We start from the raw sequence: 72,089 nt of genomic DNA, 5'->3' as shown, positions 1-72,089 counted from the left end.
AAAACTGAAATTTTAATGAATGACCTGTGCAGTTTGAGTGAATAAATACTACTCCCAGCATCTGCTATATACTCTCTCTCCCTTTCTCTCCTCCCCCCTCTCCCTTCCTATTTTCTCTGTTCCCTTACCTCTATTTTTGCCTTTCTACTTATTCTCTCTCCCTTTCTCTCTGCCTTAATCTCTGCCTATTTCTCTGTCTTTTTATCTCTCTCTCCCTTTTGTCCTCCATGATACATACATTAAGAAAAAATAGCTAGGTGCTATTGGCTAGCCTGTAATCCTAACTAGAGAGGAAGCTGAGATCTGAGGCTTGCAGTTTGAAGCAAGTAGTGGCAGGAAGTCCACAAGATGAGGCTCTTATCTCTTATAAACCACCAAAACTGGAAGTAGAACTTGGCACAAGTGACAGAGTGCCAGTTTTGAGGAAATAAAGCTAAGAAACAGCCAGGCTCTGAGTTCAAGTCTCAGTACAAGTGTCTTACACCACACACACACACACACACACACACACACACACACACACACACACACACACACACACACACACACACACACACACACACACAATACTAGTAAATACCAATAAATGATTGTTAAATGATAAATTAAAAAATAGCATCACAATCTTTACTACTTTCAGAAGGAACAAAAGCAGATGTTTTTCTCCAGGTAATTTATAAATAAATAAATTAAAACAAACTGGAAGAGCAGCATATACATACATATACGTGCATTTATCTAATAGTTTATACATTAAAGACAATATATTCTCAAAAAGAGGTGATAGAAGTGAAAAGGATGGTAAATGATTACATTAAAACATTTTAATGCACAAGTTTGTCACAGTACCCTAGGGGAGGCTTATTATGAGCCCTGGCCTATCTAGCACTTAAGGCTTGATTTTAAATTAATTGGGCTTCCTGCTGAGATGACCTCATCTGATACATGTTGCCTTTTGCTTTTTGATACATTTAAAAGTGAAAAAGGAGAAGCTAAATTTAAAATATAGTAATAAGTCTGCAGAATGTGCCTGATAAGCAGGTTTCACCACATAGAAAGGCTTCATTTTTAGGAAAGCTGAAATGAGGGAGCTAACTTAAATGACTTTAATAGAAAGGACACAAACAAATGCCAGAGCATTTTGGGGAAATCATCATTGCAGAAACATTTTCCCACCATTAGTCTTTGTGTGAGTGCTTTAGTAGTGAGTGAGTTTCTAGTTGTAGCTATTTTCTATGATTAAACACAACTGCAATATGTCAGTCAGTTACAGAGCCCTCAGCAACTTGGCAAAGCTATTGAGAGCTGTATCAACTAATAATCAAATCTAAAACATCCAAATGGCTTTGGAACAAGTCTCACCTCATTCAAAGATGCTGGATTGGAAGCCTATAGGAAGCCTATAGGCATAGGGAATAATAAATACATACTGCAGGTCAGCCACTTTGGAGCACACCACCATTTTCATTTTAGAATAGATTTTGTGTTGAGGAAGAAGCTCCGAGGTAGAGTATCTCCCTAGCATGTTCATGACCTGGGTTCCACACCCCCACCCCCAGAAGCAAAAGAAGAAAGGGAAGAGGAAAGTAGGAAAGAAAGACAGGAAGGAAGGAGGAGGAATAGGAGGAAGAAGAGGTGGAGGAAGAAAAGGAGGGGTGGAGGAGGGAGGTTAGGAGTAGGAGGATGAGGAACAGAAGGAGGAAGTGGAAAAAAAAGTGGAAGAAGAGGCAGAAGAAGAATAGACAAAAGGAAAGAGAGGAAGAGGAAATTTTGGAACCCATCTAAACATGTCTAGGAAAGCAACAACATCTGTGATGCTTTATGTCATACATAAGTGGCTTTTTTAATGTATTCATAGTTTTATAGAATTCAATAGAATTATGACTTCCAAAATTTATTGATCCAAAATTATGTTAGAGTCGCACACAATTTTTAGATATATCAATATGTGTGTTGTGCATTACATCTTTACATGAATATATATGCATATATACATATATATATATGTATATATACAATATCAGCTCTTCTGAATGATCATAGTTTAAAATTTGACCCATGATTATATTTCAGGCAGATATTAACCTTCTTCAAAGTGTTTTGCTGTGTTAGTTTCAGCACTCTACAAACAAGTACTTCACACATTTCCAGAGTCCCAGTGTCAACATCAGCCACCATAGGGCACCATCTACATTCAGCATCCTGTGTCCTGACTGTGAGGACCTGAGCAGGAGATGTAAACTGGTGGGGACACTGGCAGGTGTCCCAGAGGAAGAGCCAGTATTTGAGCTTTTGCTTCCACTGCTCCCAGAAGTTCAGGACAGCAGAGGGAAGCCGCAATGGAAATCTGTTCTTTCTTGGGGCATACTCTGACATCCAAGCCCAGAAGCAGTGTGCTTATTCATGCATTGAGTCTTCCTTTTTGAAAATAATTCTAACAATTCAATATCCTCAAACTCCTGACTCTTGGAGCTACAGCCCGGTGCCAACAATGAGTGCAGAAGGCTCTGGTTCTTCCCTCCCAACCTACAGGCCTCTCTTTCTACTCTCCACCTGATAACACTCCATCCAGTCAAACGGATTATTATTTTTTATTAATTATTATTGGCATAACTGGGGTTTAAATGTGGTTTTACCTTTGCCTGGAAGGTAATGTAAATGCCTCAAGCTCTCTTTGCTCAGATTATTTTTGAGATAGAGCTTTGATTTTTGGCAAGGACTAACATCTATTTATGCTTCCTGCTATATATAAGATGACAGGAATATACTATGACAAGTAGCTATTTCTGTGGAGATGGAATTTGGTGAACATTCTTTCTGGTCTGGCCTTGAACTATGATCTTTCTGATCTCTATTGCTCACATAGCTAGAAATATAGGCCTCAGTGTTGGGCTCATTTCACTTGTATTTCAACTTTTGGAAATTAAATGAGTATTATATACAAAGATAATTTGTGTTGATATGCAAGTTATAAAGTATAACAACTGAAAAAATATAACAATATATATAACTAACCTTAAGATTAAGTATTTTCGCAGTCCTTTTAAGCCTATCATTTCAGAGATAATAAAGTTCTGAATTTCATTCACACTGTTTTCTTGCTATGAACTAATGACTTTAATATATACGTACATTTCCCTTAAAAGTACACTAACAGATTTGCATATTTCAAATTATATTTTCAGAAGGCCTAATTTTAAAAGTTATTTTTGTGACTTGCTTATTTTCTTATCATTTTGCTTGAAAATCCATCACTCAAAGTCAATGTGTGGGATTACAGAATTATCAAATGGTAAATTGGCTTTGCCTACTTAGGGAAAGTAATATCATATGATTTAACTTTTTCTAGATATTGCTGAATGTAAATTTCCAAAATTTTCCTACAAGACCTACATATTATATTCTTAATTGACTGGTTTTAGTTTTCATGCTTTGTATAATCTTTGTTTTAGAATTAGTCACTGCCATATGTCCTCTGTTCAATTCTAGTCCAAATAAAAATATTGAAGTATTCTTACCTTTCTCTGGAAATAGCCATAACAACTCAACTCTTATAGTATCAGTGAGAGAATATAAGAACCCTAACCCATACATAAGTCTTTTTATAATTTTAAATTTTTTTGGTGCCAGTATTGCTGCTAGAACTGATGGCCTCACGCTCTCAGTTGGCTTTTTCACTCAAGGCTGGTGCTTTACTACTAGAGCCACACCTCCACTTCTAACATTTGGCAGATGAATTGGAGATAAGGATCGTATGGACTTCTCTGTCCAGGTTTTAATTTTTTTAAACTTTATTTTATTGTAAAGATGCTGTACAGAGGGGTTATGGTTACATGAGTATGCTAATGAGTACATTTCTTTTTGAACATTGTTCCCCCCTCCTTTGGTTTTTTCCTTCTATCCCTTTCCCACACCTCCCCTCATCACTGTTTACAGATCTCAGCTTTCTTAGTAGCTAGAATTATAGGTGTGAGCCACCAGCATCTGGTGAGGACCTAAATTTTAATATATAGAGTGAAAATCAACTGAATTCTAGATTTCCAGGCAGCAGATACAAACAGCTCACCTTTGAACTTGTCTCCAATGTGGGGCATTATGAGTATACAATGTGTGGAGAGGAGAGTGGAGAGCACTGAGCAGAGGTATTGGTGACAACAGAGCTAGTAGACCCATCACTGAATTGCTTTCCTCCTCTTCCCAGTACCTCCCTGGGCTTTACCATTTCATCTTCTTCGTTACTGTCCCAAGTGCACAGGAACACACCACAAAGCTCTAGCTGTTGCAATTGAGGCACAGGGGATAAACATTTCCAGAATGCTTTTATAGCTTACCTAATCTTACCCCAGGTATAAGTACACTTTCAGACTGTGTTAGGAGATAGCAGATGGCACCTCAGGCTGTGGTCATGGGCAGGGGATATGTACATAGGAGTATCTGCCTAGAATATAATATAGGAAAACTATATTATTTTCTAATCATCTACTGAGGCCATGAGATATATCTACAAAACTATACACAGTTATTTAACGTTACATAACCTGGTTTCTTTTCTCTCTTTGCAATTTCAGAAGTCTGAAATATAAGCTAGACTTAGTGACTTTAACTTGCATACTTTTTTTTTACCTTTTGCTTTTGCTTCTTTTGTCTTTTTTTTTTTTTCTCTTGGTGCCAGCCCTGGGGCTTGAACTCAGGGTATCAGGATACTATTCCTGAACTTTTTTTTGAAGACTAGCACTTTACCACTTGAACCACAGCTCCATTTCCAACATTTTGTTGGTAAATTAGACATGAATCTCAAGGACTTTCTGCCCAGGCTGGCTTTAAACAGTGACCCGCAGATCTCTGCCTTCTGAGTGGTAGGATTACAGGCCTGAGCCACTGGCATATGGCTGACTCACATTTCTATTCTCTTTTTTCATCTGCCCTAATCTCTCAATATCCTACATCACAGATCATTTCTTTTGATCTATTCCCTACTTCACTAAATGTCTGGCTACATGTTTAATGTGCTAATTTAAATTATTTTTTTCTTGGTTGTTTTTGATTTTATACTTATATTTCCTTGCACTCTTTTACAACTTCTTAAAATATATTAGTCTCATATTGATGGTCAGTTCTGAAAATTGTTCAAGTACTCCTTTCTACAACATTTTAGTTTTCCTGTTGATTTTTCCTTAGTAAAGATTCATCTATTTCTATGTTTAATGATCATTGTTCTACAAATTCATAACCTGTCTAACTTTGTTTTTATTAGTGCCTGAATTTTCTTTTTAAAAAAAATTTAATTGTTATTGTAAAGGTGATGTACAGAGGGTACGTGAATCAGGTAATAAGTACATTTCTTTCTGAGCAGTGGCATCTCTTTGCTCCTTTTCTCCCAGGTTTTCCATCCCGATTCCCCTCCCTCACAAGTTGTATAGTTCATTTTCAACATAGTGTCTAGTAAGTATCACCGATGCATTTGTTCACCCTTTGTCTCACTGTTTTTGTGTTCTCCTTTACCTTCCCCAAAACAGATAACCTTACATATAAGACAGAAGGTACAGAAATAAAAAACAGCAACAAAGAGGAAAACAAAAAAAAAAAAAACAAGAGGAAAAATAACATCAAACCTTTTGTTTCCATTTCTTCGAGTTCATTTTGATAAATACCAGGGGGTTTTTTTTGTTTGTTTTTAGTCAGTTTGGGGCCTGAACTGTGGGCCTGGGTGCTGTCCCTCAGCTATTCAGCTCAAGGCTAGCTCCCTACAACTTGAGCCACAGCTTTTTTCTGCTTATGTGATGCTGAGGAATCGAACCCAGGTCCTCATGGATACGAGGCAAGCACTCTACCACTGAGCCAACTTCCCAGCCCTGATAAACATTGTTTTACATGATCCTATGCATACAACTATTGAGGGCTTGTGATCCTCTCCTATAAATATCCTCCTTTGGTGTGTCACTGTGTGAATGTCTGGAGCCCTGTATAATTTATCAAGTGTATTTTTTCTTGGTCTCTTATCATCCAGTGTGTTTACTTATAGATTTATAGGTATTTCCTACTTAAAACAAATGAGGGAAAGCATGCAGTTGAAATTTCCCCTCACCCCAGTTAGAATGGCCATTATCAAGGAATCTAACAGACAATGGCAGGGATGTAGCCAAAGGGTACTCTGTTACACTTTTGGTTCAACTACAGTTGTTCGACCATTCTGGAAAACACTATGAAGGTTCCTCCAAAGACTACACATAGAGCTTTCCTGTGACTGAGCAGTTCCACTCTTAGGCATTTATCCAACCAATAGAGCACAAACAAGGCCACACTAAGCTTCTAGCACACTTATATTCATTGTAGCATTGTTTACCATGGTATCAACCCAGATGCCCCTCAGCAGACAAATGTAAATATGCACAATGGAATTCTCCTGATCCATCACAAGGAATGGTTCATACCATATCATTTGTAAGGAAATGAAAGGACTCAGAAAAATGATATTAAACAAAGTTGCCTGAATTTCTAAAGTGTGTTCTTTGAAACATTTTTTGGGGGGTGGGACTACGGTTTGAACTCAGGGTCTTGTAGTTGTTAGGCAAACACTCCTTAAGATACGTACTAGTCCTAAATGTTTCATGAAAGGGAATTTGAACTTACTTCTGTCTTATGTTTGAGGACACCAGCAACCCAGGGCTACTTGAGGCTAAGAATTTAATTTATTTTAAAATAAACTTTATTCAATTTATCTTAATGTAGTAATTAGGCAATTTGAAATTTACCACCAAAAATAATCACAGATAGGGGATGGCGTGCTAATGAGGTACATTTTTTTTCCTTCATATTACTTTCTTTTTTTTTCTCAAGATAAAGAGCCAGCCATTTTTCTGTCTGGAGGAAGAGAGGGAGGGAAACAAAACAAAACAAAACCAATGTGTTTTGGTTCGTTTTTGATGGTACTGGGGTTTGAGTTCAGGTCCTTGTCTTTACTCTGGCACTCTACAGTTTTTTTTGCTAGGGATTTTGATGATGAAGTCTCATGGAGGTTTGCCCAGGCTGGTTACAAATTCTGATCCACCAGATGTCAGATTTCTGGGCAGCCAAGATTACAGATGTGAGCCACCAGCAGCATTTTTGTTTTTACTTAGCAAATTTTTAATACATTTCTCAGTATATTTTTTTAGTAGGATGGAGAGGAGGAGAACCTTCACGTATGAAAGTGTTTTGAATCCACCTTCCCTCCTTTACAGCTTTTGTAGTGGAGTGGTTGCCTACGGTATGCAAGATCCTGGGTTCAATTCTTTGTACCACAAGAGAAATAAATTAATACTGAGCTCTAGCCCTTAGATCTGCAGATAGATGCCCAAGAGCAGACACAGATTTCACATGACATTACCCTCTCTCTGTTTTCATATTTTGAACATTTCTATCTTTGGAAAGTTTATTTAACCATTCATGCATTTTAAAATAAACTGTTTATATCTGCCATTTTATGCTTTATGCATTTATGTTTTAAGAACAGTTTTTTAGGTTCTCAGAAACAGTAAACATGAGGTACATAATTTCCCATCTTCCTATTCGCAGGCCCAAACAACATCTCTCACAATGGAACATTGTAACAATTGATTAATCTTCACTGAAATATCCTTATTACCCAAAGTCTATTGTTTATATTTTAGTTTACCCTCAGTATTGTGCATCCTATGAGTTTAGAAAAATATATACAGTAATAGCATTTATCCAATATGAGAGTATCATACATATACTAGTGTCACTGTCATAGTCTCCTCTGGGCTCAGCCCATCTCTCCTCCCCTCAACCCCTGGCAACCATACTGGTTTTCCTGACTTCATGGTTTTGCTTTTCCAAGAAAGTTTCGTAATTTCAAATTGTACATTACATAAACTGTGCTGATTGTATTTTTCACTTTGAAGTGTGCACTTGCGTTTCCTCTTTTTATGACTTGACAGTGAATTTATATTTAGTAATAAATAAAATTCCATTGTCTAAACGTGCTATATGGTACTTACCATTTGCCTGTTGTATACAATCTGGTTGTTTCTAAGTTTGGACAATTACAAATAAAACTATGATGAACATCCATTTATAGGATTTTATGAGGACATAAGTTTTCAATTCCTTTAGGCAAACACAAGTGATGCAAAGGCTAGATTAATGGGGAGAGTATCTTTAGTTACATAAGAAACTGTTTACTGTCTTCCAAAGTGGCTATAGCATGTTGATTTCCCAACTGCAACAGTAGAGAACTCCTATCACTCCACATTCTTGTCAGCATTTGGTTTTGTCATTGTTTTGAATTTTGACCATGCCATCTGTGTTAGTATGATTCCGTCTACCTTCAGAGATGAGACTCCTTCTCCAAGTCTTCATGGATAATAATAGATAGCTAAGAACACAAACTATGGTGGAGGAAATAGTGGTGTTACCTTATGAGTAATGTTTCAGCCCCAACCCAGTCACCCAAAGTGTGTTGCTGCCTATCTACCATACCATATTTAGAAGCTTGGTAATTACAGAGAGAATTAATAGAATAACAAGTGGTGTTTTTTTGGTTGGCCATAAAAGCAAAAAGCACTGAAGAAATATTGAATGATGATTATAGTGATGATGACATCAGTGGGTTGAAGAAGGTGATGAAATCTTGTTAGAAAGTATAGCCAATGGTGTCAGTACACATGAGTCTGCGTGTGTCAATGATTCAACTTTATTTTTATGGGAGGGTATATGGAAAAAATCATAAGGAGAAATAGCAATACTCAAGAATTTTCTAATTCAGTGGGAACAATAAAACAATTTAAATGCGATTTAAGTATTGTTTATAACCTAACCTACTTCATTGAAAAATATATTTAGGTTGGGAAACTCATACTTTTCCCTTACCGATAAATAGTTTTGCTAAATCTGAACTGGAAGGGTAAATCAAAAAACATTCTGATTGATTTTTTGTCCAATATTTTACAGGAGATTTTAGATCTCAAATCCATAATCCAAGATAAATAAATGATGAAAGTGGCCAGATACCAGATACCTATAATCCTAATTATTCAGGAGGTTGAAATGTGGAGGATTATGATTTGCAATTCAAAGCCCACACTTGCAGAAATGTCTGTAATTCCATCTCCAACATAATCAGCAAAAAGCTTATCTGTAAGCATGGCTCAAGTGGCAGCCAATCAGCCAAGCAAGTTCAAGTCCCTGAGTTCAAATCCTATCACTGTTAAATAATGTAATGGAGAAAAGAGTAAGAGGTACATATAGTCAACTAGTAGCAGCCACAGGTATGTTCCATGTTCATGAGGGAAGACAGCAGTTCCAGTTGATCTAAGAATTGGTCAGGTGGGACCCTGTGATAGTAAGAACACCTAGAAAGTTCTCTCCACTCATTTCTGGCTTCCAAGATGTCAACAACGTGACTACAAAAGATTAGATCAGGGCATTTGTAGGCCCATGGAAGGAATTAGTGTTCCTCAGTGAAACCATCTTTTGGACACCTGTTACACCAGAACAAGAATGTATTTGTTGCTATTGATGTTTTAGTGGAAACACAATTCTTTTTTTACCCAGCAAAGGTGAAAGCCTTTCCATGTCTGTAGGCTGACAATGTTCACTTTCAAATGGTGTCTCCTGGTCTTCCTGACCTTACTTAGAAAGATTGTCATAAATGATTCAGTCTCATTAAGCAACATAAGAGATTCTAGTTAGTTTTAAAGAAACAATCCCCTTCCACGATGCACCATACATGTGGGAATCCCTCTGGTTGATTGTTCATCACAGCCACATTCTGGCTTTGTTTTGTTCATGTAATATGCAAAAGAAATACCACATGTAATGAACAGATCTAATCTTAAGAAGTGTTAACAGACTTGCATACTAACAATAAGGTTTATCTCCAGGCTGACAGCTTCCTGTAGTCTTTTATTTTCCTAGGTAAAATTGAAAATTAACAAATTAAATCACAACTTCTACACAGTAGAGAAGTATCTCATTTGAGTAGATGTTCATATTCCCCTTGTACAGGAGAATATTTTAATAGTTAGAAGAGGACAACAATGTGATATTTTCCCTGCTTCTGGAAGCTTGCCAGCTCTTCCATCCAAAGTGATCAAAGACTGTAAACACCATGAGATGGAGTTAGAGATCTTTTTTAAGTAGTAGGGCTTTATGATAGTTTTAAAGAACAGTAAAACTCTGCAGGCATCATAGGTGAGATCTGGGGAGTATAGGGTTCATCTTTATCTTTCAGGTTCTAAATGAGAGGATCAAAAGGGAGTTACTTCATAAAAATACCAATTTCCCTTCCCTGAGTGCACTAGTATCATGGGAGGATTTAGCTAGCCTAATGGTGAGACTCTCACCATGAACCCTTTGTACTCATCATCATCTGGCAAAGATTCTCATTATTACAAAATCTGGCCTTCTGGAGGTGAAAGTAACTTGCTCATTATTTCCAGACAAAGTTCATATGAGCCTACCCAGGAAGATACTATGTGTTTGTGAACAATATCTAATAAAATGATAGATGTGTAAAACACAAAAATAAAGTTAATATCATATATGCATTTTTCATGTTATACCTCTGGAACTCAAAATGCTTTTCTTCACACAATAAATCAGCTCAGTTTCATAGTGAACACTCATTTTCTTTTCAATATATTTTTAGAATCCTGATTTAAGCTTCTTTTTTAAAAAAAACTATATTCAGAAAGTATCTGTAGAGTATTAAAAGATTAAGTGATTTGTTGTTAGAATGCTAGTAAAAATTATAATAAAGTAAAAAACTTAGGTGTATGTATATCTCATAGTTTGGTGAGTTGTACTCTTCCATTCCATTCTTTCATAAATCCATTACCCCCAATTTATGATTTACCTAAGATCAGATTGCACATTTTTCCCAATAGACTGAAACACATGAGACACAATCTTAGTTTTAAACAACAACATCTTATCTCTTACAGTCTGAATATTGGCCAATTCATGATGAAGATGCAGTCAGAATCTAATAGTGGTGGAAGACCATTCCTTCTTCTGCACATCACTGTCTTCTCCTTGAATCGTCACAGGAGAGACCAGAGAAAAAGTAAGTTCTCCTAGGCATCTTCTTAACAGGCACAATTTGATCCATAAGACTCCCATTCATACAACCTTAAACTCCACCTCCAAGTAGTAACACATTAGTAATGAGGCTCTGACTTACTTTTTTTTTTTCTGCCGGTAGTGGGGCTTGAACTCTGGGCCTGGGCGCTATCCCTCAGCTCTTCAGCTCAAGGCTAGTGCTCTACCACTTGAGCCACAGTGCCGCTTCTGGTTTTCTGTGTGGCTTATTGGAGATAAGAGTCTTTCGGACTTTCCTGCCCGGGCTAGCTTTGAAGCATGATCCTCACATCTCACTCTCCTGAGTAGATAGGATTACTGGCGTGAGCCACCAACACACAGCTTCTAACTTACTTTTTAAACTGAGTTGTTAAATATTGTATTTCTTAAGGGTTATATTTCTTTTATCATTATTAGTATCCATTAGTTATATGAACAGATTGCATTTTAATATATCCATTTACATATACAGTACATCTTGATCATAATCACCTTGTAAGTCTCCCTTTTTTTCCCCACCCTTCTCCAAACTATTCTAATCAATATTCTTTGTTCCATTTCCACACACATGTATATAAGGTATTTTGACTGCTTTTGGCCTTCCTCCCCTACTCTGTTCATGTAATCTGCTATCTTGTTTTTTGATTTAAGATTGTCTGTCTTACAGTCTGGAGGTTCCTCAAAAAAACTAAACATAGATCTTCCGTACAACCCAGCCATACCACTCCTACCCTGAACATCACAAGCCAGGAACCCACAAAGACACTCATACATTCACGTTCATTGCTGCACTATTCACAATAGACAAGTTGCGGAAACAGCCCAGATGTCCTACAATAGATGAGTGGATCAAAAACTGTAACAACTATACACAATAGAGTTTTACATAGCCATTAGAAAAAAATAATGTTATTTGCAGGGAAATATATGGACCTAGAACAAATCATGTTAAGTGAGGTAAGCCTAGCTGAGAGAAAAACAACTTACCAGTTTTGGAGAAACACAATCCCAAACACACATTATCCTATTTATTATATATATATATATATATATATATATATATATATATATATATATATATATACCATTATCTTAATAAAGCAGCTGTGAAGTTAATGAATTGCTTAGAACTAAGCTTCTAAAAATTCCATTTTCCCACTTCCCATCATTCATAATCACAGCTTGGAGATTAAGCTCCTATGTCCTTAAATACTTTCTGTCTGCAACCTGCATACAAGTTACCTTGACCACTTCTCACTTACCAGTGTCTCTACTAGTCCCAATCAATATACCTTAAGCTCCTTTCATTTGTTCACAATTTCCTCTCATTAAACCATTCCTGATTCCTTTTTCTACCTCCATATATCCATATATAGATACATCTCAATTTCCGCTGGTCTCTCAATTTTTCCTGTTACTGGTAATTCAGCACAGCTAAGCAGCCTCAGTCCTTGCATTCAGCAGGAAGAGAATTCAGTTAAGATTTGAACTTAGAGAAAGTGATAGAAAAGTTGAATAGGAAAGAAATATAACAAAGAAAGTAAATCACATGCATTGGCATACAGTTCTGATCATCTTCAACAATCTTCGGGGGATAGGCATGAGCATTCAGTTTGAGTAGAAGAATTCGAGCAGGAGCCAAAGGTATGCATAGTTTAAAGTACCTGTTACAGGTGCGGCTTGCCTGGACATTATCTGGTTTTCTTGGGATCCTGAGACCTTATCACTCTCATCACTTGAGAGGAGCGATCTATTTCCCATGTGATGAATTCTCGGGCTCCAGGGAGGTAGCTGGACCATTATAAATAATTGTCTTCTTTTGGAGATGGTCTCTTCTCAAAGGCTTTGTTGTTCCTTAGGGATAGTTTCGGTCTTGTCATAAAGGTGTTATTGATCAATCTTGCCTTCCTTGGAATCTAAGGTGATTGCAAAGTAACTGAAAAGATAATGGCTGCAACAATGATACCATGAAAAGGTGCACAGATGCTGGGCTTTCTCCTGCTTTTAGTTAAGTCATGGAAACAAAACCAGTTTAACTATCAACTACAAATACACTTTCAATAGACTGAAAGTGGGTTTTCCCAATAGTGAAAATAGCAGCATTAATCTTTGGATTTTGAGTACTTAGTGAGATTGCTTATGAGAACTTGCTATTCCTAGATCCATCTACAGTCACTTCTTACTCTGTATTGGGACTAGAAAATAAGTTAGCCTGTCAATCAGATTTGTCATTCTCTGTCTTCTCCAAAGGTCTGCTTTATAGACTTTATTTCATAAAAACATGTGGCCACATTTCACATGAGCTATCACCTCAGAAAGCTCCAGAATTTTTACTGTCTATGATTTATACTTACTCACAGTATCCTTTGCTGTACTGTCTCTATGTCTGTTCTCAATTCATCTACTGACATCCCAGAGAAGAATGACAGCCCACTGATCATATTCTGCTACTTGAGGGAGAAAATAAAATACATGTTTATGATATAATTTCTTTTTTGTGATATAATTTCAATTGTATACTATTTAGATAATTTCAGTATCATTGATATGGCTCATCCATCTAACATTTTAGTCTCCTTCTAATGTACTTATGGCTCAAGGTAAGCTACTCGGTATTTTTTCAAATCTCATCGCTACACCCCCACTACTACTCTTTCTTTTTTAATTTTCTTCTATTTAATTTTCCTTATTTTCTACTACTTTATCACTTTTTAAATTTCTTCACCTAGAACTCATTCCTTCTTTTTCCCTTAAATTGAAAAAGAAGTTGCATATGCCTTTATGAGCTAAACACAGTTAGTCGTTTCATAAATTAATTCTGTTGCTATTAAATTCCTAGTTATACAATTGTAAATGTGGATACTGCTCATTACCTATGAGTACACTCCAGCATTTTACTTAAGTAAAATTATTTCCTCCAGTATTTTACTTAAAGAAACTTATCTCCTGATTTTGTTTCCATCAGGCAAACTTTTACCCACTTTATTCACTTCACTATTTAACTCGTAAACTATCTCAAAAAGATACTACTATTTTTCCACCATCAAGTTCATGTGACTATTACCATTTACTCTGAATGTTTCTCCATATAAAAAGAAATACATAGTCCTATCTTGTAGGACCTTTACTGTGTTTATTGGGGAAACCCTAATCTCCTACCTAAGAACACCAATTCAAAAATTATTTAATCTTTCTGTTGCATTATCTCTCTCCACTGAATTACTATCTAAATTACATTAAAATATATCTCATAAGAATACACAACGAATTCCCTTTCTAAGGTAACCTGCCTAGTGATCAGTTACTTTCTTTGCTGTAGGCACAAGTAGAAAGATTTCATGTTTGCAGCCACTTTGGGCAAAGATACAGTGACCCTATTTTGAAAACAAAAGTGCTTAGGGTATAGCGTATGGGGTAGAGCACTTGCCTAGCATGAACTAGGCTCTGGGCTCTAGTATCTCAAAGAAAGAAATAAAGAAAAAGTCAATTATATTAACTTACCACAGCTCTCATCAGTTTCTTGTGTAAGATTTGGAAATTTCCCGAGGAAAGAAGGGAGTCCTCTCAGGTGACTGTCAGCCTTAGTGTTCAGCTTGTTCAGCTCTCTCAGCATTTTGAGAAGAGTTTCATTTAAGTATGGTTGCTTATGTGGAGATAAACAGTATATTTTTTGTTGTTAGAATCTTAGAAGTGTTTTATATGGCCATAAACATTATTTTGCACCTACAGAAATTTCTTAATTTGCAAGGAAGTATTTCACAAACTTTTACAAAAATTTGTGTAAAAAGTCAGAAAGACCTATTATTGTGTGTAGTAGGTAATAGTACACATACCACACCACATCCTGTTGATGAAGAATTACACTTTTCACAATAAACAAAAGCAAAATGTGGTTTTAATGTAGGAAATAAAACTCATTCTATGAAGAGATTCCAAGAAATAAGTTGGAAACATATTCATAATTAAATGACATAATCATAGAAAAAATGTAAATGGATTATCTTTAAAATTTCAGTGTTTGAAGTTTAGAAATTAACTTGGAAACTTCACCCATAAAAGTTTCTAATATATTTTATATGATATATAACATTTATAAATTATGGTTATTTATAAATATTTCTATTTATAAATATTTATAAATGCAACATATAATATATATGAAAATGCTCTCATATACTCATTAATTTTTGAAAAGTTTCAGTGTGTTTTGAATCAACCTTTCTAAATATTATCTGGAAAGAAATGTCATGATTTACTAAGAACAACTAATAATTCATTTTAAAAATTCAGTTTCATATATATTATCAGTTGATTTTTTCTTCATTGATAACCATTTTAACAAAAATCACTCAGCATTATCTCTACTAAAAACCCAATTAATATATTTATGGGAAATTAATAAACTGTTTCTATCATGGAACAATTCAATAGAATAATTTAGATAATCCAGAATAGAAAAAAATAAAAGAATAAAATTGGAAGATTTACATGTGCTTATTTCAAAATTAACCATAGATACATTAATCCAGTAGAATAAGGAAAGATACAGATCAGTAGAGTACAGCTGAAAATCCATCATAGGGACTAAGGTCGTTAAATGAAAAACAAAAATTCTTTTAGAATAAATAGTTGGTGGAGATGGTGGGTGAAGAGGAACCCTATTGCACTACTGGTGGGAATGTAAACTAGTACAACCACTCTGGAAAGCAGTCTGGAGTTTCCTCAAAACAACAAACAGACTTCCGTGTCATCTACCCTGAACATCATGAACTAGGATATGATAAGGACACCTTCACATCAATGTTCATTACCACACTATTCACAATAGTCAAAATATGGAAACAACCCAGATGCCCCACATTAGGTGAGTGGATCCAAAAAATGTGGTACCTTTATGCAGTGGACTTGTATACAGCCATTAGAAGGAATAAAATAATGCCATTTGCATGGAAATGGATGGAACAAGAACAAATCGTGCTAAGTGAAGTAAACCAGGATCAGAGAGACAAACAGCACATGTTCTCCTTGATATGAGGAAGTTAGGTCTAAAACACTGGGCTATGAAAAATGATACAGAATTCTATCTCCTCACATACAATGAGACTAAACGAGGATAGTCTTAAGAGAGAATCACAAAGGTGCAATATCCCAGCACCTCTTCATATGTAGTAAAATAGTATTCATACTGAAAGGAACTCTAAACGTATGGAAACAAAGGACTTTTTCATAAGTTTGTTTATTTTCTTTTTCTGATGACTCGGAATTCTTTATCACGTGCATATTTGTGGGACGGTGGGGGAAGGGCATAGAATCTGAGGAAAGAGGGTTAAAAAGTGCAGCATTAGAGCACACTGGATATTGATGAAAGTGAACTGTGCAACTCGTGGGAGAAGGTGGAGGGGGAGGAATGGGAAAGAACGAGGGAACAGGTGACACTATGCAAAAGGAAATGTACTTATATCCTGGCATATGTAAGTGTAACCCCACTGCACATTACCTTTAAAACAACAATAACGTAAATTAGAAAAGAAGAAAAAGAAAAAAGTGACATGCTGCTAATATTAACTGTACGAAGAAAATAAGTTTAGAAATGAATTTAGACTTAAATGTAAAATCAGAAACTATAAAAATCTTGGAAGAAACCATTCAAGTAATTCTTTTCTTTTTCTTTTCTTTTTGTATTGTGAAAATACTGTACAGAGTGGTTACAATTACTGCCCCCTGCCCCGCCTCCACTGTGAAGTTGTAAAGTTCCTTTTTCCACATAATGTCTTGTATATCTCATTGTTGCAATGGGTCCACCTGTATCCCTATTTAAACAATTTGTTTTTTCCCTTCCCCTCCCCAAATTATACCAACATCAAATACAGTGAAAGCAGCAGGGGTTATACTGTGGGGGAGGGACATACAAAGCAACAAAGAAATCATCTTATAAATACGTTAGAAACAATAGCAAGAAAGAAAAACCATTTGAGTCTTTACCTTGGGGTTCATTTTGCCTAACATCAAATTATCTGACCATTGCTCAGACATACACCAGTTATTGAAAATTTGGGAAACCATGTGACCTATGTTTCTTTGGGCCTGGCTTACTTCACTTAATATAGTTTTTTCCAAGTCTTTCCATTTTCTTTGTAACTTTGGGTAAGGTAGTTTAGATACAATACCAAAAGCAAAATAAGGAAATAAAAATTAAGTGGAATTTAATTAAAATTAAAACCTTTATTGTAAAAATATTGTCATCCAGAAAGTATAAGAAAGGACCGTGGAATAGGAGAACATATCTTCTAAACAACATGTGCCTAAAAGGTACAATGAACTTTTTAAATTAACAACTAAAGACAACAGTATTAAAAATGGTCAAAGGGCTTGTATACATATTCCTTGAAAGATGATGTACAAATAGATAAGTATATAAAATATTTTCTATAATATTAGTCATTGGGAAAATGATCATCATAAGCACAATAAGATAATAATTCATTTCACTAGGGGGAAATAATTAAGTTTGTGTTCATAATAAATGTTGACAAGTAAGTAGAAAAATTACATCCCTCAATACACTTCTGATGTTTATATAAAATGATATGAAGTGACTTTGCAAAACACTATGGTAGTTATTCAAAATGCTAATCAGGGAGTTTCCATATGAATATATACTCTAAAGAAACATATGCCTACACAAATCTTATGCATGAGTGTTCATAGAACTATTATCGAGAAAAGCTACAAAATAGAAATCTAAAAATCCACAAACATGAATTAATGATAAAACACACTGCAAGTCTCCAACTGAATATTGCTGGACTAATAGAAAGGCATAAGCTATTGATATTTGCTGCAATATTAGTTGCCCTTAAGTATGTTAAGTCATTCAGACACTAGTAGCTCATGCCTGTAATTTTAGCTGTCCTGGTTTGAAGTTAGTGGGGGCCAGAAAGTGCATTCAGACTCTTATCTCCAATTAAACTCTAAAAGGTGTGGGAAGTTGAGCTGTGGCTCAAGTAGTAGAGTGCCAGTTTTGACCAAAAATACTAAGAACCAGTGCCCAGGGCCTGAGTTCAAACCACAGAACCAGCACTAAAAAAAATGTTGTCATTTACATAAAACCATATATGATTCTATTTATATTAAATGCTATGAACAGGCAAATTTATAAAGACTAAAAGTAGATTGTTTTATCTTAGGTGTGTTGTTGAGGCAACTGACATTTCTTCCAGAGAGTGTAGAAATGTTCTAAGTTGTAACTGTGATGATTTTACAACCCACGGAAGATACTAAAAAGTATTGTTCACCTTTTGGAATGATTTGCATAGTTATGACTTATACTTCAATGATTTAAAGAAAAACTAAAAACAAACTTTAGAACTAGATATTTTAAGTATTTCACATTGCTGTAACTAAAAATTGTTACAAAAAAATTTAAAGCACTTATTTCCACTATTAAACAACGTAAAATTGAAAGGTGCACAATTTTTTTCCAGTCATGGGGCTTGAATTCAGGGCCTAGTTTTTATACCTGACTTTCTTTTGCTCAAGACTAGCACTCTACCACTTGAGTCACGGCTTCACTCCTTCCTTCCTCCCTCCTTCCCTCCCTCCCTTCATCTCTCTCTCTCTCTCTCTTTCTTTCTTTCTTTCCTTTTTGCTTTCTTTTTTTATAGTTAAGTGGAGATAATTCTATGGACTTCCCATTTCTGGTTGGTTTCAAACCACATTCCTCAGATCACAGCATCCTGATTAGACAGGATTAGAACCATGAGCTACTGGCACCTGGCTCCAATATTTTTTTAAGGACTGTTAAACTGGAAAATGGCATAAGGTATAAAGCATGATCAAGATAGGGATACATGCTCACAATTTCCTTTTTATGGGATTAGAAAATTTGTGGAATACTGTTCAAGGCCAAACTCTCTTCCAAAATGTCTCAACTTTCTCAATTGTCATGCAGGAAATCCTCATTATTCTGATGCATGACATTATGTGGAATGAATTCTGTTCTGCCAATATGCCTGCCTTCTTAATTAACCTCCACATTCTGTCTTTGACTGGGGTGGGGGGGAAATTATCGTTTAGGAGAATGTGAGGAACTACTGATAAACATGACCAAACTTCCCCTTGCTTCTTTTCCTGAGTGTCTTCTCAAGGTTTTCTTTTCTGTGGAGGGAAAATGAATTCTAGTTTGCTCCCTGCCAAGTGTGACAGTGCTCATTCAAGATTTGGAAAAAATAAGTTTGTGAAATGCTGCAAAGTCTGGGTGAACTGTTAGAATTGTGCAAACATTTAGAAAACATATTAACTAATTTATTTTCATCTTGTTCTAAGATTATTTTTAACTATTTCATCCATATTTTAAGTGTTTTAAACATTAATGAAGAAGAGTAGGTGCTTTTCTTCAAAATTCAATGGCAATAAATAAATGATTTTGTTTTTGCTGCAGTAAAAATCACAATTTCCCCAAAGACAGAATTACAATACTTCATTTGGGAATAGGTTTGTCATCAGAGAAAGGTGGAGTGATGGTCAGAAAATTACTTGCCAAGAGCAGCTAGTATGACTAGTTTGACTAATGAGACTGGACTATCAAGCATGCAAAGAAAAGGGATTTGTAGGAGGACAGATTAAGCTTACATTGTGAAATATGACAATGAACTATGACTGGCTGTCTGCAACATGTGAAAAAATGTTATCTTAGTGCGTATATTTTCTGTTAGATTTTAAAAAGTGTTTTACATTGGGCACATTGACTTTCTGGCCAATAGTTTTGCATAAATTGATACAATATGGGGCAAATGGTCTTTGTATTGTGTTAACAGTGCCAAAGACACAGTCAAATTGGAGATAGAGAAGGCTAAGATCACAAAACCCTAAAAGTTGAGAGTTTTTGGACGTCAGAGAGGAGCAGTCTAAAAGACATACAGAAACTCTCTAGGACAATATCACTTGGTACATAGATATGAGGAATAACTTATAGCCAGGAAAAGAGAAGATCAGGAGATACTGACTATATTTGAGGGCATATATAGGGACAAAATAAAGAATAGTTTATTTTAAATGTAGTTTATATTTTTTATTGTGAAAATACCATAAAGAGGGGTTACAATTACATGAGCAAGGTAATGAGTACATTTCTTATCAAGCATTGTAGCCTCCTCCTTTGTTTCCCCTTCCCATCCCTTCCCATCTCCCCCCCCCACTCCGCCCTCGTCGCCCCCCCCAAGCGCCAAAGTTGTAAAGTTCCTTTTTCCATATAACGTCTTGTGAATCTCATTGTTGCAATGGGTCCACCTGTATCCGTATTTAAACAATTTGTTTTTTCCCTTCCCCTCCCCGAATTATACCAACATCAAATAGAGTGAAAACAGGGGTTATACCGTGGGGGAGGGTTATACAAAGCAACAAAGAAATCATCTTATAAATATGTTAGAAACAATAGCAAGAAAGAAAAACCATTTGAGTCCTTATCTTGGGGTTCATTTTGCCTACCATCAACTTATCTGACCATTTCTGCTTGTCTCAGACATACACCAGTTATTGCAAATATGGGAAACATGTGACCTATGTTTCTTTGGGCCTAGCTTACTTCACTTAATATAATTTGTTCCAAGTCTTTCCACTTCCTGACAAATGGTGTGATGCCATTATTTCTGATGGAGGCATAGAATTCCATTATATATATATATATATATGTATATATATACATATATATATGTATATATATACATATATATATATATATATATATATATATATCACATTTTCTTGATCCATTCATTTACTGAGGGGCATCTGGGTTGGTTCCATATCTTAGAAAATCGTAGTCAGAAGGGCTCTTATCTCCTACAAAGGAAATGGTGAAACAAATGCCTTTGTGATCTCTTCTTACAAACCTTAAGGGCAAAATGTGATATGATCTGCTCGAAGAGGAAAATATAGCCTATATATAATTAAGAATGATTTAGACATTGCAGGAGAAAAAGGGATCCAATAACTTAAAGACATAATTATAGAAGTAAAGTGAAAGATGAAGAGACTGAACACAGTATGCTTAAAGTCAAAACCTTACATTATACAATTTCTAGAAAAACATGTAGTCTTTTTTAAGTTTTTACTTTGGATTAAGCGAATTCTTCTTATACAAAACACTAAAACATGTTACCTAAAAGAAAAACTCAGGGCATATACAAACACGCACACATACATATACACACATATTTATATAATATTATCATATTGCATATGTATGTACATGCTATATATACTTTATGTGCAGTTGTATCAGTTATATTTCATTTAAGCTTTTTCTGCTTTTCTGCTTTTGTGCCGTTCCTGGGGTTTGATATCAGTACTGACCCTGAGCTTTTTGTTTTACTAAAGGCTAACACATAAGACATAGTTCCACTTCTAGCTTTTAGGTAGTTTATTGGAGTTAAGAGTCTCAAAGATATTTCTGCCCAGACTGGCTTAAACCATGATCCTTAGATTTCAGCCTTCTGAGTAGAGGATTACAGGCATGAGCCATCAGTGCTGGTCTTCATTAAAGTTGTTTTATAAAATTACCACAGGATTTCATAATGGTAGCATCAATGGATGTATGATGTGATTATGAAAATTAAAGCTTGATTGAAATAAATTGAAAATAAAATTAGAAGAAAGAAATTAAGACAGTGACTATAATTAGAAATGATTAAATAATATCTCTTTCTCCTCTCATCTGAATGAAAAGTAAGATTGCAACTTTGTCTCCTTGAATTTAGACTTACTGATGTGACATGATTTGATGAATGAATCTTACAAAGTATCAGGTATTATTTCTTAGGAAAGGAAGTCAAGGGCAGTTCTTGAAATTCAGCCCTTCTTCCCCATTCCCTGGTAAAAGTGGAAGCACAAATTGGATAAAGCTGTACAACATGAAAATATCTTTACTTGCATGGGCACTATTTGGAGCCATCTTGTACTCTGTCCAAAATCCTTACTTAGAAGATTTGAAGTAAATTAAAAAGTATGTTCTTATTGCTAAGCCACTGATATTTGAAAGTTAACCTTTACTCCATTATAGTCACTTTATATCTACTGATATGGTTCTGACTTCACATGCTTTAAGGGGCACAGAAATTTGAGGCAGTCACTAGGATACAATGCATAGTCTAGGACATTTATTTTTGTATAATGTGAGTTGTTGCTGATTCCTCAGTGGGACCTGGCACAGGGTTCCTGGTGGGCAGAGAGTGGACTACACTATGCAGGTATAGACAAAGAAAGTTAATCTTAGCAAACGTGAAGCAGCTTTACGTGATCAAAGGTTACAGGAAATGAGCAAGTTGTGGGTAATTTCTTTTACACATAAGGGAAGGAGTGTTATGAGGTCATTCAGAGGAGCATGTAGACCATGTTCTGCATGTCTTCTTCCCAAGATCATGGCCAAGTGTCTGGACTGTTGCCCAGACATTGAAGGAGTTTTCTCCTTCCCCATAAGGCTGCAGCTGGGTGTCCGACATGTTGCCCAGACTACAGAGGAGTTTTTCTGCTCGTACACCAGCACACAAAACCCCACACAGCACACATATCCTCAGAAGGGATCGTGCCGGCCAGTGCCTCCAACAGTATCTTATGATCATTTTTCACAAACGTTATTGAGTAAGTGAAATTTTTTTTTTGCTGGTCTTGGGTGTGGAACTCTGGGCCTGGGCACTGTGAAAGATGATCACACCTACTTATAAATTTAGTTATATAATCATTCTTTACAACAATTTACCAAAAAACTCCTTCCTACTTGGAAGATAGCTTTTATTTCCCACATCCACCCTCTACCAAGGTGTGTTGTTGTACAATGAATTAATTATATAGCTCTACATGGATACCCTTGATCAAAATCAGAGGAATAAGAGTTGGCCTTATGTAGGAGGAAAAATCGTTAGTTATTTTTGTACAATAGAGTGAGCAATACCATACTCTTGTATGATTACAGAGAAACTGTGAGATTTGTTGGTAGGAGCATTTAACATTTCACTCTAAAAACATTTGCTGTTTATCATGGGCAAGGCTCTCTTCTAAAAGCCAGAGTGTAGAAGTGAACACAACTTGTTAAATTTGCATTCTCTTGGAGGGAATGAGAGGTTAGTAAAGTCAAATGAAAGTAAATAGTTGGCAGAATATTAGAATGCGTAAGTAATATGAAATAACAACATCTGCAGAAGTTAAGAAGATGTATTAAAAGAAAGGAAGGAAGCTAGGTGTCTTATGGCTCACATCTGTAGTCCTAGCTACTTAGGAGATCTGGAGAAGTGAGCTTCAAAGATAGCCCTATTATAAATTCTGTGAGAATTCATCTCCAATACAAGCAGCATAAAAAGCCTAGCTTCAGTTGTGACTCAAGTGGTTGAGCTCCAGCTCATCAAGTAAGCTGAGTAAGTAAGGATGGGGCCTTGCGATCAAACTCCAGTCCAGGCGCGTGCGTGCGCACACACACCCACACACCCACACACACAGACACACACACACACACACACAGACACACACCCACACCCACACACACACTTAGACACAAGGAAGTATAAATGAAGTTTACTGTTTTGTAATGAGGAGGGTGAATTAATTGCCAGCTAGCACTGAGAAACGTTTTGAGAACTGAATTTATAAAAACAACAGATTAGTGCATACTTTTTAAGTCCTCTTCAGATAAATGGCTACAGACAGTGGACATATGAAGAAGAATGGATTTGATTGGATTGATCCCTGAATTTGGGTCAAAATATTTTTATAGTGTTTTCTTCATCATGTAGACTATACACATAAGGAACATTAAATCTACACTTTTCAAGTACTTTTCTCATTAAATGTTTCACCAAGTTATTCGATTATTCAATCATTCAACTAATATTAACTTGCTTTTTACTATCTGCGTAGAATTATCCCCAGGATCCCTGCAGATGCCAAAATTCCACATATTCTCAGTTAATTCTCTTATAGAAGATGATGCAGGATTTACACAACCTATGTATATCCTATTATGTGTTTTAACTCATTTCTGGATTACTTATAATCTTGATTGAAATATAAATGCTATGTAAATAGTTGTACTATATTGGAGATCGAGAATAATAATGAAATATTTGTATATGCCCTTTATCTCCATTCTCTTTTCAAATATTTTTAATACATTGTTGGTTGAACCATGGGTGCAGACCCAGTAGATAGCTACAAAGGGTGACAAGTTATTGATCACTAATATCATTTATGATACTAAAGTGAATATCAAAATAATATTTCTCTTTTGAACTATATGATACAACTAGTATCATACCCTCAGGCTTTAACTCAAAGGTTAAACTCCTTATAACTCATTTTATGAACCTAGCACTAATAAATTATTATTTTGTACAGTATATGCACATTTTATGTATGCATGTGCACTTTTGTTTTCTCTACAAGAAGGTTCCCGCTTAAACCTTTCTTAAAGTTAGCAATCCTATCCTTTTTTACTTCTCTAGGCAACCTTTCCAAATTTTAAGTTCTGCCATATATGTAATAAAATGAGCTTATGGATCTGAGCCAAATGCAAAACCTTTCTGAGGTTGTGATGTTAGGATGTTGTGCAAATGCTTACACATGCTTCCAAAGACATGCAGATCAATACCACTGTGTTCCCTATCTACAGAGATTCCTTCACAGTTTTAGGTAATTCATCTGATAGGATCTTGGGAGCTTCATTTTCAAGTGGTTACATGTGACATTTGACACTTGATATTAAGAACCCAGATGAGATGCTAACTGAAAATCTTCTAATGAGGAGAAACCGAGGCCCAATGAGAGGTAATAAAGCACACCTGATTAACATCGTCCAGCTGTGTGTGCTGGAAACTGGCCAAATCAGTCAATACATTCTGTGACTTGACTCAGTTAAGCAGAGTTACAAATTTGTGATTTAAAAAAAATGCCAAAGCTTGGAGATGCTTAATGAGAACATAATAAATGTATTTAAAAAACTTCCACTTAGGTGCTTTACAAACTTCATGATTAAGGATCAGACTGACATTGTGAAGTAGGTGTTCCTATTTTGCAGAGAAATATAACTTTAACAAGATTAAGCTTCATGCACTAAGTTCTGAGAAACGGACTAGCTAAGTTGTATATGTAGGTAGGTCTGTCTGGCTTCATGGTCCATGTTCCTAACAATCATCCATGGAGCCGTGTCATTGTATCACTTGCTCTAATCCTAGCTACTCAGGAGGCTGAGATCTGAGGATGTGGTTTGACTCTAGCCTTGGAAAGAAGGTCCATGAAACTCTTAACTTCCAATTAAACACCAGAAAGTTGGAAATGTAGCTGTAGTTTAAGTTGTACAACACCAGTCTTGACTGGAAAATCTAAGGACAGCACCAGGTCCTGAGTTCAAGCCTCAATAGAGCCCCAAAGCCAAAAGCAAGCAAACAACCAAGAAATCTTCCATGGAATTGGGATGCTATTTAGACTTGCCCCTTACCACACCTCTGTGTCTTTTTGTCTGCCCTAGTCACTATTTCATCCAATAGAATAAAAAAAAAAGTGTTGAAATCCTCACTTGCCAGATGCTCTGCTGGTCCTACCACTCCTGCTAATTGGCAGAGAAAAAAAAATTCACATACTTAGGTTCCAAATAAAACAACCAGTTTCAACTTGCATTTTAGCTTAATCAGACATTTGCAATGGATTTTATTCAGTTTTATTTTTGTCCTCTTTCATTAGAGCAAATGTTCATGCTGGCTCTTTGGGTATTTTGTCAACATGTGTTCAATATTTTGAAGGTCTTGATTTCGAATTGCCTTTTTTCCTCCTCTAGAGAAAATTCATTTTGCTCTGGCTCTACTTTGGACAGCTTTTCTTCTGCCCCATTTTCAATATTTGGTCTAAAAGCACCCAGCTTGGCACTTGGCATCAACTGTGTTAGTTAAAACCAAATACTTACCTGTTGTATTTCCAGAAAACAACAACAAGAAGGAGAAAAAACAGTGCTTTTGAGATTTCTAATCAGGTATATGGAGTGACTGATGGTAGATGCAAGTTAGGAAAGGGTAGGCTGTCAATGCTAAGAGCTCTCAGTATTTGTATATGGCAGGATGTCAAGGAGTGCATCAAAGTGATGAGGAAACACAGGCTTTATAATGATCAAATTTGTTTTATTTTTTTTCCCTTGGTATTCCACATAAAAATAGAAAGCTTCCTGCTGTCCATTTGAGGCTTGAATTTCCAATGAGCCAGCCCCTGGGTTTCAGCCAATGGAATGCTGATTGGTTTGGATAGGAAAGTCTTTATTATCAATACAAAAAGAAGGAATAAACTTACAAGCTCTCTTCTGGGTATTTTGTGTTTTCTTTCTCCCAGAGATAATCAGAAGGAAAGCCTACCCAGGATTTAAAATCTGTGTTTTACTTGGAGATACTAATCAATGCAGCACATGTGAGACTTTCTGATGAGTAGTTATTCATCAGGGAGAAATCATCATCCTTTTTGTTAAAGGAAAAAAATAAGGAAATTAAAAATTGAATCCTAACATCTAGTAGAGATACTCTCTCTGAGCAAGCCGTTTTCAGTTGGAGTGAAAATTCAAGGGCAGAGCAACAGCTTTTTATTCTCTTCAAGGCTAGGGGTTTATGAGCTTTGAAATGTAGAATGTAGAATGTAGAATTTAAGAAAGTTAAGCTTAATGATTTTTTTCTAAATTAGCCAAGTATTTGACTGTGGCTCAGATCCTGAGGTATAAAGTTACTCCATGATACTTCGTGAGAAATTTTAAAAAACAAAGTAACTGTTATACTCAGATTATTATTATTATTATTATTATTATTATTATTATTATTATTATTATTAAACCATTTTCTGAGATGATACAAGAGAAAGTTCACCACTAGGATTTAAGAGCAGCCTCTCCCCCTAAAACATAGACGAACACTTGCTTGGTAGCATAGAAAAGGAGACTCATGGGCCTCATTTGAACCTAGAGATCTGCTCTTTTGCTCTGGTTCCAGTTCCTTGCAGGAGCAGGTTTTTCATTGTACTTGAACTTCAAGTTCGTAATTGACAGTTGTAAAGGTGAGATTTTCACTTACAAGTAATAAAAACATGTTATGGCATGATTGATTCCTTGACCCAAAGTTGCGAGAGGGCAAAAACAAAAGCAAAGGCATCTAGAGCAAAAAAGAGGAGGAGCTTATATAGATGGTGTCCTTGTCCAGCATCAAGCTATTCTCTCATCTCCTCTCTCCGCGTTTACACCTCACACACTGTCCCAGGGTAGGCAGGCATACTTTTGCATCCACACTCCTTCTGCCAGAAGTACCCTTCCAGTCAATCATCATTTAGCTCTGCTACACTGCACCCATCTCGTAACACCATTATTACCTACTTTCTTATTCTTCATTAAGTTTCCAGGTACCTATTATCATTAGAAATACTATGTAATTTGCTCACTTGTTATATTCAGTTTCTGCTTCTCTTTCACTATGAAGGAGGTAGCACTTTTTGTCTTGTTTCTGAATATTTCCTGGGAGTGCCTAGGATAACGGCAGATTCACAGTAGTCCTCAACAAAATTGTGTAATGACTAATAAAGTGAAAGAATTAATTTTTGGATAAAATGTTCCAGAGTAAAAATTATTTTCATAATTTTACTAAAAATTATACCACCCATCTCATATTCTACAAGAAGAACTAGTCAACTTTTATACCTATGAAAGAATTGTTTTTGCATGTGTGCCAGTAATTTGGCTTGAACTAAGAATCTCTTTCAAGATTGGTACTCTACCACTTCAGTATACCTCCACTTTTGGCTCTTTGCTAGTTAATTAAAGAAAGACTCTCTCTCTGTTTTGTCTTCTTGGGCCAGTTTTGAAACATGATTCTTAGATCTCAATCTCATGAGTACCTAGGATTACCAGCATAATAATTGTGTTATCAGAATAGTAATAAATCTTTGAAAAATCATATTAAGTGAAAGGAGTGTAAGTCAGCATCTGAAACAAATAGATTTTCCCAGAACATAGTATGGTCTTGAATTGCATATTCCCCCACCTTTATCCTTGCATATGTGGCTTTCTTACAGGATCCCTAGACCTCCAATTAATCATGCTGAATGGAGAACATATAGCCTGGGGCTTTGGGATAGTAGCAGGTGGACACAATATGTATTTGGGGACAGATTTTTATTGACATCAAATTATTCATTTTAAGTGTACCCTGCATGCTTCTTTTTATCTTGGTAGAGTAGCAATGTCTAAATCTTGCATGTGGCAGGATAGACTTAATATTATAAGTGGATGTAGGTAATAGCATTAGAAGAGCATCTGAGCTTTATAAACACAATTCCTGACTCTACCCCTCACTCTATGTAGTTATTGACATTCTTGGAATTTTTCCTTTTCTCACTTCCTCACACTTGTCTTTTTGCCCTCACTTTCACTCCCTCTTCTTCTCTCTTCTCCATGCTGTTTTCATTCCTTTCTTGTGTCAAACATGAACACAGATTAAAAAATTGCTAGCTCACACTTAGGCCTTCCCTTGGCTTCTAGTTATTCCAAGGCATCATGTTTGATTTTGGCTCCACTGCCCATCCTTCTCTCACCATGTCTATCACAGTTCACTGAAAAATGCCTTTTCCTTCCCCTCTAGTTCGTCTTGGCCTTCTGGCACAACACCTGGCTTAGTGAAGTCACTAATTCACCAAGTAATTGTTTTATTGAATTGAACAGGAGAAGTTGGCACCGATGTCAACTCTGATCCAATAACTCAAATGAACTATTCTGAGCCTTGATATCATAACCTACAACTGAGAAATTCAATTATACTCCTTGTAATAGGATGCTTAGTATTTGTAGCAAGCTAGGTGCCGCTGGCTCAGGCCTATAATCCCAGCTATGTGGGAGGATGAGATCAAGGTTCAAAGCCAGTCAGGCTAGGAAAGTCTGTGAGACTCTTATCTCCAATTAACCATCAGAAAGCTGGAAGTGGTGCTGAGGCGCAAAGTGGTAGTGCACTAGCCTTGAGCAAGAGAGCTCAGGGACAGCACCCAGGGCCTTATTTAAGCCTCATAACAGGCCAAAAGAATTTTTTTGCACCAAATGAAGGAGTATATGTAGAGCATCCTCAATCCAGAAATTAGATTAATGATTGGATTCCAGCATTAAGGCACAACTGAAACCAAATATGAATTGGTATCTCAAGAAATGGTCATATACTTTTGCCTGCTAATTTTCAGAAAATGACCACATTACCATAACAATGATTAAATTGTTATTTTCATTATGACTTTGTTCCCATTTTCTGGCCCTGCTGCACAAGTCAATCCATCCTCTTTCAGCATATAATTTATTGTATGCATGGAGTAACTGTAGGAGGCCTGTCTTTGGTCAATTTGAAAGTTGATTTGGTAAATCCTCCTCAGATGACTTCTGAGTCAAACTGGTGGGAAGGAAAATGAGAGGAAAAACAGTAGACATTTTTATTGTTAAAAGAGAGAATAAATTATTCCTGCATAGAGATGTTATTAATATTCTGAACCACTTGGTCAAACAAAGTTGTGTTTTCTGTACAGCATAAGAAACTGTTGGGTAATAAGAGTTTCTGTGGCTTCATTTTTCCAGCTGTTAGTGGAAATACTTGACATTTAACAACATGCATTCAGCTGTTCAGCAGAAAATAGAATTACTACATCTTTCCAGTAACTCTTGATAAGGCAAATCTTACTCCATGCTGCTACCAGATGTTTTCTTCAGCCTAGGGTAGAAGTCTCTATACAGGAAATTCCAAACACAATGAAAATAAAGGAGGGTATTGGGACATTTAAAGCAATAGCAAAAACTGCTCTGAAATACACCAATTTTCTAGGTTGTGTCCTGTCTTTCTGATTCCAATGACCAACAACAGAAAAGATCAATATGTACTCGTGACACCTCAGCTCTCTTCTTACCCCCAGTCTCATAAAGGGAACAATTTTTAGTCAATAAAGAGGGTAGTGTCACTGCCATCTTTGTAAGCTTCATCACTCTCCTCATTGGTAAGGAGGTTAGAAATGCAACCTTCTATTGGAAAAAGCACAAAAATGAAATGTAGGAAGTGTATTTTAATAACTAACCTCCCTCTACCCTTTTCCTTTGTTGAAATCCTAAGACTAGTCCACAATGCCATTGCTTAGCAACACAGCAGACATTCCTTTTCAAGATACAGCCAGACAGGAAGGTATAATATATGTTCAGTCAGAACTCTCAGGGATGCAAACAGCCCTCTGCACATCTGGGGGAGGAACATGGATAAGTCTTCCATTGTGGGGTTCCTTCTTCATGGAGATGTTGAAGTGCACTTGACAGAGCTCTAACACCAAATGTATTACTGGAAATATTAATTTGCTGACACTTTTGCGTTTATCTGCATCTCACTTTCCCAGTGTACAAAATAATTGTGCTACATTGGTATTTCTCAAAATTTACTCATATTTTAGCTTTAGAGTAAGCTGAAGAAGATATTCCTATAGTTTCAGACTCTCTAGGTTTCAGAGATGATACAGGTGACTCTACTTTTAAATAATCTCTTCAGTGATTCTGCTACAAACCAAAGGTTGGAACTGATTAGACTAAACTGTTTCCATGAATCCTCACTATTCTGAATTTGTATGAGACTAAAATTTTGAATTAAATAAGTTCAAAGCAGTTTGTACATCTCAAATCTAGTTAACAACTCTTCAGGAAAATCTTATCTCTGAACCAGGAAAGCTTTGAGCTTCCATAAACCCTATTTACCTAAGTTTCTTAAGACCAGAAACATTACCATGAAACCCCTCCATTCTCTCAAGCTATTTTTCTTTTTTTCTCTTTTGCTTCCTATCTACAATTAATTTACAAACAATGATGATAGTGGTTTAACCTTACATAAGCCACTATTTTGTTCTAGGAATTCTTCTTATTTTTCTTTAGTAACAAATCTAGACCTTAAATTATACAAGTATAATTTAGTAAAATAGATAATTATTTTCAAGGATTTTAATGAAGTCTCAACAAGTAGACACATCTAATGCAGATATGGACATGTCAAAATCCTTTGCACAAATAATTGATGCTAGTGAAAATATGGTGTAACCCCTTCCTCATTTTCTCTAATTTTTTTCCTCCCCAACCTCCTCTACCAGATGTTGTATCATTGATTTTCAATATAGTATCTAGTGAGTGTCACTGTTGAATTAGTTCACCCTTTGTCCCACTATTTCTGTGCTTCCCCTTACCCTCCCCCACACATAAACTTATATAAAAGACAAAAAGTACAGATATCAAAAACAGTGACAAAAGGGGGAAAGCAAAAAGAAAACAAAAAATCACAAGGAGAAATTTTTAAAAATCTTGTTTTCATTTCTTGAAAAACATCATCTTATATGATCATATGCAAATAGCTATGGAGCCTTTGGGATCCTCTCCTGAGAGTATGCTCCATCAGTCTCTGTGTGTGAATGTTTAGAGTCCTGTTTAATATATCATGTCCAAGTATATATTTTTACCATCCATTATATTTACTTATAGATGTGTAGGCACATACTACAAATGTGGGAAAATGTGTAACCTGTACAACCCCTCTGTACATCGTCTATACAATAAAAATAAATTTAAACCAAAAGAAAATGTGGTTAAAAGTAACAGTGGGCTAAGTTAGATGTTGATAAACATGAAGGCTCATGTTTATAACTATGCTCTTTTAAATCCAGCTTATCAGCACAGTTTGATATTAACATAACATAATATCCTTTTGATTTAGACATACTTTTAAATGCCTTCTGTGGAGTCCTTGATTTATATTGATGCCTTTCACCATAAATAATTTCAGGATGTTCTTAGCATTTTAAAATATGTGTTCCATTGTGTTACATTATGTAATGGTAAAGGGCTCCACTTTCATAGAATTACATGACCTTTTGGTGAACTCACAATTTTTTGTTTTTATTTCTTCTGATTTCTCTGCTGAAGACATTTTCTACAAGTATTGCAACTTTGTTCACCTTAAAAGCAGTAATTTGCTACCCAAATGCCTGACATATTATATATCCCAGAAATTAACCCTCCAATTGCATTAGTTCTAAAATTATTCTTTTGCTGTTCAATACCTAGAAAAACTCTACTACAGATCAGTCAAGATATTCCAGAGATTTAATTTCCACATATAAGATAAACTATGTGCCTTTAGTTACTCTGAGTCTGCCTTATTTCACTTAGCATAATTTTTCTGCAGATCCATCCATTTCCCAGAAAATGACAATATTATTCTTCCTGATGGATGAGTAAAATTAGATTCAAATTAAAAACAAAAATGAAAACATAGACAGGGTCATTTACATATGTTCACAAATGAGTTGACGAAACTATAGTGTTTGTGTAGGACAGGATTCCAATGGTGGAATTCCTTTGGACAATTAGCAGCCAGTTTATTAAAGTGAATACCAGCACGTGAAGTATGTTGTGACAGAGTAGGAATGAGTTTAAGGGTAGAGGGGACAAAAGTAGGCATAACATTCAGTGTACATATGAGAAAATAGAACCATAACTTTTGGAGATGGGTGAGGTTGGCACAGACAGGGGAGAATGATTGAAGGGTGAAATCGATGAGGATGCATTGTATTCATAAACTGAAACGTTGAATTGAAACTCCTTTGTACAAGTACTTAAAATAAACAACAACAACAGTAGTAACAATAATAAAATAATAAAGGGATTAGCAAAGCGAAGTCGCAGGCCTCTGAACCCAGCAACAAGAGGCCGTGAATCGGCCCAAGTTGGGGACTCTGGGTGTGTTTGGGGGCTGTGAGGGCTTATCAGAAGGATTTCATCAAGCAGGCATGCATGACAAGCTACGGGCCATCCATATGTGGGCACCGCAGCCCAGGCAGTGCAGGTGAAGGCCCGGCCTCCCCCTCGTTCACAGAGGTCATGGCTGGGGAGGTGGCTGAGTCCCTGGGCCAGAGGCCGCCACAGGGCAGGGTGCGGTGCTGTGTGGTGGGCTATCCCGCAAGGCTTCAGAGATTCGAGCCACTTCTACTTCTAGACCTGCTCCGAGATCACGACCCTCCTCAGCTTGTGTGACTGCGACCGTTCCTGCTTCTGCCTCCAGGAGAATGTAGACGACATCGTGCCATTCACGCAAGGTGGAAGCTCCGGCTGCGCTGCCCTGCGCTCAGGGGCTGTCAGGGCGCTTTCGGGGTGCCGCAGGCTGGACAGACGCACAGATGGGGGCCATCATACCCATCATCATCCGCAGGCCCTGGGGAGACGCTGCCCCTGTTCCACAAGTTCCAGCACCTGTTCGCACCCCTGGGCCATCCGCTGAGCGTCTGATAGATGACAAGAAATGTGTCCTCAGTGTCACCGGATGTGTTCGGACCCCTTATAGAGCATCACCGTGAGGGCGCCTTGTCCCACCTCCTGAAGACCCAGAATGGCGCCTAGGCCTTCAGGGGCCTCCGTCCTGGTTCCTGCGGCAGCTCAGAGCACCCGGTGAGGATGCAATCGTCAAGGATTGCATCCACAAGGCCTTGAACTCAATGTACTCCTGCCCCTGGCCCAGGCTCAGAATGACGCCACTTGCCTAAGAACAAGATCAGAAACTGTCCCATCCACAGTCACTGCCTCAGCCACTCTGGGGCCACTGCAGAGGGGAAGGGAAGGTTCGCCTGCGTGCAAGATGGCACACCTGCGACTTGACCTGCTGTCCAGGCAGTTGGAGGCCCACGCCCCGCTCCTGGTGCCTGCTTCAAGCCTGGAGCCGGCACAGCCACTGGGACGGGGCTGGAGTGGATGGCGTCTTCAGCACCAGGCTCCCCAACCCACACACGAGTGCACATGCTCCAGGGCTTCCCCTACACCTACCGGCTGTTTGGCAGAATCCTGGACCAGCAATGGCAGATGGGTAAAGCCACGCCGCCTCCCCTGACCAAAGCCGTGGACCTGGAGATGAAGCTCTGTATGTTGGCCAAAGCTCCGCAGAAGCGGAGGAGGTGGAGAGCGTCACCAAAAGCTCGCCCTGCCCGTCTTGTCACCAGGAGGACCCCAGCCCAGCCCCCAGTCCCCTGCACTTGATATTCCTGGTCTATGTTTGACTTGTTGACAAGTGTTCTTTCCAAATATGTCGTACCCAAAGGTGTGTGTGGCCTTGGCTGAGATGAAATGTCCCATGAAGTGTTTGCTTCTCCATGACTGGGTGATCAACATTTCAATTTTAAAAATTTTATGATGCATTATATCAAATGGACCACTTTATGAGTGGAAATAAAAATTTTATGTAGTTTTTGTATGTTGTAATGTTTCTTCAAATAAATCTCCTGTAAAGCAGAGAGAGAGAGAGAAGGGGGGAAGGCGATTTAGGGGTGGCTCATAGTTGTAATCCTAGCTATTTAAGAGGCTGAGATCTGAAGATCAGGGCTATACATTAACCCGGGCAGACTCTTACCTCCAATTTACCAGCAATAATTTGGAAGTGGGGATGTGCCTCAATCATAGAGCTCCAGCCTTGAAGAATAAACAAGTATTAAAAAAATTATGTAAATCCATTCAGAAATTCAGCTTATGTGGGGGGGGGATAACATTTATTTTTAGTGGTATGGCTAGAGTTATAGGTCAGATCTTTCTCCCAAGAAAATTGATTATACATCAGGAGAGATTGTTTCAGAGCAGGTAAAGACTTAAGTCCATGAGATCATGAAGAAAGATACTATAATAGCATAGGCAATAAATGCTAGACAAGGGAATGAAAATTGCTCATGTCCTATTTTTATAACAAATTTTTAAGTCCCCAGAAGTACTTTAATAGGGAAAAGCAATGACTTGTACATAGGAATTGATATAAATATGCCTCAGTGTTCTATTCTGGTCTAAATGTTGCCTTCAGTCCATGTATTGAAGTCTAATCACTATGGTGATGATGTTAGTATATAGGACCTTTGGGGGGAGAATTTAAGGTCATGTGGGCAAAATCCTCCTTTATGAGGTTAGTTCCCCTATAAAATAAGCCCCATTACCTAACCTCCATCTGTAGCAAGTATGAATGTCTAATTCAATAGGAGGAATAATTTTTTTTACATTACACAACAAAGCAGAGTGATTGGAGTTGATAACAGGCTTCCAACACAATTCCTTAAAGAGATAAAAATATCAGTTATGCTAATTTCATCATTTAAGCTTGTATACATGTATCAAATTTTCATATCATTCTCCATAAATACATACAAATATTAGGTGTCTATTAAGTAATTTTAAAATTGAAGAAAAAAGCTGGCCTTCTTTTTCATTCTGCCTTTTCGAAAAAATAATCCAACCTAATCAGATACCAGATGTACCAGTGAAATCAGACACAAATATATCAGTGACTTAATCCTGTATTCTCATCTTGCAAAACTGTGAGTAATAAATTGTAGCTCTTTATAAACACCCAAATTATAATATTTTTGTTATAGAAGTCCAAATAGATCAAGTCACTACTTATTAGGAAGGTAAAGAGTACATGAATAAAAGTTTGACTCAATGGCCAATTTATGTTAAAATATCCTGTGATTTGGGGCTATAGTATTAAAAAATGTTTTATTACCTCTCACCTCTAATGTTCTGTTAGTGATCCTAAATGGAGGTGTACTAAAATTTTGCCATTTATAAATCTTTTGTGACCACTCATACTTTTCCCTCTTCCTGAAATATTAAATATCCACATGACCCACTCATACTCTTTCATTTCAAAATTCTATGTGTGCAATACCCCTCATAGATAGTTTTCTGACTGGCTTCTGTGAAATAGCAACCTTATACTATATTATTATTATCCTGCTTTGCCTTTTTTCATAGCTACTAAGATACAAGCATTTGGTTATGTTAAGGAAATTTAGTTTTAGGGCACTTTGGATTCATGATTAGTTCTCTGCTCCCATGCATATACATCAATGGCTTCCATCATTAACAATATGCCCCACCAAAGTACTATTTTGGAATCCTCCTAGACATTCCTAACTTCCAAGTAACCCCTAGTGGCCAATATCTTATTTTTATTGTAGGAATCAAAAGAAAATCTTCCATTCTTATTTTGACTGTCTCAAAGACTAGTAAAATCTTTAGACTATAGAAACAAACTTGTAGTGGAATTATAAGACTTGCAGACAGATCATCAGATGACTGACTTTGGAAAAGAAAAAAACTAAAAGTGTTGGGTACAGAAGTTGGAAACAGTAAAGAGTACTTGATATCACATAATAGCTTATAAAATTGTTTTCTATTTTTAAAATATTTTATTTAGTTCATCTAATCTTAATTGATTTCAACTGAAATGTGACTAAATCTATATCCAGGCTGATAGGGAGAGGGTGTGTGTTCAGAAGATTTGTACTAGAATTTCCTCTCTAATGTCAGGAAAAAACTTAGAGTCCAATCTGTACGATCTGTACACACTTATAGAGTCAAGAGTATTTGAGTGGCTTCTGCTAATGTTTCCAGGAAACTAACTACCATGCCAGTACATGCCTTATTGCCTGCGAACCTCAGGAACCAAGCTTCTACTACAATCTGCAAGCACTGTATGCTATAGGAACTTGCTCTGAGTTCAAACCACAGGATTGGCACCAATGAAAGAGAGGGGGAGAGGAAGCGAGGGAGGGAGGGAAGGAGACAGTGAAAGAGGGAGAGAGAAGAGGGCCCAAAATTAATGAATAATGTATAAGAGAGCAAACAAAAAGGTAGGCCATATCAGAGATTCTTTTTCCAAATGATAAAGTAGCCAGTAAAGAGAGGGAAGTCATAGGAAGTAAGGAATAGAGAGGGAATTACATATTACAAACAGTAAGTATAGCAGATATTTATGGAGTGCCTACTCTGTACTGGGCATTACACTGGGTGCACAGTAATATGCTACGTGATCAAAACAAATTCTTGTTTCCATGAAACATATTTCTGCAGTAAGAAATAGTAACAATTATGTATGTCATAGTACAAAACAGATAAGACCTGTTAAAATTAGAAATAAACAAAAAAAGAACAATAATGAAAGGGTGACGAATTATAAGAAGGCAAGGAAGTAATTCCTGAGAAGATACACTTTGAACCAAAAGAGGAAGGCAGAGAGAAAAGACCAGATTAAGTCCAGGAGTGAGCACTGTGGGGGAAGAGTGGAGCAAGTGGACCGGTCCTGAGATACAGATGACAGCAAAGGGGTAACCAAGCAGCAGAGTAGTTGATGGTTGATGTTGAGGCTAGAAAGATGTCAGGGCATGAACTGTGCAGAAATGTGAAGGCTATGTAAGAAACTGGGTGAGGCTATATTAAGAATGGGCTATAGATTGTTGAGATATTGATGCTGGATGTTATGATCGATAAATAACACATTCGATCATCATCAAACTCTTATTAACTACACTATTAAAAATGGAAATATATTCATATTATCTATTAAAGCTATTAATCTTTTACTCGATTCTCCTATATAATGTCAAAACAACACTAATTATTTAAATGTTTAGTGTGACTATTCATACTACTCATTGTACAAAAGACTTTCTGTACTTGCAATTTTTTTTAGTTTCATAAAGAGATGATTAAAAATAAATGTCACTGAATTAAAGTAGCATTTTTCTAGACATCTATCTAATTTGAGTTTCACTAGGGAGCGGGAAACTCAGCACATGAGGAGAGCTGACTATGAGAACAGGGCTTGTGGTGATATTGGTCATTATGCTTCTGTCTTTCTCCTGCAGTTGACATTATTATTATTCCTTATTTGTAAGACCTTAAGAGAGAGTGTGTGCATGTAATTATTTTTTTTCTCTAAAATAGATGTAACTGATGTAGCCATTTGGGAACTGTAAATAGAAAAGTTGAATTAGTCATGTACCATAGTGAAGATAAGAGACTGGCTATATTATAAAAGCTCCACAGAGACAATTTAAAAATTTCTAAAGTCAAGTGTAAATTTCTTTGTTGTATAAGCCAAGAGACCTTAGGATATACATTGTTAAATTAAAGCAGGTATGTATTAACTGAGGTCTGTACAGATACTAAAGCATCAAAATAGAAAATCTATTAATGATTGTGCAATAGGAATTGCAAATGGTTTGGGGACTTGAAACTTGAGATCCTCATCTACTGCATTGTTTTCTTTTGAGATACAACATGAAAAGTTGGAGTATCATGTGAAGAGTTCATGGAACAACAAAAACAACCAAAATCTAGATCATTTAAGTTCCCACTAATACCAAGCTATTCGGTTGTTGTTGTTGTTGTTGTTGTTGTTGTTGTTGTTGTTGCTGTATAGCACTGGCGATCAAATCAGAGGTTTTACATATCCTAGTCAAATTCTGTAACAAGATTTTCTGTTCAGCCCAGTTAAAGATTTTTTTCTTTCCCAGTGGTATTGGCAATTGAACTTAGAACCTCACACTTGCTAGGCAAGAGCTCTACCATTTGAGTCACGTCTCTGACCTTTCCTTGTTGGTTATTTTTGATGTAGACCTGGACTATAAACCCTCATACTTACATTTCCCATAATGTGAAGGATGGCAGGCACATACTATTGTGCCAACCATGTGCTTCTCCTATCGCTGGAATAATGGAGCATATTCCATCAAGTTGAATAATGGAGCATATTCCATCAGTAGTTGAAGTGGACTCTTTTGAACTTTTTTGCCCTAGTCTTGTCCCCTACATCACTCTTTATCTTCCAAGTGGCTAAGATTACAGGCTTGAGCCACCATGTACAGCTTAGGTTAAGATCCTCGATAAATATTAATATAGGTAATTTGAGTCTTTAGGCTTTCCAGGCTACCAGAAAGTGCTCAGGGAAAAACTGCAAATATATTTGTTTCTCCAATGTCTATGGCTTTATGATTGAATTCCTTATTTTTAAAAATGCAGTGAGACAATAAACTTGGGCCCTCTATAGCCCTTTTCTCATTGTCTAGAAAGAGTAACTAAGAAACAATTCTATAGTGTACTTGTAGTTTTCAATGAACCTTAATGCGGATCCAGTGCTTAACCCACAGCAGGTATCTACAAGAAGTCCTTTTTCTACTTTGTAGTCCTCTAACAAACTGAAGGTGTCTTGAGTCTCCCATTAGCTAATTACTCTCAACGCTTTTCTTAGAACACACCAAAATAGCTGCCTGTGTGTACATTTTTTTTCCTTCCATAGCATGTTTCTAGAGCTCTACTTCAAGACTGGCAGCTCTACTTCAAGACCTTCATGGCTGTACTCACCAGCTGTATTAAACTAAGTTGTTTTCTGAGGGCTAGAGAATCCAGAGCTCCCCATGCTGTAGTCTCCCTCAACTTGAAACATTGACCTTGGGAATTATATTTCTTTTTTACTCTAAGCTTGAATTTCTCCTGAGAAGTTTCTCAGGAGAAATTCAGAGAGAGAATCTTCAGTCATTGTAAGTCCTCAGTCCTCACTGTGAATCCTGGCAAATAATACTTTTTAACCTCTTTTGCCTGCTTGATGATTATGTTTACCTTATTGTGAACCATTGTCATAGAATACTATAATCAATTACATAATAGAAAATACTGTTATCTACATGTTTCAGTTCTTCGATGGCATCTTTGAATAGACCTTGGAATTTGAAACTCGATAATTATCCAAAGTTTCAGTTAATTCTTTCTTAGCACTCATGTCTGTATCTTTCTCACTCTCCACATTTTGGAAGGAAGAAAGGTGGTATCAGGGCCTTATGATCTCCCTTGACATTTTTTCTCAATGCTGTCACTTTGCATCATAGCCTAATCACCAGTTCTGGATTTTTGCAGTTTAATTCAAGTTAGGAATCTCGTCTTTTTTCTCCCAACTGACTTAAAAATGAGTTCCTCAGGTCTCAGCCTCTTAGGATTACAGGTATGAGCCAGGGCCAGGCTCAGCCTCACAACTTTGGTTGCATTTCAATTAATACAGCAAAGAAACTCTTTTCATCTTACCTGGAAATCTTTCTTGGAAGGAATAAAATAGTCTATAGCTGAGCTATGTAAGTTGTTACTTATTTAACTCGAGGTCCAATCACATCCCTTTATTATCAAAAGCCAAAATCTTCACAGTTTGATATACAAAAACAAGCTTTTACCAACAACCGTTCTCATTAGAACTATTTACATGGGAAATATGTAAAATATTGTGACTATTTTTCTAGAAATAAAGCCCAATATTCACATTTCAGGTCATCAAAAAGTGCTATCTGCCTTGATGTTGTAGAGTTCTGGCTTTCTAACTCTTCTTATCTACTTTCTCTTTGACTAAACCTCCAAATGTCCTTGTAAGATCTTAATTTTTTCTACTTTGGCCAGCCCATCTTGTAACAAATTTTGGTTGTTTTGCTCTGTTTTACATCTGACACTGGGACACCTTATAAAGTGGCATTTAACATAAATCACCATTTCCCTAGTTAAATCATTCTTCAAAACTTGTCTCTATCCATGCTGTCTTACTCCCCACATTAGATGTATGGACATAACCAGAAACCTTGAACTCTGTGTAAAAGTCCTTAGTCAATCACCAATCAAGTATTCTGGAAAAAAATTTTGTAAAAGGCAAATTTCATTTAAATAAATAAGAATATATTACCATGTTGCATCATGCATACAAATAGACATTAGTTCAACTATGACTAAGAAAATTGAAGTAATTGGTCAAATAGAATAAGAGAGAAATCAGGCTGGTTAAATTGAGCATCTAAATACTCTTTCACTTCTGTTCCTCAATTTGATTGTAATTTCAATAGAACATTGAAATATGTAGGATCATCAGGTTGTGTAAATTCATCAGATTCACAAATTCTTGGGTTATGGATAAAATTCCACTTACAAATTTTTCTAACAAATTCATACTTATTTTGTCTTCATGTTGCTTTTATTCTGAAGGGCCAACTTTTTCACTCAGAAACATTATAATCATGTTAATAAAAATATTAACTTAAAAGAAGGATTGCTAGGGAAACAATGGTTTTTGATCATACAAGTTTTTTTTAACTAGTAAACATTATTATCTTTGGACTAGGGAGGCATCCAAGGAGGTAGGCAGTGATTTCTAGATGTCTGGATATGAAATAGGAAGCTTATGAACATTCAGATAGCATTCATTACCAAAGAACCATTGTTCTCTGCAGTTATTCACAAATAATAATCAAATTGTCTTCTACCTGCATTTCCTTAAATACTTGTTTACATGAATAATCTGTACTTTAGCCATTACCCCTAATTATGATCAAAATTGTGCTAAGTTCTAAACAGTGAATTTCTTTCCAATCATTACAAATATTTTGTAATTTAGTAAAAATGGGCATGAATACTATTTTTTGTTCACATAAATGTATCAACTCAGCAATAGATTTAAGCTAGATAGCCTACTAACTCTCAAAACAGATTAAGCAACTTCATGATGATTAAGAAGTTTCTACACTCTTGAACACATACAAACAATTTCCTCACAGTTAAAAAGGTTGGACATCAAAGATTCTTTGGCATTACTTAAGAGATTCTGAAAGGTGTATCTGTCAAGGATGAGCTATCATTTATATCCTACTTTAAAGTCTGAATCTGCTTCTTATGTCTCTTCACCTCAGTAAAAGAAGGCCATAGTTAGAGATTTGAGTTTTCTTCCTTGGAAGAGGGAATTAGCCCAGCTTCAAAATTTCTCAAAGGATCCTGAGATGTAGGTCCTAAGGCTTAGGTTTCAGCTGTTGAGTAGTCTATGGACTGTCTTATAAAGAAATTATGATCCTCAACATCAGAGGAACAATATGAGATCAACACAAGATTTGCAAAAAAGGAACGTTAGCAAGTCCTGATATCTAAAGTGGGATAACTAAGTAAAATCTCTCTCCAAGTGGTTTGACATTCTTAGGAGTATGCAGAACTGAAGATAGACTTCCAGTGGTTTGTAGTAACTACATTGACAGAGATGTACAACTGAAGCAAAGGATTTAAGTCCATACACTCTTTTCCTTCTAAGTACAATACTTACTGGCAAGTTTTATTATAAAGCAGTGAATCTGTCGAGCACTTAACTCAGAAGACAGCATTTTAAATCAGAGTTATTTGAGCATTTCTTATTGAAAGCAATAGAAGACAACCAGAAGTAATAAATCTGTTTTGAAAAAGCAGCATTACTTGTGCTGGTTTCACAATGTTATAACTGGGACAAAATTATGCAATAATTTTACAGATGCATTGCCTTTATTGTCAGCAATGGGCAGGCATTTTCTGTTTTAAGCACATTGTTATATGGGATTGTTTACCTCTTAATCATCATTGCATGCGTATATGCTTGAACCAAACTATACTATTCGTATAGAACAAAGCTCAGGCCATTTAAATAGCTTGCCTAAGAGAAGCATGGATTGTCAACATGTACTTATTTTGGTGTTTTGACAAACTCTAGTAAATCATTAATTTTAAAAGTAAATATCTGAATTACTGTAGTCTATTAAATGACACTGAAGGAAAAGAGAGGAAACCATTGCCTCTGTTTTTTTTTTTCTAACAAACTTAGTTAGCTATTCATTTAAAATACATTTTCAGTTCATTGAGAGGAATGGGAAGGTATCTTTCTTAGGGTTGAATTGAATGACTCTAACACACCCATAACCACCTGTTTTTTTATTGTGAAAATACTGTACAGAGGGGTTACAATTACATGGGCAAGATAATGAGTACATTTCTTATCAAACATTGTAGCCTCCTCCTTTGTTTCCCCTTTCTATCCCTTCCCATCCTCCCACCGCCCCCCACCATCTGGTTCTTTAGGAGGCATTTGATTCCCTGTCTTCTCACCAAATATGGGATATAGCACTTTAAAACTTGTGTAGACCATACAGAATTATCATGTCTCTCTTTTTAAAAGATAAAATAAATTTGAGGATTTAGTGTAAAGCAAAAGGGAAAAAAATATTACTAAGGACATAAAACAAGAGTAGAGGCTTCTTGTATTTTGTAGTTGCAAGAGAGAGTAATTGCATGAGCAGTTTATCACTGTGTTTGCACAGAGGAAAAAATACAGAATAGAGTGAATAGATGCCTGAAGCCTATAGGTGTATTGTGGTGAATGAGTCAGAGGATGTCTTGAGAATTTATAGTGAGAATTTTAGCTTGCATTGCTGACCAAAGTTGTTGACTCTCTTTCACATTGTGTAGAAGAACTTAGTCAGGATATGTACCTTAAAACAAAGATGGGGCATTTATTTGATGGAAAAAACTTCTTTTCCCTTCCATATCCCAATATTTTATGTCAGATTTTCCATATCACAGTGGAGCAGTTTTAAAATCCAATTAGTCAAACAAGTGATAGAATAGTTTCCTACGTTAGCTAGAAATAAGTAGAAAACTAGAAGAGAGAACATTTCCCCAACCATGTACTCCAACCCCTTGTTTAAAAATAAAGAACCTATTATGTTTTCAATTTATGATTAAATCCACATGTTGTGCCTTCAATATATATTTTGCATTGTCCCTCAATAGCCAATAGCCACTCTCTAGGCCACCATCAACTCCTACGGGAGGGTTAATGTATTAGAGTCGTCTATCTCTTCTTGTTTCCATATTTTCCCTCAACCATATACTTTAACTTCTTGCTGATGCTTAGAAATAAAACATAACTGTGTGCCATGGCTAGAGAAATCCTAGCTGCCACTAACATCAAGGGATGCTGCCACAGCAGCCCTATCTGAGCCAGCCAAATTATTTAAGCTAGGGAACCCCTTTCTTCTTTAGGTACTATGACCCTGTAAGCAGTTCCCCTTCACCCAGTTTCCTCCTTAAGACATTGCTACTTTTTTTTAAACCTTTATTAATGGTATTATTTATGGACTGAATGTGAAATGTTCACCATGTTGTAGACCTGGTCTACAGCTGGTGGTAGTCTCTCAGGAGATGATGGAAAGTTTAGGAGGTAGAAACTAGAATGAAGAAGCAGGTAACCATAGGCATATCTGTGGGGATTGGATTTTGTTCTGTGACCCCATTTTTTCCCATTCCCTCTACATTTTTTTAATTTTTAGCATCCACCCTGGCATGAGGAGTAAGAGCCTCAGCCAGAGGCTTCCCCTGCCGCTATGTTCTGACTCCTTATGGGCCCAGCACAAAGAACTGTGATCTCAAACCATGATCAAAAATAAGAATTCCTTTCTTTCTGAGGTGTTTGCTCCAGTGACAGAAAAGGTTACCAACATACAAAAATTAGTTCTTTTGCAGATGCTATTCCAATGATGTGATTTCAAAGCCTCTGCAAATACATGGTGGGGGAATTTGAAAATGTTTCAGAAGTGGTAAGTAGAGTTTACTGGACAATTTTGTTGGGATAAAAGAAGCAAACTACTGATAGGGAAGGCCAAGTAAGGGTTCATATGAGGATGTGGCCTGTATTGGGAATTTGAGACCATATGTGTTAGACTACTAAAGTGTGTGTCTACATTTTGCCCATGTCCTGACACAGTATGTGAGTAAATACAAATGTGATAGACTAGTTAACATGTCAGTGGGAATTTCCAGCATGGGGGCTGGAACATGATTATTGCTAGGTATGTTTAGCCAAATTTAGAGTTGTGAGGCCAAAGATTTTTAAAAGGCACATGTACAAAACTGTGACGAAGAAATTGTGTCAATTGAGAGATTAATGTAACTAAAAAAGAACCAATTGCTTTTCATCAGGACAATGGGAAAGATAGCTTAAGGGAAGCTCATGAATGTGCAGGTTGCACTCATAGGCAAGCTTAAGTCTGAAGAAATTTATTTAATTGAAAAAAACAAGCCTTCCAGGAGAGCTCTGCTTATAGGAGGCTGATTTGGTGAGTATTTCCCTTGGTTGGACATCCAGATATTCAGGGACAGCTAAAGCCATGATCCTAGAGGGCCAGCTACTACATGAGCTGCATCAAATCTTGGCATTGACCTCATTTCACTAGCTTTGCAGGAATTTGCAGTGTAAGAGTTAGGAGGGCATAAAAGAATCCATATAGATTTCAAAAGAAGCTGAAGATGCAATGGAGAATCCAGGAGGTTAGAGATGCTAGAAATATGTAATGTCTCTCAACGAGATCCATAGAAAATGAGTGGCATGAGTATAAGAAGAAGACTACATAGCCTGTAGGTGACAGAACTGCCCTGGACCTTTGTAACTTTCATCACACTACCATAGACTCTGGGTGGTCATGTAGTCTTCCTATATCATAACTCATCACTTTGGGAACGGTAATTTTTATTATGTACATTTGTATATTGGAAGTATAGAACTTATTTTTTTAATACTACAAGGGCTCGTAACTCAGAGTTTGCCTTGAGTCTCAGAACAAATTTTGAACTTGAACTTTTGAACAATGCTGGAACTGTAAAATATATGGGTACTTGATTAGGAAGTGAATACTACTTGCATTGAGATTAAACATAAGCTCTTGGGGGACCAAGTGTCAAATGTCTCCTCAAGTTAAATGAGATGTGTTGACAAGGGGTGGATTGTGATGGTTAAACAGATTAACTAGATTCCATTGAGAAGTGGCTGGAAGATTAGGAAATCACACCTGGGGTATATCTATATTTCCAATGAGATGTAACAGTGTGTGTGACACCATCACCTAGTCTAAGGCTCAGATAAAAATAAAAATGGGGAAGGGGGTGAGGAGTGCCCCATGTCCCTCTTTTCTACCCAACCTCCCTCTCCCTCTCCCTTTCCTTTTCTCCCAACCTCCAGACTTGCTTCTCCCTTTCCCTCCCCTCCCTTTCAGTCTCTCCTTTCCCCTCTCTCTTTCTATCTGCTCTTTAATCCCCTCTTTGCCATAATTCCATCAGCATGAAAAAGTGATTCAGAGTTTTATTACTTTTTCCTATCACAGCAACTCCTGAATGGTCTTCGGTTCCTCTTCCTGGATTTGTGCAGCCCTACCTCACATCAAATTAGCTATGAAGTCTGATCCCTCAATATTCCTTAGTGTTATTTCATTTGTTTAAAGTTGCTCCACTCTCTCTGGGTCTGAAACTTGGTCTTCCCCTAGGCCTTTTCTCCGCAGGTCTGCATCCCATCCCTCCTACATGTTCTTTTACATACTCTGTTCACGCTCACTCTCAGGCAAACTTCTCTTATTAAAATTATAAATTAAAAAAATTAACATTGTAAAAGCAAATAGGATTTTAATGGATTTGTTATTATATTTTAAAACAGAAGCATACGTTAACAATTAATGTGAAAATTGCATGGAAGGAACAAAATTTTTTCTGAAGTCATAAATATTTTCTTGGAAATTTTTCAGTTCTTACACATTCTTTTTTTCGTATTTTTTTTTCTGGTCATGGAGCTTGAACTGTGGGTCTGGGCACTGTTCTGAGCTCTTCAGCTCAAGGCACTCTACCTCTTGAGCCATAGCACCTACTTCCAGCTTTTTCTGTGTATGTGGTGCTGAGGAATTGAACCCAGGGCCTCATGCATGCAAGGCAAGCACTCTACCACTGAGCCACCTTCCCAGCCCTCTTACACATTCTTGAAAGTATCACAAAGTATATATGAAAAATGAGAATGCTGAAATTAAACCATGCTGAAATGGAATGGTATCTTTCATTCAATTTATATAAATTCATTTCACATGAAAAGTAAGGAAAGTTTCTGGAAAGTTATTTTTAAAGTTTTTCATTGTTTATGATTTTTCATTAATGTTGGACCTGAAGTCACATTGAAGAATCCTGCTTCTAAGCTGATTTTCAATAAATATACCTTATATAGAGATAAAATGGAAATTTATATTTGAAGATTTTCATCACTTTTAATTTCTGGAGCCCATAAAATGGATTATACTTTCCTATGCAGAAGCACTACTGGAAAATGTAGTCATATTCCTGAATGGAGTTACTTGCTGAATGTCCATAGAAATCTCCCCTGCAGATAGCTGGCTCATGGTGGCTTGGCCTTCTGTTCTCTGCACTTTGGGCTCCATTGCCCTAGCACCTCCTTGGCATCCCTGGGCACTGTGATTGTGAGATGTTACTCTATGGGTATATCCCATTAGTGTTTATATCGTCCAATATGTGAAATTTCTAGGTCCTAGAAATGAGCTGTGGTCTATGTCATGGCTCTCGCTCTGTATCTCACGTTTAATTTTGTGGACAATCTAGATTATGAATAGCAATCTAGATTATGAATAGCAATGCCAATGCCTTTGTTATTCTATGGATGTGGCTGGAGGAGAGATGGTTTCACAAGTGACTGGGGCTGAGCCTTGTACTCCTTGGTAGTCTTCTGTTGGTCTCTTGTGTGTCAGTTAGAAGAGTGACATCCCAGAAAATGAATGACTTCTAAGCCTTATAGGTCTATGGCTGGCAGAATGATCCAGAGAACCTGAAGGGCTATCTTTGGGATGTTGGAGTAGCTAGACTTTGGGAGTCTTGTCATAAACTCTGCCTCTGTCTTTCCAAATGCCTCACATCCTAGCCGGTGTCAGTTAGGGCTGTATTCTGCACCTCAGTGAAAGTTACAAGCTGAGCACCTTGGACTAAAAGGGATGAGGCATAGGGGGAGACTGCAATGCAAGCACGTGGGGTTTCCAGGAGTCCATTTCCAGAGGAATATTAGTTCTAAGTACTGGAGGTTGAAAAGTTCCTATGTTCTTCAACTTAATATTTTAGTGCATACACATCCAAAGTATGGGAAAAGGACATAAGGATCAAGAGAGAATTTTTCAATATGTGTGTTAGCTCTGTTAGGGCTCTACCAACCTCACCTTAATAACTTAAGAAAAGGAAAGCCACATTTAATCTCTCAATTTTTGGTAGTTCTGTCTATGATTGTCGAGAGTATGTGACAAGACAGCTGTACACATGGCAGCCAGGAAGCAGAGAGATAAAATGCCTGTGCTCAGGGCACAGGTTTCTTGATCTTATCACTTAGTTTCTTAGCACTTCCTCTTAGTTTCTTTCACTGAAGGAAACAATGACATTAACTCTTCAGCTACACTAGTTTTTGCCTCCTCCCCATTAACTTTGCAAATAAAAAAATTTAATATGTATTTTATTGTAAAATACTGTACAGAGGGGTTATAGTTACATGAGCAAGGTAATGAGCACATTTCCTATCAATCATTGTTGCCTCCTCCTTTGTTTTTCCCCTACCATCCCATCCCTTCCACCTCCGCAACTACACCCCCTCCCCCCTCCTGCACTGCCCCCTTCCCCAACTAAATTGTAAAGTTTGTTTTTCAACATAGTGTCTTGTACATCTCATTGTTACAATGGGTCAACCTGTATCCCTTTTTAAGCATTTTGTTTTTTCCCTTCCTCTCCCCAAATTACAGAGTGTATATACAACATGCGGGGCACCAACATCAAATACAGTGAAAATGGGTTATACCGTGGGGGAAGAACATACAAAGAAACAAAAAATCACATGGTACATTATAAATATGTTAGAAACAATAGCAAGAAAGAAAAAAGATATATGTGTCCCTATCTTGGGGTTCATTTCGCTTAACATCATCTTTTATGGTCATATGTACATAGCTTTTGATCTTTTCTGTTTGTCCCAGACATATACTAGTTATTGCAAATAAGGGAAACCATGGGACCTATGTTTCTTTGGGCCTGGCTTACTTCACTTAATATAATTTTTCCAAATCTTTCCTAATGAATAGGGCAATGTCATTCTTTCTGATGGAGACATAGAATTCCATATATATATATATATATATATATATATATATATATATATATATATATATATATATGTATCACATTTTCTTCATCCATCCATTCATTTACTGAGGGGTGTCTGGGTTGGTTCTATATCTTAGCTATGGTAAATAATGCTGCAAAAAACAGAGTTGTGCTTGTAGCTTTAGTATGGTCTTGTTTGTGATCATTCGAGTAAATGCCCAAAAGTGGGATTGCTGGGTCATAGGGGAGCTCTATGTGGAGTCTTCTGAGGAACCTCCATACTGCTTTCCAAAGTGGTTGAGTAAGTTGACACTCCCACCAACAGTGCAATAGGGTTCCCTTCTGGCCACATCCCCTCCAGTGTCTGTTTAATATTAGAGTTCTTGATCATAGCCATTCTAACTGGAGTGAGGTGGAATTTCAATATTGTTTTGATTTGCATTTCTTTTATGACTACAGAGGTTGAGTATTTCTTCCTATGTCTATTAGCCATTCTTATTTCCTCTTCACAGAAGTCTCTTTTTAAGTCTTATTAATCAGGCAATTGTTTCTTAGAGGATTTGTTGTTCAGGGATTTAATTTATTGAGTTCCAAGTATATTTTAGATATGAGACTCTTCTCCATTGTATGGCTAGTGAAGATCTTCTCCCAATCTGTGGGCTTTCTATTGATCTTGCTAGCTATGTCCTTTGCCATGCAGAAGCTCTGCAACTTCATGCAATCCCATTTGTCCAACCTTTTTTGGTTTGTTGTGATTCTGAGTCTCTATTAAGAAAATTTAGACCTGTGCCAAGAAGACCTAGGGTTTTTCTTATTCATTCCTTCCTGTAATGTTTTCAGGGTATCTGCTTTGACTCTGAGGTTTTTGATCCATTTGGAGTTGATTCTGGTGCAGGGTGATATATCAGGATATAGTTTTAGTTTGCTACAGGCGATTAGCCAATTTTGCCAGCACCATTTACTGAAGAGGCTGTCTTTCTTCCATTTTATTTTTTTTATCTCCCTTATCAAAGATTAGATGGCTATATGTCTGTGGGTTCATTTCTGAAATTTTCAATTCTATTCCACTGGTCCTCAGGTCTGTTATTGTGCCAGCACAAAGCTGTTTTGATTACTATGGCTTTGGAGTAGAGTTTGAAATTTTGTATTGGTATTATTCCAGCACTATTCTTTCTGTTATGGATCATTTTTGCTATTCAGGGTCTTTCATTGTTCCACATGAATTTTTTTTTTCTGTTTCATTGAAGAATGAGTTTGGGATATAAATAGGTATCGCATTGCATTTGTAGATAGCCTTGGGAAGTATTGACGTTTTCAGAATGTTGATCCTTCCAATCCAGGACCATGGGAGGTTTTTCCACTTCCTAAGTTCTGTTTTTTTACCTTTTTCAGGTTTTTAAAGTTTTCATCGTGGAGGTACTTATTTTTTTAGATAAGTTTTTTATTGTGAAAATACTGTACAGAAGGGTTACAATCACATGAGCAAGATAATGAGTACATTTCTTATCAAGCATTGTTGCCTCCTCCTTTGTTTTTCACCTACCTAGTTAACTCATAGGTTTTTTTTTTTGTGGGGTTATTACAAAAGTAGTTATCTTCCTGATTTCAGCTGTGCTCTTCTCATTGTTGGCATACAGAAAAGCCATTGATTTTGGAGGTTAATTTTATACCCTGCTACTTTGCCAAAGGTTCGAATTAGCTCGAGTAATTTGGGAGTGGTGGCTGTAGGATTCTTTAAATACAAGATCATATCATCTGCAAAGAAAGAGAGTTTTACTTCAGCTTTGCCTATTTGGATTCCCGTTATATTTGCATCTTGTCTCATTGCTGTAGCTAGGCATTCCAATACTAAATTGAAGAGATGTGGAGAGAGTGGACATCCTTGTCTTGTTCCTGAGTTTAGTGGAAATGGGTTTAGATTTTCACCATTAAGTATAATGCTGGCAAAACTTATTTAAAGTTTTTATTGTAAAGATGATGTAGAGAGGGAGAGTTTACATTTATGTAGTCAGGTACTGGATACCTTTTTTTAAAATAAGTATTTTTATTGTGAAAATACAGAGGGGTTACAGTTATATGAACAAGGTAATGAGTACATTTCTTATTCAGTATTGTTGCCGCCTCCTTTATTTTTCCCCTACCATCCCATCCCTCCCACCTCCTCATCTACACCCTCCACTTGCCCTCCCCGGCTAAATTGTACAGTTCGTTTTTCGCCATAGTGTCTTGTGCATCTCATTGTTGCAATGGGTCAATCTGTATCCCTATTAAAACAATTTGTTCTTTTCCTTTCCCTCCCCAAATTGTACCAACATCAAATACAGTGAAAACAGGAGTTATACTGTGGGGGAGGGACATACAAAGCAACAAAGAAAATCACATGGTACCTTATAAATAAGTTAGAAACAATAACAAGGAAGAAAAAAAAAAACACTTGTGTCCCTATCTTGGGGTTGATTTCGCTTAATATCATCTTATCTGTCCTTTTCTGCTTGTCTCAGACAAATACTAGTTATGGGCAAATTGGGAAAACCATGGGTCCTATGTTTTTTTGGGCCTGGCTTCACTTAATATATTTTTTTTCCATTTCTTTTTGAACAGTGTCATCCCCTCCCTCATTTTCTCCCAGATATTTTCCCTCTCAATCCTCCTCTCCCCAAGTTATAGAGTTCATTCCAACATAGTTTCTAGTGAGTATCACTGCTGAATCAGTTCACCCTGTGTCCTTCCAGTTCTTAAGAAAGCTTTGACTACTCTTTGATTTACTCATCTTCAAAATGGAGAAGGGGAAGGGAAAAAACAAATCATTTAACTAGGGATACAGGTGGACCCATTGCAACAATGAGACGTACAAGTCGTTATGTCGAAAACGAACTTTAGAACTTTGGTGGGGGCGAGGGGTGGGGTGGTGGGGAAGATGGGAAGGGATGGAAAGGGGGGAACAAAGGAGGAGGCTATAATGCTTGATAAGAAATGTACTCATTATCTTGCCCATGTAATTGTAACCCCTCTGTACAGTATTTTCACAATAAAAAAATGGAGATAATATTAGTATCACTGAGTTGTGAATGTAAAACAATCTTGTCCTTTTCTTCTCAAATGACTCCATACCTATGCAGAGTACCATCAATCTGAGGTTCAAAACAGTTCCCATATTCACTGAATTAGAATCTGCAAAACAACTTCTCAGGTGATCCATATGCATTTTAAATTATGGTAAGTAATTAGTAAATATCAACTATTTAAATGTATTTCATGTAGATTGTTAATATCTTCATTCATTTTATCTCCAAACCCTAACCTATCCAGTGTCCTATTTTATACTTACATCAGATTTGTACTTCTAGTTTTATTATATACATAACATTTTTTAGTCAAGGTTTGCTTAAAATTTATGTCTGCCATCATTTTATATGCTCTACCTTGGGGCTTACATTTTATATCATTTTATATACTCTATATTAGAACTCACATATTAGTATATAGAAATGCATGGATTAAAATATTTTGAAGCATCATGTGATACAGTCTGTTGAATGTAGTCATGACAATTGAACTACAAAATGCTAGTGTAGGCACCCTGTCTTTTAAGTTTTATTTAATTTTAAAACACATGTACTCACTTGTAATTTGAGCTACTTTGAAGGAAAAGATCAAGATGAATTTTGCCAGGCAAAATGTTAGGGGTATCCCAGATCAGCAAATCATCCATGTTAGTGCAAGCTTGTCATACTATAAACACAAAAGTTAGAGTGTAGGTTAGGTATAGGATAATCACTTCTGAAGATTAAAATTAATATGAAAATCAAAAAGACTAGAGGCACAAATCAGTTTGTATAGGGTGCGTAACTAGCAAATATAAGAGTCTGAGCTCAAATTCTATCTCTGTCAAAAATACGATATTTATATATTAAATTTATTACATAATATAAACATTTTTGTTATATTTCATGTATTTATCTCATAAAATACCATATCTATAGTATGTAGCACCTGTAATATATTTTTAGTGTGCTTCCATTGAATTTATAATGCTTACATTGATTTAATATGCATGTATATTTGATTGTGAATGCATCATATAGCTTTAATAAATGCTGCATGTTTTCTAAGGTATATCTTTCCTTCAAGTAATGTGATTTTTAGATTCATAATTATGATTTTGTTCAATATAACGTATATACATATTGCCTATACTTTGTATATACATATTGTATTGTATTTGCATTTTTGTTACATACTACAGTTAGATGTAAATATATCTAGCTATATTTTACAGACTGTTTAATGCTCATTTTGTATACTCTATATATTAAAGGCAATGTGCATCATATATTTATGCCATAATATGTGAAAACTGAATTTAGAGAGTTTAGAAATTTAATCCTTGCTATCGTCACACAGCTTTGTGGAATTTGTATTTGAAGTTAGATATATAATTCTAAGCTTGGTACTTGGCATCTAATGAGGGTTGCCAGAGCTTCCTGCTATTTAACTGTTAAAATTACTTGGTTTATTAATTTTCTGCTAGAGAAGTGAGACTAATAGTATCTAACTTCATTTGTCTACCTCTCCCATTGGTGATTATTTTGTTGGGCTTTGACTTAGTATTTCTAAAAATATACTCCATAGAGACTAGTGTAACCACTTGCATACCACCCAGTGTGTTTACTTAGAGATTAATAGGCACATTCTAGCTACTCCAAATGAGGGAAACCATGAAACCTTTGTCTTTTGGGGTTTGGCTCACTCACTTAATATAATTTGTTCCAATTTCAGTACAAATGATGCAATATCATTCTCTCTAATGGATGAGTAAAATACCATCTATCTATCTATGTGTGTGTGTGTGTGTGTATATATATATATATATATATATATATATATATATATACACACACACACTCACACACATATGTATACATATATATCACATTTTCTTGATTTATCCATCCATAAAGGTCATCTGGGCTGATGGCCTTATCTTGGCTAAGATGAATAGTGTTAGTTTTTAGTGGCCATAGAGTTTGACACTTTCCAGCCCAGGCTGGCCTCTAGCCATGATTCTCATATCTCAGTTTCCTGAGTAGCTAGGATTACAGTTATTATTATTTACAGTTTTATTTATTTTATTTATTTATTATTTACAGTTTTATTATTTATTTAATTTTTAAAAGAATTTTCCAAACTCTTATTTCTACTCACTAAGTGGATAATGTTACCAGTATTCTAAAAGTGATGTATAAACATGACTAATTTGGAATTCTTCACTACTGATAAGTCTCTGTTTTCACTAACTACTAAGCTTGGAAAATTGTTTATTTCAATTTGTTTTATACTTACTACATGTTTTATACTTACTACATGTTTTATACTTACTACATGGTTTATTTTGTTAAATGTTCCATGCAAATTTGCAGAATAAACAGAATATTCTACTGTTGTTGGGTAAGGTATTCTGTAAATGTCAATGAGGAAAAGTTGGTCAATTACTGACTTTACAACATGAATTTTGTAATATTGTTATTAGATGTATAAACATTTAGAATTATTATATCTTCTTTTGAATTAACCCCATGATTATTTAATGACTTTATTGAAAGTGAAATTATTTGTTCTGAAACAGTTTTTCTCATATTAGTAAGTCTACCTGAATTTTCTTTCAATAATTGTAGATATGACACATCTTTATTTTTTTGGTGCCAGTCATGGGAATTTAGCCCTGGGCACTGTCCTTGAGTTCTTATGCTGAAGTCTAGTGCTCTATCACTTGAGCCACAGCTCCACTTCTGGTTCTTTTGTTAGTTAATTGGAGATTAGAGTCTCATGGGATTTACTGCTTGGTCTGGCTTTGAACAGTGATCCTGATTTTAGATTTCTGAGTAGCTAGGATTCCAGGAATGACACATACACTAGCCACTCTTTTCCTTTAAATCTCTCTGTGATTTATTAATTAAAATTACCTTCCTCTAGACGGCATATAATTACTTGTAAGGTTGCATTCAGTCTTATAATTCCCACCTTTTAATTGATATAGATTTATTTTAATGTATTTATTTTTAATATAGTAGATTTGAGTTTCCTGTTGTTCTATCTCACCTGTATTGTTTCCTTGGTAATTTTATTTTCATCTAGATAGAATATTTTTCATTGTATCATTATTATAGATTTGTTATTGCTATGGCGTTTTTCTTCAGTGATTGCTTTTAATGATTAGAGCATAGAACATTATTGTGTCAAACAGAATATTCTGTTTATTCTGTTGTTAAATTCTGTTATACCACTACATATATGAATTGAAGATGTTATAATAGTGTATTTTTATTCATGCTTCCCAGTTACTGTTTTTTAAATGCTCAGGTATGTATTTTTTAATTTTTATTTTATTGTAAAGATGCTGTACAGAGGGGTCACAGTTACATGAGAAAGGTAATAAGTACATTTCTTGTCAAGCATTGTTACCCCCACGTAGGAGAAAAAGAATGTGCTGTTATTTTTATAATTCTTCCATATATACATTATTACATAATGTTATCATTCCCTAAAATAATAATTTATTGTCTTGAAAAGCATTGTTAAAAATATTTTAAGGTATGGGCACATAATATTTTTGGACACTGCACGCATGTCTAGAGTCCATTCTCATTTGTTGGTAGATACCTTCTGATAAGTCCCTCTCAAAACTGAATTAGCAAATACTGAGCCATTGTCCCTAGTGGAACTACATGATTAAATTTCTGCAAAACTGGTCACAGAATTTATGACAACTGATAAGACATAAGTTTACATGTCTTTCTGTGTGAAACACTCTATGTTTCTTTCCTTTTTTTGTAATCCATGCACTTTATCTGTAAGGCACTGCATAGCTTTGTACTTGTGAGGATGAGACTATCTGTGAGCACAGGTTTCAACAAAAATTAACTAATACAAAACACATAGATAAGAAAAACCTAACTGAAGTAGACTTAAAAAGTACCTAAATCATCCTTTGAAAATGGATGCTTTGCAGACTTTGTCTTCATTTTTATTCTCATTTCAAAATTATCCACAAAGATATACTAAGCAACACATTTCAAATGCTTTAAACTCTTGTCTTTTCCTGATCTTAACACCCTTACTACTATACCAAATTGATTTTAGAGATCGAATTATGTTCTGCTACTTTATACTATGCTACACATTGATCAAGATGCCTTATATTAATAAACTGTTTTGTGGAATGGCATCACACAAAATTTCAAATGCTCAAACATCCTCCTTCTCTCCATTTCAATTGTGTATTTCCTCATTTAAAAATCTGTTGACTGCAATGGTCACTTTCCTCATGTTCTAGGTTCTCCTTTTCATAACTTAAATTCCATAGTCTATCGCCCTCATAATATCTCCTGCCCTCAGCTCCATAATTTCAGTGCCTTTGAAAAACTCCTGATGATTGAATCCATTTATTCTTATAATATATACTTAAAGCAAATTATTATTTATGAAAAACCCACTGACATATGCTGCTGATCTATTTTACACAGTTTAAGAGCAACATCAGTGTTCCCAAGCAATTTAATTAACTTTCTTTTCTAGTTCATCAACCCAATATCCAAAATGACTAGTTTCTCTCAAATTGAGAAGTATCTTATCCAATTTAAGTTCTCACAAGGATGTAGTTATGATAAAATAGAAGCACCTAGAAGGAAACATGTGTGTGCATGTGAATTTTATAGATTTACTTGTGAAAATATATCCTCTGTATTCAAATTTTTATTACCATAAACATAGAATCCTTACATTTGTCTAGGGATATCATCTTTCCCATTAAGTATATTCTCATTTGAAGACTTCTTTATGTGATGTTTTTCATTTTTATTCATTATCAATGCCTACTTCAGTACATAATTTGCTCTCCAAAATATGAACATGTATGTATTAAGCTTTGTTCTCTAAAATATGAACATTATATATTAAACTTGAGCATTCCTTTTTAATTCAGATCTCATTTTCCCATGTTAGTAGTCATGTTTGCAATGGTATTTCTTAAAATGGCATTTCTGTCTTCATGATTTGACACTATTCAATCAGGTTTTGGACCCTACTTCTTCCACTAAAATTTCTCCCATTAAAGTAGTAATTTTTAAATATAATAAAGTTCTCTTCCTATCTTTCTTTCCTTTCTCTCTCTCTCTCTCTCTCTCCCTCTCTCTCTCTCTCTCCCTCTCTCTCTCTCTCTCTCTCTCTCTCTCTCTCCCTCTCTCTCTCTCTCTCTCCCTCTCTCTCTCTCTCTCTCTCTCTCCCTCTCTCTCTCTCTCTCTCTCTCTCTCTCTCTCTCTCTCTGTCTCTCTTTCTATCTGTTTCTGACTCTCTCTCTCTTACTTTTATCTTTTTTGTTCTGGTCCTGTGGTTGAACTCAGGGCCCAGATGCTGTCCCCAAGTGTTTTTGTTCAAGGGTAGTACTCTGCCACATGAGCCACAGCTCCATTTCTGGCTGTTAGATGGTTAAATGAATATAGGAGTGTCATGGACTTTCTTACCTGGGCTGACTTCAAACTGTGATTCTCAGATCTCATCTTCCTGAGTAGCTAGGATTATAGCCAAACAAGATCAAATCATCATCATCACCACCACCACTATTATTTTACTTAAAATTTAGCTATGAGTTTATCTCAGTGTCATTTGATATAGTCATTCAATTTACAGGTCCTGATTATAAGTTTCTGTTTGCTTCCAATATACCTTAGTGTCTTGTTTCTGCAAAATTCTCAATCTTGAAAAGTTGTGTGTCTCATTGTTCAATCTTCAAATCTTGCTTATGTATACTTTTTTTCTGAAGTGATCTCATTCAGGCTGATACATCAGTCTTGCAAGAATGGTTCCGTATTGCACACATTTATCCCTATTAACTTTTTGAACTTTGTATGTTCTGCACATTTATTTTGTCAGAAAACCTGCTTGAAGTCCAAATGAAGAAATAAAAGATGCTGGGTCAAACAGACTCTGATTCCTATCATATATACAAAATCCTGTTTGTTAATTTCGAGAGCCTCTAAGGTGTAATTTTCCCAGGTTGAAAAGGAAGTTTTGGCTACCTTGCTCTTATTACTAAATTAGTGCTTCTCCATTCTTAAGTCTCCTCTAACCCAAGTCCTCAGGTCAATTCTGAGCACTATTTAGATCAATCTTCTTAAGCCATCACTTATCTTCAGAAATTTAATGGTTTTCTGTTACTTGTAGGAGAAAACTCAAAATCATTGAATAGTGATTCAGAATCTTACACTAGTTCAGTCTGACTTCAGTGTGAAGTTCATTTCCTGATGCTTTATTTCATAAATCTAATTTTTTACCAAATATTTATATAAAATGATTTGATATTCATGTAAGTGAAATTCTCACTTGTTCATTTTTTCTTCATTTTGATATAGTTTCTCAAGACTCTCAAATTACATTCCAAAATTTCCTTACAAATATAACCTTTAAGACCTGATTTTTACTATTTTTTCCTCTTTTGAGTCCTTCTATTGTCTTCACATTTCCAAAAATAATAATTTGCTTTTGGGAAGCTTCTTTAAGATTTAATTCTCAAAAGAAGTTAATATTTTATATCTATTACATATATATCCAGGTTTCACAATTTAAATTTTTCTTAATGCTTGTAAGTGAAGGTAGAGCTTATACTCCTGTAAATTCCTTGCAATGCCTAGCAATGCATTTACACAAACGAAGATTTCAAAACATGAAGTAGCATTAGATAACAATTTAATCATTAAATGAAGTTTAATCCCATAAGGCGGGCAATTATTCTGTTTACAGATAACAGAGTACATTAATTAGAGGATAGTTGGAAGAAAGAAACCACATCAGTTATTGTAACAAAGAACATTTAAGAAAACAAATTATTGACTCGATATTGAAAACTGAAAATTCAGTGTATCACAAATTCAACAACTACAGGAAGCAAGTAGACAGCTTCATATTAGAGGATAAAGCTGAAATGATTAAAGTTTAGCACATTAGCCGGATCTTCCCTGCTCAGAGCTTGTCCTAGTTCAGACAGGAGACACATGGGGCTAAGAACTGGCCTGCCTTTGTGTAGGGATCTTCATCTGGCTAAATTAATAAACTTGAGGAGGTAGAGGAGTGATGAAACTGGTTCTACAGCATTATAAAAACCCAAGAATTGGAGTTTATTACTGTTATAGAACCAATTACCCATGCTGGAGGTAAGAAGTGTTATCACAATGAAGAGCTAGAAAAGATTAAAAGCCCCTGCAAAGGAAGGTGTGGATATGAAGTGGCAAAAGTGGGCCTTCCTTAATCTTTCTCTGGAGTCTCCCCAAGGTCTTTATTGAAAAGTTTTTTTTTTGTTTTTGTTTTTTTTTTTACAGAGAGCAGCTGGAAGGTAAAAACATGGTGAGCACAGTGCTAGCCCCAGATTTGTAAAGTAGAATACAGAAGAGGGAGTTTGAAACTATAGCCTAATTACTGACATGCACAGACAGTTTTTTTCTATTGGTCATGCAGCTAGAACTATGGGCCTGGGTGCTGTCCCTCAGCTCTACAGTTCAAGGCTAGCATTCTACCACTTGAGCCACAGCATCACTTCTGGTTTTCTGGTGGTTTATTGGAGATAAGAGTCTCACTGACTTTCTTTCCTAGGCTGGGCTTTGAGCTGCGATCCTCAGATCTCAGCCTCCTAAGTAGCTAGGATTACAGGCATGAGCCACCTTTTAAGTCTTGACTACTATCTTATTAACTTCACTGAGTTAGAAATACAAAGTAACGAAAAGAAAATCTGTAGAACAATATAGGTAATTTATGTCATTGAGAGACAATTTTAAAATATCCTGGTTAATTTATAATACCAAGATAACTGTGTTAGAAAGGACAGATGAAGAAAAAAAAAACAGTACTTGTTTTTCCTAGTAAGTTGTTTGAACGTTAAGAGTTTTAACTTTAGATCTATTGTATATTTTTTGTGTTTTATTGGAAAAGTCAATAGCTCTATATTGTTCTGAGCGGTTTTTCATTTTTGAGCCTTGGAATTTCTTGCATATATAAACATTCCATAAACAGTCTTTTACATTGCTGCAACCATATTCTCAGCTGTTTATTGAAGGTCTCCTGTGGAATATTTTGTGGTACAACTGATGTACCAGAGAGGAAGAAGTGTTCCAACAAATCCTTCTGTGGCTGGCTCAGCAGTCCTCTGGAAGGGAGGAAAACACATGCTAACTAGGCTGTATTTCTTCTGAATTGAATTTATATGACTATCATAGGGCAAGGGGGTACCAATACTAAGCAACAAGGATTTGTAAATGGGATATATAGCTATGGGTATAGATAATTAGATACATAGATATGTATATATGCATGCATGTATATATAAATAACTGGAGAAATATATATATATATATGTGTGTGTGTATGCACATGTATATATTCATATATATATATATATATATATATATATATATATATATATACATTTGTCTTTCAAAAATAGTTGGAAAAAAGTGAGAAGTATAAATATGGTATTTTTCTTTCCAGTTAATATATTTCTTCCCTTGAATAGTTTGAAATGGGAAAAGGTTATATAGTAGGAAAGCATACTGTATTTTCCAATCTCTTGCCACCAAGTTAGAGGATCCTAGGAGTGAAGCAGTGCACTGTAACAGTGTGTGAATCATAAAAATGATGATAAATTCTCCATGCTTAGCCAGAATAGGAGATATGCACCTGAATTGTATCGTGATTTTAGTTGTACTGGTCAAACTGGGAGCCTGGAGGTTTTGCTCATACATTTATCATGTGTGTAATTTGGAGTATGAGGATTCACATCTGCACTTCTGAAGAGTTCCCCACTGTTATTTCTTCAATAGCATCCCTTCTCTGTGCATATTCTGCAGTTCCTTTCAGGTGTATGTTGAAGTTGCATTTTTCTTTATATATGCACATGCCATGATTGAAAGTTGCGTGCTTTCCATATGTTTGTCCAATTATTCCAGCTCCACTTACTAGAAAGCCTTCCAAGTCCACACTGGATTGCTGTTGCACCTTTTTCTGAAGTCAGTTGGTCATATGAGCACAAGCCTGGCTCTGGATTCTACATTCCGTTTCATTCCTCTCCTAATCACTACACCAAGAAAGACAAACCTATTCTTTACTTTTCTTTTGTTTTACTATAGGCATATAATAAATATTAAAGTATAATAATGTTTAACTTTTAACTCTATTTTATTACTATATAATAACTGTACATATTTGTGAGAGGTACATGTTGTTTTGACACATATAAAGTATGTAATCATTTAATTTGAATAAATAGTTAATTATTGTCTTATTTTTATCATTTCTTGGTAGTGAGGATATTTAAAATATTTCTTGCAGGTATTTTCGTATCATTGCTGCCTTTTGTCACTCTACTTTGCAATCAAGAATGGAGTCCTGTGCTGGGCAACTTCTTTCTGTTTGTCCAACCTTTCCCCATCTTTTACTCTCTCCTACATAGTTCCTCATAACCTTCATTCTACTTTACTTGTAACTTGTAGTTTCTTCATTTTGTATTTTATATTTTTTATTCACAAATATTTTGTGAATTTTTGTCCTTCTGTTACTAGATCTTTTTGTTCTTTTATAGCACTAAAAGTTTTAAATTAATCACCCCTACTTGTGAGGCAAGCATTCTACCACTTGAGTCATATTCTCAGTCTAGCTATTTTATGTTCTGTTTGAAGATTTTTGATTTCATTCTTAAATTGTGTGGGAAGAGTTGAATGTATTTATTCCTTAATAAATAGGTATGATTCCTATTTTCATTTTTCCTCACTACATGAACAAAATCCTAAGTGCTCTCTCCAGTGCATCATGCTTTCTCTTTTTGCTAGTGGGAAAAGGCAGCATTCCTTGCTCAGTACAGGTACCAAAAACTGATTCTCTCTAATCCATTAGTATGATTCTCTCCCAAGCCTTGTGTAATTTTGTCACACACACACACACACATGTATTATACACACACACACACACACACACACACACACACACACACACACACACACACATATATATATATATATATATATATATATATATGATATTGATGAATAATCCTCAAGTGGGACCTTATGCAATTCTTAAGTTTTCTATCTGTATAATTTCTTTCTGGGTGCTTTGTCATCAAAACTGTAAATAATGTGTTTGTCTCAACAGATGTTTAACTTTGTGTCAGTGAATCCACTAGCTTTGCCTAAACTCCAGTTCCCTGTGAATAGGTATCTGGGGATCACTACGAGATTCACTTAATTTCTTTGCTCCTTTCTGCCACTATTTCAGCCTTCTTCTCTTTCTTTCTTTTTCCTCCTTCTCTCCTGTTTCTCCTCCTCTTACTTTTCCTTCTGTTTCTCCCTCCCATCTTCCTTCCTTTCTTTTCCTTCCTCCTCCTGGTCTTCCACATTATCATCATTATCACTTGTACTTGCCTAAATAGGATCTAAAGATCCTATTATTTAGGAAAACAGCATTGGTTCAGTATGTTGTTAACAGAGGGAAGAAGCTAGGCCAGCACAATTGATTTCTTTATCATACAAGATCATGTTCTACTATTTCATATTGTCTATTTCAATATATTGTGGTCAAATTTTCCCCACCTGTTTTGTCCTAGCCCTAAGCAGTAGTTAGAAGAAGATTAATGCATGCAGTACTAATTTGCAAGATCACATAAAGATCTTTGGAATTTTCAACAAATAATATTTTTTTCTTTTCATTGATACTTTATAACTGTATATATGTGATACAGCTTGATGCGTCAAGACATTGCATATTGATCAAAACTTAGCATACTCATCGCTTCCTGAGTATCTATTTTTATAGTAAAAATATTCAAAATCTCTCTTTTACTTACTTTGAAATACATATTACCTCTTGTTAACTATGGTGATCCTACCATGATATAGAACAAGAGCAAGGGTTCGCAGTTTTAATTGAAAACAAAAATTTATTACACATTCTAACACTTGGTATGCAACCTTATAACTTCTAATGCAAAACAAACAGACATATGCATGCATATACCTTTCAGTTCTCCTCTGTACTCAGCCTCCAAAATTCCTAGAGCTTAGGGGCAAAGAGAGGAATTGTTAGTCTACAGGTCTGTGTTGCAGTAGAGTGCAATAACACTAGAGAAAAATAATATCAAGGACCAAATGTAGCACTTTTCTTATGATTTTAGTTTACAAAATAAAAAATACAATTGAATATTGGATTTTAATAAATCTGAGTATCCAGGTAAACATACCAATAGCCCAGCTCCACTCCAAGAAATTAAGATTTTCATGACGGAGTCAATGCACAATTTCTGAAGGTTGGGAAGTACCTGATAGGAGAAATGAGTGAAGTGCAAACATTAGTATTTCATTGAGGATCTTTATTTCTCTTCCTCAAAGAAAATGAACTTTTAAATAATAGTTGTATTAATGACCTTTTCCAACAGCCTGTTGATTGATTATGTAACCTTTTAGTCTACTGTAAAAGTGTGTGCTGCCAGCTTGTGTCCTAGACATCAATTTAATTCAATGAGAAGAAAGCATACAGGTTGACCTATGGAATAAGAATTATAAAACCTTTGGGCTGTAGGAAATGGCTGCATTCCAAAAAGATTGAAAAGTAATCATTAACCAAACAAAAGAAGTGCAGAACATAGAGGCAAGGTAGTAAGTTTAACTTTTCTGTGGAATTCCAGTCAACCAAGTAATCATATCTGGATTTTAACATGGAAATTCCCAGATCTAAGTTTAGAAAGAAGAAATCTTAAGCATTTCTTTTAAAAAATCAGTATATTTATATGTGTAAAAAATGTATCACTAAATACATCTTAAATTCCATAAGATAGGCTAGGAAACTATCATAAAACTCAAATAATATATGCATATTATATATTACATTATACACAATACTTATTACATATTATATATTGCTTATATATTATGTTATATATTGCTTATTATTATATTATATTATAATATACATTATATGCATAAAATCACTGCAAACATTTTTTAAAGTAACATTATATCACATCAGAAGAACTGCTCCCATCAAAGGGCCTACTGTCCTGCAATTTAAAAGAAAGGAAAACAAGAGTGAACATAATAAAGAAAAGTTTGGTTTTATTTCATTCCTTCAATTCGGTCTTGGTTCTTTTTCTCTTGTGTTTTTTTATATATTCTAGAAGTGAGTCTTCATATTGATTGTTTCTATTCCAGCAGAAACAGCTTTGAATGGAGAGTAGCATCAAACCAACACATTATTTTATCACTATGGTGGAAATACTCATGTGTTGATTTCATTTTGAGCTTATGTTACCCTAAAAAGCACCTTAGCTCTCAGTAATAGCAATTAAGATTTCATGAAAGAGGTGTTTAGGGGAATGGGGTTGTAAAATAAGCAGCTACTAAATGGTTTGATGGGCCAAGTCTCCTTCCCCAATGCACAGGGACATTAGATGTTCCAAAATCAAGATTCTTATCCCAAATGAAGAATATAAAGGATTTAGGATCATTTATTGTATTCATTTGAGGATCCCTTCTCAACATTTTTTATGAAATTCATTTAGGTTTCCTAATCATAATTATGAAAAAATAAAGCAGTGGAGAAATCAACAAATAGAGAATAGTAATTATCTGATGAGAATTAAAGGTAAAGTTCAATACAGGACTCATAAGCAGGTAAGAATTTATTGTACATACCACAGAAATATAAGAGAAGGAGAGTGTTGATAGGGAGTGAAGATGTTGAAGTGATGACACAGATGAAGATGCATTATATATATATATATATATAATCATATATATCTGTATATATATACACTGCTTTGTGAAATGGCAAAAAATTTCAATAACCTAAAATTAAGAAAAGTCAGGGATTATCTTAGTCTCATGGATTGAGTTACAGTTTTTATTTTATATGGTTTACTTACTTATATATTTGAAAACTATATATTTATATAAGATGATCAATTTGAAAATTGTTTGCATCAGTATACACACAGATACACAGATGACAGAAAAAGTTCCAGCTCTGAAAATGGTAGACATTTTCCATTGTGTCCATTTTTACAGATTCTATTATTATGTAAAGCATAATACATTATGTGTTATGCAGGTGGAGTGTACACATTTGTGTTTTGAACACTTCAAATGATCATTCTAGGCTTTCCAATTTTCTTACCTTTAATGCTTCACTAATAGTGATAATCCTGACTTTCAACATCTGCCCGCTATTTAATTTTCCATTTTTCTTCATGAGAATCCACTTCATCAGGTGTAATGCAGTGTATATGTCCAATTTGTATTGCATTTGGTATTATACCCTCCACACATTTTCTGTTAAGGACGTTAATTAGCATCTTCTTCCTCCAACACTATTCTCAATGATAGTTCTTCACTTGTTTGTATTACAGTTAGAGTGCTTGATAATGTTCGACTGCCCATCTTATGATCTACTAATCTACAAAATAATATTTTAAACTGGGAAAAAATATGTAACTGTGATGATAAATAATGTCAAGTATCTACCCACGCATAACAGTCTAGTTAATTTTACTTCATCAAAACATAATTTTGTTTCAACTAATCTATACTTGCAAAAATCAAGGTGGCTCAGTGAGTGCTTGCCTTGCATGCATGAGGCCCTGGATCCGATTCCTCAGCACCACATAAGCAAAAAAGAAAAAAAGCTGAAAGTAGCACTGTGACTCAAGTGATAGAGCGTTAGCCTTGAGCAGAAGAGCTGAGGGATAGCGCCCAGGCCCAGAGTTCAGGCCCCACGACCGGACCCCCAAAAATAAATACATAAATAAAAATCTCATAAAGAATACACAACCCTGAAACCATGTGGTCTTTATTTTCTTTCATATCATATCACACAGTTGAATTTGAACAGTTTTTGGCCTACTTCGACAATTTTATTTTTTAACCAGTCCCAGAGTTTGAACGCTGAGACTCAGCTATGTCCCTGTACTTTTGTGCTCAAGTTTAGCACTGTACCCCTGGTTGCAGGCTCCACTTCTGGTTGGTTTGTTGTTGTTTCTGTTTATTTAATTGGAGATTAATGATACTCACTATGTAGAAAATTGGGAGGACAGGAGGGAAAAACTGGGAGAGAGAAAGGGAAGGGCTATCATTTCAAAAACAAAGGTTCTCATTACCTGACTTATGTAAGTGTAACTTCTTGGTACATGACTTTTACAATGACAATAATAGATGTATATATATATATATATATATATATATATATATATGTATATATGTGAGTACATATATATATATATATATATATATATATATATATATATATATATATACACACACATATATACAGAGAGAGACAGAGACAGAGAGACAGAGGGAATCATGTATTTTTCCTGCCTGGGCTGGCTTTGCACCTGGATCCTGAAATTTCAGGCTCTTGAATAGGATAAGATACCTATACCTCACCTCAGACACATTTTTTAAAATGGAGAATTATATTCTTAGTATTCATCCATGCATTTTTATACTGTAACCTGTTTTACTTTCTCCTCTCCCCCTCTCTCTCTGAGTGTGTGTGTGTGTGTGTGTGTGTGTGTGTGTGTGTGTGTGTGCGCGCGCGCACCAGTTCAGGGACTGGATGTTGTCCTTGTGAATTTGTACTTAAGGCTAGTATGTCACCATTTGAACCAAAGCGCACCGCTTCAGACTTCTTTGGTGCTTAATTGGAGATAGAGACTCTCATGGACTTTCCTGCCCATGCTGGCAAGCCTCACATTTCAGCTTCCTAAGTCACTAGGATTACATGCATGAACCACTGGCACCTACCCTTTTTATCTTTTGATTGTATTCTAAGAACAGCTCATAATTCATGAAAGTACTTTTTTGTAGGCTTCCAGATTTGAATGAATAGAATATACTGTCCAGATTTTCCAGTCAGTTCTGAAAAGATTAGGAGCAGAGTTTGTGGATTACATGGAAAAAATATGTTTGGCCACAAAGTAGTCTAAGAATTTTGTTTTGTTTTGTTTTTTGCAAAATGATTATACCATCTGCATTCCCATTGACAATGAAATACAGTTCTTTTTGATCATCCATTCCATCAATTTGTATTGTTATTTTTACTAGGATAATAGTTTTGTACTTATTTCATCATTATTTTAAGCCATGGATTCATAATGGCACAACATAATGAACATTTTTTAGGTACTTGTACATTCAAATTTTTTGAATGAAATTTCTTTTCAGATGTTGTACCCAGTTTTTAACTAGGGATTTGTTGTATTTAAGTTTGAGGAATTTTTTTGTGTATTTCGGTGACAAGTGTTTTAACTCAGTATGCTTTGAAAATATGTTTCCTTACTCTACCTACCCTTTGCATTTTCTTTTTTTTAATTGTGAAAATACTGTACATAGGGGTTACAATTACATGAGCAAGATGAGTATATTTCTTATCAAGCATTGTTGCCTCCTCCTTTGTTTTCCCTTCCCATACTTACCCATCTCCCCGCTCCTTTCACCTTTCAAACGTAACATCTTGTACATTTCATTGTTGCAATGTGTCCACCTGTATCTCTATTTAAACAATTTGTCTTTTCCCTTCCCCTTCCCAAATTAAACGAACATCAAATACCTCTGAAAACAGGGGTTATACTGTGGGGGAGGGACATACAAAGCAACAAAGAAATACCTTATAAGTATGTCAGAAACATAGCAAGAAAGAAAAAACAGTTGAGTCCTTATCTTGGTGTTCATTTCACCTAACATCAACTTATCTGACCGTTTCTGCTTGTCTCAGACATATACTAGTTATAGAAAATAAGGAAAACTATGAGACCTATGTTTTGGGCCTGGCTTGTCCCTTCCTTCCTTCCTTCCTTCCTTCCTTCCTTCCTTCCTTCCTTCCTTCCTTCCTTCTTCCTTCCTTCCTTCCTTCCTTGGTCGTGGGGCTTGAACTCTGGGCCTGAGCGCTGTCCCTCAGCTCTTCAGCTCAAGGGTAGTGCTCTACCGTTTGAGCTACAACAGCCACTTCCGGTTTTCTGGTGGTTTATTGGAGATAAGTGTTTCAAGGATTTTCCTGCCCCGCTGGCTTTGAACCATGATCCTCAGATCCCAGCCTCCTGAATAGCTAGGATTACAGGCTTGAGCCACTGGCACCCGGCCTGGGTTACATTTTCATAGCATGGTATTTAATGGAGTAGAAGTTTCCTATTGACTAATTAACCCAGTGTATCAATTTTGGGTTTCTTTTGGTCATCCTTTTGATTATATCTAAAAACACCACCTAATGCACGGTCAAGTAGATGATGTATTTATTGTTTCTACTAGGAACTTAATAGTATTTCTCTTAATTTAGGCCTATGAATCATATTTTGTTAAAATTTGTGGCTTAGAGTGTTTGCCTAGCATGCATGAAGCCATGGGCTCAATACTTCAGTACCACATACAGAGAAAAAAACTTTAGTGGGTCTGTGGCTCAAGTGGTAGAGTACTAGCCTTGAGCAAAAGAAGCTTAGGGACACTGCCCAGACCTGAGTTTTCAAATCCCAGGACTGGAAAAATAAAAAAAATTAAAATAAGATTTGTATGTACATTCATAGCTTTCTGTATATTGTCTAGTTGTTTAGCTCTATTTGTTGAAAAAATATATTTTCATTGAATTCCCTTGTCCCTGTGTCAAATTACAGTTAATAGTATTTATCTGGATATTTTGTTGTCTCATTGATATATATTTATATTTTCACTAGTTGATGAATGTAGGTTTCTACCAATATTGCAATGTCTATTTTAGCTTTTTTTTTTAAATTCTTTGAACATCAACTTTAGTACTCATTTGTCAAACTATACATTTAAATAACATTTTTATTGGAATTATATGTTATGTATAAAATTCTGTCTTGTAATATGGCATCTAAGTAATATTGAGTCTTCCAGTCTGCAAACACGCAATACTAATCCTTTTATGTAAATTATTTATTTATTTTAATATAATTTTATAATTTTCTACATATGGAGTCCATATACATAACATTTTTTTTCTTTCCAATATGGATATATTTTACTTTTTTCTTTTTACTTTTTTTTATACTGCTTATAACTCCACTATGATGTGGTAAGAGAGAACTTCTTTTTCCCAACCTTAGGGGAGATGAATTTAGTTTCTCATCATTAACTTTAATGTTAGCTGTAGGCGTTTGTATCTATTCTTTATGAAGTTGAAGAATTTTCCATTTCTAGTTTGATTAAAGATTTTTCTTCTTTGTACCATGAATAAGTGTTTTATTTAATTGGTTTTATTCTTATACATATTGATACAATTGCAATTTATTTTTCTTGGCTATTTGATGCAGTGTATTATTACATTATAGTATTTTCTATTGCTGACCTAGCCTTGTATACTTAGAATCAGTCCCATTTGATTGTGGTGTTAATTATTTTATTCCAGTATTAGACTCAATTTACTAAAATTTGGTTGAGAATTTTTGTATTATCACAAAAGATAATATCCTATCAATTTTCTTTCTTGCTCTGTGGTATCAGGTTTTTCTTAAGGCAATGCTTGCTTTATAGTGTAATTTAAAAATGTTTTAGCAGTTAGAATAGGACAGAATTGATGCCAGTTCTTATGCACACTTTTGTTAGAATTCAGTAGAACTGTTTTGGCAAGGTAACTTCTTTGGGGAAAATGTATTAATTATTCAATTTCATTCAGAGATATTAGCTTGGTTATATTCTATTGTCTTTGTGTGAGTTTCTCCAGTTGGACCTTTCAAGAAATATGTTCATTTCTTCTAAATTCACAATTTTGGAGAACATTGAGCTATTAAAAATAGTCTTTATCATTATTTATTTATGTATTTTTGTTTGTTGTGGGGTTTGAACTCTGAGCCTGGGTGCTGGCCCTCAGCTCTTCAGCTCAAGGCTAGTGCTCTACCACTTGAGCCACAGTGCCACTTCTTTTTTTCTGGGTGGGTTTGGAGATAAGAGTCTCATGGACTTTTCCTGCCAAAGCTGGCTTTGAACCACAATCCTCACATCTCAGCCTCCTGAATAGTTAGGATTACAGGCACGATCCACTGGCACCTGGCTTTATTGTACTTTTTCATGTATATAGCATCAGTAGTGTCTACTCTTCTTTGCATTTACAATATATCCATTTGTATCTTCACTCTTTGATATTTTAGTGATAGTGATATCTCAGAGCACAATGGTTTTTCCCTGAGGTACTAGGTCACCTTTTTTAAAAAAATCAGTATCCTTCCTTGTGTTCCCATTTCAATTCCTTTGATTTCTCCTTTATTTTATTTTATTTTTTTGGGGGTTCGGTTGTGGGGCCTGAACTCTGGGCCTGGGCGCTGTCCCTCAGCTCTTCAGCTCAAGGCTCTACCACTTGAGCCACAGCGCCACTTCTGGCTTTTTTTTTTTGCTTATGTGGTGCTGAGGAATCGAACCCAGGGCCCCTGGCATGCAAGGCATGTGCTCTATCACTGAGCCACCTTCCAAGCTTCTCCTTTACTTTTTATTATGTCTTTCCTTCCACTCACCTTTTTCTGCACATTCTGAAAATGAAAGCTTAGATTTCAGATTTGAGATTGTTTTCATATAATATATACACGTTCATCAATTTCTCAACAAGTATATTTTTATTGCATTCCACAAGGATTTATAACACATATTCTCATTTTCCCTCAGGTAAAAGTGTAAAAATTACTTTGAGAACTCTCAACACATATATTATCTACAAATATATTTCATTTTAAATTATTCCTGAATATTTTTATCTGTTTTTCTAGTTGAAGTTCTTTGTGGTCTGAGTGTATTTTGTATTATCTATATGATGGTTAATTTTGTGTCAACTTAATTGGATCAAGAAATGTCCACATTGAGTTATCTGTATTTGTCAGGGTGAATCTAGAAAGATAGCATTTGAATTGTAATCTAAAGCAGATGGTATCTTCCCAAGATGACTAGATATCATCCAATTTACTTAGAACTAAGGTACAGAAAAATGTTAAATTCAATATCTGACTGACATTATTCTTTTCCCATACTACAAGGTCTTGATTGTCAAGACTTCAAACTCAGGTCTGAAATTTACACAATTGGCTACCTAGTTTTCAAGCTTTTCAGTTATATTATCAACTAGCTAGCTTCTATGTGAGACTTCTAACACTTTGTAATCATGTGAGCCAATAACTTAAAATAAATCTAATAAGTCTTTCCATACTGGTAGATGTAAAAATGGATTGATATAATTTAATGTAATATATGATAGATAATATAAATATATATATGTGTGTGTATAAAGGTATATAATTAGAAAGAGAAAGAAAAAGAAAGGAAAGAAAGGGAGAGAAAGAGAGAGAGGTGAGTAGATTGATGGACTGATGGATTATAAGTAGATACCTAGATCCATACAGATTAATAGATGGATAGATGGATGATACATATCTTAGCACAAATAATGATTTAAAAAAAAACTGAATTCTTAAAATGAAATGAACTGCTCATAAAGGTTTCTGAAATTGTCTCTTTACTTTGATTAGTTTTCAAGACATCAATCAATCTATTTCAATGGTAAAAGCAGAACTAATATTTCATGAAATAATCTGGAAGTAGAGGTACACTTATATTTATATTAGGTTCTGATTCCAAATCAGCTACTTTCAAGAAGCAGCAACTGGCTAGCTATTTATGATGCTTTTGAATTTTTTGTGAATGTTAACAAATAATAATAGTTGGTGAATTACTGTCATTTTACTTGGATAAAGGGGTGAAGGATAAAGGGGTGAATAGCTTCAGAAAAATGTTGATACCTATCAAGCTTACAGTTTGAGGAGTGTCTCATTCTTGTGAGGGTTGACCCCTCACCTTCAGCAGCTCATCAAAGTTGCTATCAAAGTGTATCTGTGGTTTATGACCTCAGTGTCCTCTGTTCCAGGTGAGCCCATTGCAGCTGTAACTCTTGATCTGCATAGCTCTCCAGCTCTTGTTGTGGTTGGTTTCCTGCACTCCATTCTCTCATGAGTTCAAGGAAGGTCATTGACTTAGTTTGTTCTATCTTTTCTTCTTATAAAAATGAGAGTGAGAACTTTCATACCTTTTCCAGGTTGGAAACACTACAAGACTTTTGGCTTCCTTTTACTTTCATTCTTATGTTTCTTCCAGTATCTGGGAAAGATAAATTAATATTTCCACTAAAAATGTAGATCTACAATTTTTGTAGTCTTTAGCAACTTCTATATAATTTGAGTCTGCATGCCACAATTATGTTTATAGTGTTATTTTTCTTTTAAACTGGTATATCAGTCTTTGCTTCTCATGATACTTTTGATTCCCAATATTATTTGATCAGATTG

Source organism: Dipodomys merriami, unplaced genomic scaffold (genome assembly GCF_024711535.1).
Source record: "Dipodomys merriami isolate MVZ:Mamm:240054 unplaced genomic scaffold, mDipMer1.0.p SCAF_12, whole genome shotgun sequence".
In the NCBI taxonomy this organism is placed as follows: domain Eukaryota; kingdom Metazoa; phylum Chordata; class Mammalia; order Rodentia; family Heteromyidae; genus Dipodomys; species Dipodomys merriami.
Note: the sequence above shows the minus strand (reverse complement) of the source record.